The sequence below is a fragment of the Mya arenaria genome, chromosome 6 (genome assembly GCF_026914265.1).
Source record: "Mya arenaria isolate MELC-2E11 chromosome 6, ASM2691426v1".
In the NCBI taxonomy this organism is placed as follows: Eukaryota; Metazoa; Mollusca; class Bivalvia; order Myida; family Myidae; genus Mya; species Mya arenaria.
Window position 1 is genome coordinate 80,050,483 of NC_069127.1, and position 72,089 is coordinate 80,122,571.

At 36.8% G+C, this 72,089-nt stretch overlaps 1 protein-coding gene across 1 annotated transcript; it reads right to left on the reverse strand.

Moving 5' to 3' along the window:
• Window positions 1-1,246: 1,246 nt before the first annotated feature.
• Window positions 1,247-60,355, reverse strand: LOC128238758 (protein kinase C-binding protein NELL2-like). Its single transcript, XM_052954997.1, has 13 exons — window positions 60,028-60,355; window positions 59,125-59,329; window positions 24,220-24,342; window positions 21,987-22,137; window positions 21,403-21,676; window positions 16,965-17,046; window positions 13,065-13,147; window positions 11,242-11,370; window positions 7,867-7,966; window positions 4,651-4,730; window positions 4,099-4,210; window positions 3,214-3,333; window positions 1,247-3,028 (listed from the first exon to the last, which is right to left on the reverse strand). Exons 2-13 carry the CDS (start codon window positions 59,192-59,194, stop codon window positions 2,781-2,783), a joined length of 1,572 nt encoding a protein of 523 aa, XP_052810957.1. The 5' UTR covers window positions 59,195-59,329; window positions 60,028-60,355; the 3' UTR covers window positions 1,247-2,780.
• Window positions 60,356-72,089: the final 11,734 nt, after the last annotated feature.

Consider the following 72,089-nt stretch of genomic DNA (forward strand, 5'->3'; position numbering starts at 1 on the left):
CAACAAATGTTTGGGCTATATCGAGGTTGTCGCTAGGTCTTCTTTTCCGCAGAAAACAAAATTTCGGTGAAGAAGCGAAAAGCGCTTGAAACTTGGATATCGAATTACAATACATTGTTTCTCGTCTTCTGAGACGGATTCGTTATCCTTGTTTCGTTTTGGTATGTGTGTAATGTGTTTCCATTTTACATGAAACAACTGTTTTGTCTGAATATCTTGACCTAACATGCATAGAACTAATATTGTCCCGCCTACTTATTGCCAAGTTTAAAGCTCAAGGATTCCAGTGGCACTAGACTCTTATAACTGAAGGACAACTGTTCGATGATTTGAACTTTTCATTTAGTATACTAAAACTTTCCTGTGTAAATATTTCTAATCATGTCTACAATCTTTTCGTTTAAAACCATTTTATTGAACTGGCATTTGCATTAACATCTGCAGAATCAGATAAAGATATTTATGCAAATTTGCATTAAGATATCAAATTCCTTTGCTGTGGACTGGTGATCTTAGCTTATAAACGATCGCATAAAGAGCAAGAAAAAGCGAAATTTAAACATTATACATAAAGGGTTTGAATCATTCAAAGTCAACACGGCATTAGCTGTATTATTTATAGTTTGAACGCGATGCCTGGTTACAAGACATTCGCTTTTCCTTAGAAATAGTCAGCTTGCTAATCGAGATACTAGAAGTTGGATGTGGCGGACTGTATAATGTCATCTACAGGTAAGCTCCAAACGTTTGTGTTAGTCCAGCTCCTGCATTGTGACACTTCCGTAAAACAGATATATTGAATACTCGTGTTCATTGTGGACATACCACGTGGTTTGTGACGTCACATCAGGTTATTGCAAGAAGTAAAATACTTTTCGCTTCAATCATACAGCGAGTTTCCTTTCCGAAGCGCAATAAACCAAATATGACGTCACAAACCACGTGGTATGGCCAAACAGTGTGTTAGGCCCAACGAATGGAAAATCCTGCTTTTACTGACATGTTTATAAATCGCCGTCTTGTATTTAACACATGTTGATACCTTGTTATGGTACAACAAACTGTAAAATGCTTAATACGGACTCACAAAACAGGAATTAATTAGATAATGAATACCATAAGATGAGATTTATAAGTTTTAAATTCCCGCCATAAGGAAATTAAATTCAAAATAGAGTTTTAACTGTGTAATAACAGTATCATACCACCGAACAACAAAGTCACAAATGTGTAAATGATTTTATTATTTCAAATATTTACAAAATAATACCCGAGGTAGTAGCGAGGTTGGGTCTCAAGTCAACCCACCGAATCTCTAATTAAATAAGGCGATGAACAGATTTCAAGATTGCCACTACAGATGCATGTCTCGTGTGAGCACGTACAGTTTTCTAAGGGAATTGTAACCTTGTAATATATTTAAAAAAATCCATTTTGCAATTTTGTACTATTGTATAACATTATTTGCTACATTTCGATCAGAATTTTATCTTCATTGGCTTCTTAAACATAAAATGTTGTTTATTTTTCAATGTTTAACATATCATTTGCAGGCGGAACCAACGTCATTATGACTTTTCCTCTTATTTGAATAATGTGATTACGTTGTTGATTGTATAGTCTGCCCCTTAATGAAAACCACCCTGGACAAAATTGGGTACATATTTCACACGTCAACGCAGAGAGTGTATCAGAGACAGCGTACGAATGGTGTGCACGTTTCATGCTTAAACAACATAATATATATTGTAATAGCAACAACAACAAACGAACAGCGTGTCGTATGTGTACCGTATATATGAATATTTTAAACACGCATGTGTATGATAAACTGTATTAAGATGACAATACATATTAAAAGTTGTATGAGCTAGAGAGTATATATACAAAAGTGAAACCCAAACCATAATGTTCGATTAAAAGTTTCTTATCTTTTTATATAAGCAAGACATACCCTCCTAAATGACGTTTACACATATATGTATAAATGGTGTAATTATAAGCAATACTTATTAAACAAAGAAACGAGTGTAATAATTTACCTGACAGGAAAATCAACATACGAAATTATATACTACATTACAGACAATGGAACTTATACAAGTAATAGAATAGTAAGCAGTATAGTAAGTCAAGACTTTTATAAATGATGAATTCAGCTAGTAAAAATGTTTCTTATGTGTGGCAATGAAAGTATTTAATTTAAACAAAAAATCATAATGAACGACTTATGAGTGATTGTTTACATGTTTTAAACGCTCGATCACTTTATTTAATACATACTTACAACAACTTGTGCTTGCACATATAATTATGGAACAATTTCATTTTTTATACATAAAAGATACATTGGCAATTGTCAAATTTAAGTCAATATGCTTGTGATGTATATCAGATTGAAAAATACTTATATAAAAAAAATCTTCATTAAAATATTAACAAACAATCTTAGTGTTGCCTCTGTCTTATCAAATATAAACTACTTTTATACGATTGATCGAAACTATTAGATATTATAATTATTCTATATCTTTCAGTTTACATTATGAACTGTTCATATTTTGATAAATCTATAAAATAAATTTATTTTTAACGATTTCATAATAACCAAAACATAACATTTAAACGCGTGCATCACAACACAAGGCGACGGAATTGTTTAGAACAATAATCACATTGACAATGAATGTCAACAATATATACACAACTATTACATCCAATTTAATAATTAGTATCTATTTTGTGCACTAACTAAAGTCGACGATTACAAATGGTGGTGATCATCTCATCCTTAGTTGAATGTTTTTACACAGCCACAAAGTAATCACAGAAACAAACCACGTGACTACCCACGTGATCGGGAACAGCGCCATCTGGCCATTCAGAGTGCTCGCACACGATTGGTTCTCGTGGTGGCTATGTTCAGTCATGCATTTACACTTGTAAGATCCTATTGTGTTCTCACATTTTTGATCAGTATGACAATAATGTCCATTCCTTCCTCCAGTTTCCAAACACTCGTTTATATCTGAAAACAAACGAACAAAAATTATAGACAGAGATCCATTTTTAAACAACAGTAACTAATCTATTGTCATTATTCTTAATAAATGTTTTGGAAATGAAACAGAGGCAAACGACATTCCGACGTTCCAAACGATCTGAGTACTAACGGGTTGAACATAATTTAGGCATTTTTCACAATTTTGGTACCTTCGCAGTAACTTCCGTTTCCCTGGAAACCACGGCGACATTGGCACGTGAATCTTGTAGAAAGATTTATACAGGTTGCATTTGAATGGCAGTTGTGTCCCCTTGAACAGAAATCAGTTCCTGAAAAAAGCAATTCTGTAAGTTATACAAAGAATCTATTTCAGAAACGTTCCAATGAAGACATCTTACTAACCTTTTTAGACAACACGACCATTAGTTGTAAAAGTATGTTATTTTAAAAATAGGCCAATAAATACTGTAGTTGCGACCAAAGGTGAAATAATATAATCTTTGTTGTTTTAATCGAATGTCGTGCCAATGAACAAAAAACAGAACCGTTAAATCAAAATGAAATATATATTATACCTCACATAAATGTGTCCCTTCTTAGTATATATATACTCGATCGGTCCGTATATCACTGTTTATGAAAATCCAGTTTAATGACGTCAGCGGTCCATATATGTTTTTGGCCGGTCCGGACCTCGCCAAAAATGTAATATGGACCGCTGACGTCATACAATTGGTAAGTGCGCTTTGCTATTTTAATAACGGCGAAAAATTGTCGCGAGTGAACATTATTAGCTTTGTTCAATAAAACACATTTAAATAGCTTTAAAAATATTGAATTGTAATGAAAAGTGTTCGGTATAATAAAAGAAATATACCACTTCGGGTCATATGGCATTATAAGGACCGGTCAGTCAGCCCCCGAAGGTGAATGAACCTCGGCTAACGCCTCGGTCCATATACGCCTTCGGTGGCGTTAGCCGAGGTCCATTCACCTTCGGGGGCTGACTGACCGGTCCTTATAATGTCATATGACCCTCAGTGGTGTGTTATATTTCTTAAATGTCGACTACCATAATAGAAGGACATCTTTACCTCTGCAAATTGGACAGCACTGACCCTGCACATGTAAAAGGTCTTCGACGGGGCAATCGAGTCGTGGGCATGACGTCATCGGGTCTTGTCGGTCACACTGCATAACACCATCCTGAAGGCGAGAAGAAACACAATAGATGTTACAATTTATGCAGAATTATATATCGTTAACATCTCATTTGTGCGTGTATATATGTGATGAGGACCATGTGAAAGATAGTTCCTTCGACAAAAGGTAAACGCTGGTCAGTTGTATTAAATTTTGGTATTTGTAGAGATACATACAGGTAGACAGGCAGCCAGACAGGCAGACAGAGAGACGGACGGACGGATGGAAGGACGAACGGACGGACGGACGGACAGACAGACAGACAGACAGACAGACGGATGGATATTTTGAATGATTCCTAAGACCGGGCTAGTGAGATGACATGGTTGCCCTTAACAATTATTGTCAATCATCATCAGCTGTATGTATTTATTTGCTCTGTAAGAATCAACATACATTTATAGCCATGTACCACACATACATGTGGTAAAATGAACACTTACGTCGCAAACACATATATGGCAGGATTTGGGGCTCATGGTCGTCCCGTGTTCATAGAACACTCCTTGGTAACGGCACTTTCCTGGAAATAGAAAAAAGAGATATTGATCTTTATCATTTGATTGATCTTAAAATTAAACTTTTTTTCAACTGGCCGATACACTTTCTGTAAAACCAATATATGTGTTGCCATATTCGCTTAGTTTTTTTTCCTAATGCAATATCAAAGCAACGCTTCTAATCTTTTTAATTACTCTTAGTTAGGGCAAAACTTCACAGTGACAATTCTACATATAGAACGTTCTGTTAATTACTCTCAATCAGGACAATCGGTGGCAATTCTAAAAATAAAACATTCTGTTAAAAAATCGAATAAGGGCAAAACGTGACAGTGACAATTCTATATATAGATTATATCTTCCATGGCCGAGAGTGTAAGATTATAGGTATCTTCCATGGCCGAGAGTGTAAGATTATAAGTATCTTCCTTGGCCGAGAGTGTAAGATTATAAGTATCTTCCATGGCCGAGAGTGTAAGATAAAAGTATCTTCCATGGCCGAGAGTGTAAGATAGGTTCATCCCGACCCGAGCGTAGGGTTGTCCGCAAAACACCCTGCGCGAGGGTCGGGATGAACCTATCTTACAAGAGTGCCTATGGTAGATGCTTTTCCTCCCACCTCAGTTAAACAAAATTAAGTAAAAATGTACTTTTTGCTGGAACTCTTTTGTGCTTAGTTAAAATAATTGCGTATGGATATGCGATAGCACGTGGTTGTCCTGGATATGCGCGCAATGCTCCAGTTAATGTTGATATTCAAATCGGTCTTTTTAAATAGTTCTAAGGAGAATGAAGCATTATTTCTTGAATGGTGCTTGAAAAATGTTTTATGGTGACATTTGAAGCGAGAAATAGTTAATTAGCGTTCTAAATATTACCATAAGACAAGATTTCTTTGATGCTTCTGACGACAGTCTTCAACAAGGGAGGTAATTACAATGTGGTGACCATTAAAAAAGAGTTCGATACGGGCATTTTATCTTCGCCCGTGGGCAAGATAAGAATATCTAGCATGGTTAAATTATTGGATCTACTTATCTGAGGTGGGAGAAAGAACATTCTATTATTTAATCTCAATTAGGGGTAAACGTCACAGTGACAACTCCTAAAATAGAACATTATGTTAATTCCTTCTAATCATGGTAAAACAGAATGCAATGCAATTAAGATGTTTTCTACCGTCACAGTGAAAATTCTAAAAATAGAACATTATGTTAATTCCTACTAATCATGGTAAAACAGAATGCAGCACAATTAACAAATTAAGTAATTAAGTGTTTTTTTACTAACTTCACTTTAAACTTAAAATATCAAAATACAAATGAAATATAATAACACATTTACGGACTTAATCAAATATGATAACACTACTGCTTCCACATGTGAATATAAAATCCTGTAATCTTCGATTTACTCCTTCTGGTGTAATGTCAATAATGATGTGCAGAAAATATGTCTTTCTGCCAGAGCATATTAGTTCGTATGTAGTGGCTTATAAGTCAACAATTGTATAATATTCAAAAACAAGAGATGATTCTTTATTTCCATTGACAAACTGTCTGATATTTACCAGCAGAAAATCTCAATTGTGTTTTTCTTCTGAGTCATAACCAGTGATTCATCTGTCATGTTTTATTGTTTTGCTGTAGATATGAACGAGAAATATAGATTGATGAATAAATGTTATGACTTCGAGACAAAATTGAATTGGACAAAACATTTCTCCTGCAAAACATCCACATATAGATATATTGTCGATGAGTCATTATTTGTAAGTTCCCTTTTTGTGAAGGAGAATTAAAACTCGGACTGAAGATTGCGTTAGGGCATATGGAATGAGTCTTGATATGATAATGTTCTTTTAGCACGTCCATGCGTTCTTTTTAACATTAACTGTATGTGAAAAAAACGTGTTTGTAACACACACGAATGCATTTGAACACAGCCATATTATTCATATTTATGCAGAAATAGCAAACGCGTACAATTCGAAACATGATAACACCCTTATTACATCTTAGGCCATGCCAAATTAAGTTTTTTGTTTATCATCACCTGGCTAGTAGGTTTAAAGCTACACTTTCACTGATTTAACGGTTTGACAACTTTTTTATTTGTTGGCTACTTGGAACGAGCCAATTTTTGCGAAAAATCCATGGAAATCAGTAATATAAGAATGCTGACAAAAAATTAGATTGCAGATTTGTATATTTAAGTAAAAAAAATTGATGTTTTATACATTTTTTTTTCAAACCGTTAGTTACGGTTAAGCCATAAAACATTAATTTTCGAATGGAATACTACGATCTGATTTTTGTCAGCAATCTTATATCATTGGTTTGAAGATATTTACGCAAAAAAATATTTTGTTTCCAAGACACAAAATAAAAAAGTTGTCAAAATGGTATATCTGTGAGGGTGCAGCTTTAAGGCTGCCCAAACCAAAAATAAAATAATTAAGCAATGGATCTGCTTATATAAACAATATAATCAACAAAAACGTTAGGAAATAATTTGATTACCATAAAAACAGCATGCGCCAGAATTGTAAAAACCTGCAAGTCAATAATTTTATTTTGATGTTTTAAATTGACGGCGCCAATTGTACATCTTAAAATAAGTTCGGAGTATGTGTTTTATATCAACTATCGTACACGCTAACATGTTGGTAACATTGGTTGACGTGTGTAATTTCTAAAAAAGCTTTATATACTATTACAAAAGTCAGTTAAAACGCATAATAATGTAATTATGAAAGTGTTTATTGATTGTGTGTGTGTGTATTTTGTATTTGTGTAATGAGACGATGAGCTGTTTATTCTAAAGTCAAATTTAAACTTCATGTTCTGTTCTTCCTTTATTGTGTTATTGTATTTGCTTGACGTTTGTTTGTTTTTTTCTGCCTGGTTGGGAGGTTTTAAAACTGGAACATGGCATTAAACATACAAGCAATTTGGCATTCCCTAAGTAACAAAGATGAAAGTTCTTGGAAGAAAAACAATGCAGCTTTATAAAAGACGACTACATATTTAAATATAGAATAAGCAAGAAGTTTGACGTTTAACAAGACATTCAAAAAAGTGTACAATGTTTTGAAGGACGCGGATAGTTTTGATGACTTTATATAAGAACGAACAAAACACATATCGTCGGACGTACGTTTCATTGGACATGAGGGACAGCAATCGCCATCATTTATCACTGGGTTCGCACATTCTGGCACTGGGCACGGCTGAGATCGACACTCCAGGGTGCTCCCCTGTAAAATAAAACAACAATAATATATTTAAGAAGAGAAATTCTTTGGGAGTACTGACTACATCCAAAGTATTAAAAACAACAGTCTTGGGTCGAGAGTGTTCAATGACGGTCATAGTCAAAACCACACAGCTGTTACTTCCCATTGCCATACAGTAATCACTGCCACCACGCATGTCACGTGATGATGAACAAACTCTATACAGCGGTTACTTCCCTTTGCTGGACAGTAATCACTGCCACCGATGACGATCAAAATCACGTGACGTCATTCAAAAACTATTTGTTTCTTTCATGTGAAACTATAAAACAAATGTTCGAAAACAACGTTAATTTTATGATCTTTTAATACAAGAGTGCATTAAGACGTAAACAAAATAGTTTTATTAAAGGAACTAATATAGCTGAAATCCAGCTATTTTTGTATATGGTGGCAGACGACTTTTTCTCCCACCTCAGATAAGTACATTGTAGATCCAATAATTCAACCATGCTATAAATTCTTATCTTGCCCACGGGCGAAGATTAAATGCCCGTATGGAACTCCTTTTTAATGGTCGCCACATTGTAATTACCCCGTTATAGTTGAAGACTTTCGTCTGTAGCATTGCCTTGTGACAATATTTAGAACGCTAATTAATTATTTCTCGCTTCAAATGTTACCATAAAACAGTTTTCACGCACCTTTCAAGAAATCATGCTTCACTTTCCTTAGAACTATTTAAAGACCGATTTGACTATTAACATAATCTTAATCACTGCGCGCGTATCCATGACAACCACAAATTATAACATATCCATACGCAATTATTTTCACTGAGCACAAAAGAGTTCCAGCAAAAAAATACATTTTTACTTAATTTTAAACTGAGGTGGGAGAAAAAGCATCTATCATAGCCGCTCGTGTAAGATAGGTTCATCCCAACCCTAGCGCAAGGTGTTTTGCGGAAACTCGGTAAACTTCGTTTCCGCAAAACACCCTACGCTCGCGTCGGAATGAACCTATCTTACACTCTCGGCCATGGAAGATACTTATAATCTGCTGGTCAAGGGAGGTCACTGCGTAATAAGAGTTTGCTAAACACTGGTAAAGGCCATCAAGACGTATTCAATGATTCGAAAGAACACGAAGGTACAAAACTACACTGGGTAAAAGCTTATGAGAAATTGAATCCATATCTTAAATATGCATTGTTGCGGTATTGTGAATATTAAGTGTCCAGCATCAGAGATAAGGATAGCTTTACAGCAAAGGTATTATGGTACATTTAACGGTACATTTGGACATTCTTATGATCATTTTTGCTATCATAAACATTTTAAATTAATATAAAAATCCGTTTGTTTAACTTTTAAGTGAAAGATGAAATATGCTCTTACAAGATAATATTCCCATCTGAAAAACGAAACGACGCTTTCATTTATTTTAATATTTCATAGAAACAAACGGGTATCGATGGCAGCTTTTTTACCTCCGTCAGCACATTTAGAACATTTACAATACATAACGCAACCACCGACCCCCCAAGTGCTTCTCTTGGTTAGTTTGCTGCACACAACAGTTCATGTTTGGTCTGCTAGAATGATTAGCGAGCTCTTTTCCAAAAATACCCCACCCCGCCACTCACAGTTTACATTAGTTTTCTTTGAACTTGGCCCAGACTACACTTGATTGTGCCACTATTAGTCTAAGAAATGAGATAACAGCCAGAAAAAAGACAATTGTTACTACCATTTCTAGAACCCATACATTCTGCGTTTTTCCTAGAATATTTTAAAATGAGATAAATAAAATATATCAAATTGAAGTACCTTTTCGTATAATCACTTGAAAACTATTGTATTAGGATATGAAGAAAAGTTATATTCTGTAAAATGTATGAATTGTGAAGTTTATTCAGCATTCACTGTATTTTGGCTTGATGTAATTAATTTATATATATATTTGTGCATAGATAGTTTTCTACCTAAATGTAGCTCGCTCAAATACCACTGAAACACTAAAGACAGGAAATATCAAATATTATTCATAATGTAAAAGGGTAGTAAATGTGTTATGGTTGTTTCAAATCCCTTTTTTATTGCGGAAACATCAATATCTAATAATGTGAAATCTTGCAGGAAATCTTAATAATGCCGATAACCATGTTTTAAGCAATTGCGTACAATTCATTGCTTTTTAATTATTACTTTCATACAATATTTCACTTGAATAACTCTTCTTCAGATTATTGAGAAATGATGTTGATTTTCAACATAGTTCATTAGATAATGCACTTTTAAAGAGAGTAAAACATACAGTCGAATTCCTCGTTGGCTCAAACTAGATGTAAAGGATCAAATCTTTATACTGAAGGTAGACAATCCCGCTTGGCTCGAGTTTTCTGAGGCTCGAGGGTTTTTTCCGGTCCCTGGGAGTTCGAGCCAACAAGGTTCGACGGTATATCATTTTGAATCGCGCTATGCTGTTATGAGATAAAATATATCAAGATGATCCGAATAGTTGGACAATCTGGCAATACAAGGTTGTGTTCCCCAGTTTTCCAAGAAAATATTAGTCATGATATGACGTTTTTAACAGTTTGTATAGTACAAGGATGGTTGTTTACTCTTATAATAAAAAAGGTTAAATGAACAGCTGGCTAACATGGTGCGTTTTGTCGAAGAATTATGTATACGGTTATTCGTTTTAAAAGTGAACGCGTCATGCATGCCTGGTATCAGTAATGCATGCCTGGTATCAGTAATGCATGCCTGGTATCAGTAATGCATGCCTGGTATCAGTAATGCATGCCTGGTATCAGTAATGCATGCCTGGTATCAGTAATGCATGCCTGGTATCAGTAATGCATGCCTGGTATCAGTAATGCATGCCTGGTATCACGAGTGGCAAAAAAGTAGTTGGCTACTTTAGAATTAAATGCATGTTTAGAAGAAACAAAAAAATAGAATAAGAGCATACTTTCTAAGCCAAAAAGTATCTATTTAAAGCATACAACTTAAATCAAAACAAGTATGCACGCCGAATGGGTTTTACCCGAAGGCGAGGGTAAAAATTAGCGTAGAACTTTGGGTAAATATGTTGCAAAAGAAATGCAAGAAACTGGTCATGTTGATAAAAATGATTCGCTTTTGCAATGCTACATGTCTGGTATCAACACATTTGTAACATTTTAACTGCCTTCGTGTAAGACCTATTTGTCCACATACTGTTCATATTTAAAGGTTTAGTTTTATATATAAAACAGACACTTGTTTGCTATTGCATTCACTTACATTGCAGGCACATATCCTACACTGGTCCATTTGGAAGAGGGTGTGGGGAACGAGCTGCTTTAGCTGCTCACAGGACTTGAGACACTCGCACCGCTCTAGCCCAGCGTCCTCCTCTGCTTGCTGCACGGACTGTAAAGGTGGTAATCGTGACATTAAACACATCTAGGGTAGGGTAGCGCTCAAACGCGCAATCTGTTGCAAATAATACACTGATGTTTCAAAGATGAGTAGTAAAGCTGTGCAAATAAATCATCATGGATGTCTCACTATTTTCTTCTTACCAAAATGTCTAGCAATAAACATGACAACCAATACAAAGTCAAATGACAACCAATACAATGTCAAATGACAACCAATACAATGTCAAATGACAACCAATACATGTCAAATGACAACCAATACAATGTCAAATGACAACCAATACAATGTCAAATGACAACCAATACAAAGTCAAATGACAACCAATACAATGTCAAATGACAACCAATACAATGTCAAATGACAACCAATACAATGTCAAATGACAATCAATACAATGTCAAATGACAACCAATACAAAGTCAAATGACAACCAATACAATGTCAAATGACAACCAATACAATGTCAAATGACAACCAATACAATGTCAAATGACAATCAATACAATGTCAAATGACAACCAATACAAAGTCATGACAACCAATACAAAGTCAAATGACAACCAATACAATGTCAAATGACAACCAATACAATGTCATTTGACAACCAATACAATGTCAAATGACAACCAATACAATGTCATGACAACCAAAACAGTCAAATGACAACCAATACAATGTCAAATGACAACCAATACAATGTCAAATGACAACCAATACAATGTCATGACAACCAAAACAGTCAAATGACAACCAATGCAATGTCAAATGACAACCAATACAATGTCAAATGACAACCAATACAATGTCATGACAACCAAAACAGTCAAATGACAACCAATACAATGTCATGACAACCAAAACAGTCAAATGACAACCAATACAATGTCATGACAACCAAAACAGTCAAATGACAACCAATACAATGTCATGACAACCAAAACAGTCAAATGACAACCAATGCAATGTCAAATGACAACCAATACAATGTCAAATGACAACCAATACAATGTCATGACAACCAAAATAGTCAAATGACAACCAATACAATGTCATGACAACCAAAACAGTCAAATGCAACCAATACAATGTCATTTGACAACCAAAACAGTCAAATGACAACCAACACAATATCAAATGACATTAAGCCCAAATTACATAAATACCTTAATACAGTTAGTTAGTTACAATAAATTATATTATATATAATAATGCAAATGTACTCTGACTATATGTTAACAATCTGTGGCCTTTACAGAGTGGATGATTGGAACTAGATTGTTTACAGAGTTCAAATTTTAGTATATTCAAAGGTTGAAAAAGACATTGACATTCTTTATAATACCTTCGTATCGTGAAAACAATTGAATTTGATACAAGGTATAAATTTCAATGCTAGATAGAGGTGAATGTGCAATGTTTTATAGGCAACTTTACTACTTTGACCATTCCTAGTCCAAGTACATTTGCTGTACACTGCCTTATAATTCTATAAAAAGTAATAAAAAGTCTATTAAAAACAGATCGTGACTAATCTGCAAAACAAACTACATAAAAAGCTAGCGAAGAAAAAACAACTGATTTATAAAAATGTGCACCTGTTGACTTGTCCCTCTCATAAAACAATTCGTGTGAGATACGATAATTTGCCTTGTGGTTTTTTGTTTAAAATAACGATTACTTACGGTTATGTTGTATTTCTGGAATCTGTTATACAAGAGGTTCATTTTGTTCTGGAAAGATTGGAATTCTGCACACATTGGGCATTCTGAAACAAACAAACTTGTTAGATCAGTTACATTAGGTAAAGTTACACTCTAATTCAACATCAATACATATAAATGTATAACAAACCTAAATTTCGAGTGATAAACCTTTAATTACTTACTAAATAATGCATTTATGGAAAATATCAATTTCTGATAACAAGATTGTAACCGTGTATTTCACTGCTGAAAATGCAAAAATATTAAATGAATGGTGAATGCTATAAGATTTACTGTGGTCTACAATAGTCTCATAAGGTAGAAAAATCGTGTTTTATGCACATTTTTTTCAAATTAAAGTCGGTATTCTATTGTTTTCGACATGTATTCATCCTTTTTGGAATATTAAAAAAAAATAATTGTGGTAAATCTGATTTGGTGGTAAGAGTGCATCTTTGAATTTAGCTCAACTGTTAATATTCTAAGAGGATATAGGAGTAACTATCGATCGATACATTTCTTCTGTAGAATCTATTATCAGTATTTGTTTACAGCGGCCAAGACATTGTACCGCTGGCGGGATGCAAACATCCTTGTTTATGCAGTTGAGGATTATTTGTTTTAGCAATTTACAAAACCTACAATACAAGAGGGCCAAAACGACCCTATATCGCTCACACGATTCAAATGACTCGTCAACTATATAGTGGCTGTGTGTTGGTAAACGACCACTACCTGGTATCCAGGGTCTTGGCCTAAAAATACTTCTGGTTCGGGTTACCCGCCCTTATCTACGAAATAGGCGCCGACCCTATTGTATTTAAAGTCCGTTGGTTAAAACAGTAAACAGAAAATATGTGTGTTAAAACTTGTAGTTTGTAAATCTTTATACTGATGAATACTGACAATCTGATTACTTTAATGCCATAAGCCAATGATGATAATAACGTTCTTACATCGAGCCCCTCAAGAAAAGCTGACCACCCTACCTACCTGGTTTTTGACAAAATGCAACCTTAACCACACATTTTTTAAACCCTATGCATTCATACAAGAATGCTTCTGACCTTCAGCAAAGGCTTATCAGCTAGTAAATCACAGACTTCTGTTAGTCTTCCATTAATGTTACCCTTAGCTAAGAGCCTAGCCATCATTTTTTTGATCACTGATCATATCTGGAGTTTTGAAGGGTCAAGTTAATTTCTGTAAATGCAGTTTTTTCCAAAATACACAGTCACTGTTTTCTCTCTACATAAAACATTTTTTATTTTACAATTTAACCGGACACCCAGTCGTAAAGTTGTTCAGAACTTTTGATTAAATATTACTTCTGAGAATTTGCTTAACTCTTTATAACTCATTTATTTTTTTATTATATATTGCAAAGAATGTATGCAATATGCAATAACAAAACCGTGTTTCCATAGGAAACGGAAACCCCCATATGCCGCATTTGCATGAAACCAAGGGCCATTATTTTGTCCATTCTCCTTAAATGTGTATTATAAGTATGAGATCCATGACGTTATAACATCAAGTAACTTCCTGAAAAGATCTCATGGGTGTAGGACTATACATTTTTAATAATGGCGATACAAGTTCAGCAAGTTCAAAAACGCCATTTCTGCTTATTCAATGGCGATAACTCTGGATATACTTTGTGCAGCGGCAAACAAAACCGCAGGTGTACAACTTCATCAACTGAACAATATTCTTCCATGTTTCATAACTATAGGTGAAATAAATTTGCAGTTTTTATCGACAAAGGTTCAAAAACACAAATTGCTTATTCATGGGACATAACTCTAGTTTTACTGAGTGCAGCGGGAAACAAAACCACAGTTGCACATCCAAACATCCCTACGTGAAACCCTACGTGAACAACTTCATCACTCCATTAACTTTCCCGTTAGGTTTCATGACTCTAGGTTATAGAGTTTTGGAGCTGTGTGCGACATAAATCCAGAAATGCCAATTGTTGCTAATTCAAGGGCCATAACTTTGGATATACGATAAAAGCGGCAAACAAAATCGCAGATGCACAACTTCATCATCCCATTAACATTCTCCTAAGAATTCATAATTCTATGAAATGTAGTTTTGCAGTTATGAGCGACTCATTTACAGAATTGCTAATTCTTGCTAATCAAAGGGCAATAGCTATAGTTTGACTAAGTGCAGCGGGAAACGAAACCCCAGGTGCAAAACTTTATCACCCCATAAACATGCCCTGTAGGGAATGTCTCTAGCTAATATAGTTTTGGAGTTTTCAGCGACACAGGTTCGCATATTGATTACAGACGGATACAAGGATTCACGGACGGATTTCACGGACGGAATCAAGGACTATCGCACGGACTCACTGACTCACGCACGGACGGCCAAGAGGAAATCTATTGGCACCGACCCCCCCCCCCCCCCCACCCCTGTATTTTATGGGGGCACAAAATGAATTATTGAAACATTTATGTTTTGGTCCTATATACCTGGCTCAAATTTCTCGAAACTTCTTTAATACCTTATATAAGAATTAAGCTAAGCTCACTTTTTTGGTTTTTCAATAATTTGCGTAATATTTACTTCTTTCAACGTTTTTAGACTGTATATAGGAATTATATTAATGATAATCACAATTAAAAAAAAATCATGTATACAAATTCAATTCAAGAATGTGTGTGGGATATATGAAATAAGCTACTCAAGCCTGTTAAGCTTAAGAATTTTCGAGAAATTGGGGCCAGCTTTAGCACTTTGGAAGGCTCTTAAATAGAAACAGAATACGAGTTCAGGGTGGTGCATATTCATATAACAGAACAGATACATTTATCTTCGAATTTAAAATGATAACCGGAGTAAAATCAACAGGTAGTTGAAAATCATTTAAACATTCAGCTATGAACGTAGTTGTTCCGGAATATTGCCATTCGGTAATAAAGATAGCAATCCGAAGTGCTTTTTTCGTCAGTTTATTTTATTCTAGTATGTACAAACACCATGCATTGGATCGCTAGCTAACTCTACACAATTCCTAGTCTTTTTCCCATAAAAAAGATCTAATGTGCAATAAATATGACTTATTTCTGTAGTTTATTGTCGGTAAATGAATGCGGTAGGGCTGCACACTTATTGTTCACAGAACTATCGAGACATTAATATCTGTACTTGAACATGTCTGTACCATCGTCTAACCACATAGGTGTTCAAACTTCAAGAACATTGTAAGAGGCACGTACAACATTTTTCAAAAATGATTCGGCGCTCTTGCCAGGTTATGGAACACTTGAGATATTGGTTTAATAAAAACAAATCTGTGTATGTGAAGTAATGAGGAACATATACTAGTTATCTACTATCTAATTTAGATCAAGCTCGATACTGTTTGAATTATTACATCGGTCAAGGTATACACTATACAACTGATCAGTGTTGTCCAATATTTGAGGGAATTTAATCTGCCAGCTTTCACAATTGAGAAAATCACTGCATGACTTCTTGTCCTCACTGATACGAATATATATTAACAATGTTTCAATAGTTACAAATAGGGCATGGACAAGTGGACAGTCCGGCTCCGGGTACCCGCTCCTCAATTTTCCGTGCGAGCCCGAATACCACTGTAGACTCTTACATAAACACTAAAACAAAAATTGTAAGCCTTATCCTGTTAGAAGAAACTTAAGATGTATCGAGAAATAAGGGACCAGGCTAATGACGAGATAATGTCAATTTCGCTTTATATATACATGTTAGTAAGAATGTATATGTAAAGATAAATTAAACCAATTAAATTGTGTTCAGATATATTTGAGTATAAATAGGATTGTCCTGTAATCATTCAGATGTTTAGAGAATAATTTCACCATGCGGTACAGAACTGACCTATGGTTTCCTGTTGAGGTGGACATGGATCCTGCTGGAGACCGTCTTTGTAGGCCACCAGGCGTAACTCCTGCAGCGCCACCTACAGGGAAGAAAAACGTAAATTAACATTTTTACTTTAAAAAAAAGTTTACCTGAATGTGGGTTTAATAAATCTCCTAAAATGGATTTTGATGCCACCAGGTGTGACTCCTGTAGCACCAAATAAAGGCAAACAAAAATTTCTAGTTTTTAAAATTCTTCGAAACATCGGTTTCCTCGAGGTTTCAGCTCGGACCACGGCGTCCTCGAGGGATCGCAGTTTTACTGTACTCATTTCCAACATGAACTTAAATATCTGCAAATGTTCACCGAAATAGAACATAGAATTAACTAAAGATGTAAGCGATTCACATAAGAGTTATTTAAAGTTTAATTTGACATAAAGATAATAAAGTATGATGGCATGTAACCGGAAGTCTGATGGTATGTAACACGAAGTCTGATGGTATGTAACCGGAATTCTGATGGTATGTAACCGGGAACACTTGGTACGGATGAGCTAAACACGTAATATCAAGTGGATTATTTTAAGACTTAAAACAGCCAAGTACGATTAATTTATTTAAATAATTGAGGCTTCCGCTCTTATCGAAATTCCAACAAAATAGTTTGGTTTCTATTTATTGAAAATGACGTAATCTTTGCTCTACGAAAAGCATATGTAATAATATATAAACAAAAACTCTGTAAATCGATGAAGATCAAGACGATTATGTTGAAATTAACCAGGTAATCGCCGGAAGTAAATAGTTAAAGGTAAATCGAAGAATTGGCAATGTCTACGAATGTTTTAGCACATTTTCATGATCTGGGGCAAATTTCTGCTTCACGAGTGTGTTTTCTGTCTCTCTGTTTGCAGAAAGTGAACAGAATAGCGAACAATGCCTATTTCCATTTTAATGTTTATAAGCACGATTTTAAGTTATATTAAATGACCTGAAGTAAAAAAAATATGATTAAGATTGAGCTGAGTGAGCGTTGCGAACGAGCCCTTTTTAATCATAAAGATATTACTTCAGGTCATCTTACTGGTTTAGAATACGGTCTCATTGGTTGACACGTTACTAACGCAAAATCTGGCGCAAGGATTGTGTATCGGATGAAATCTGGCGCAAGGATTGTGTATCGGATGAAATCTGGCGCAAGGATTGTGTATCGGATGAAATCTGGCGCAAGGATTGTGTATCGGATGAAATCTGGCGCAAGGATTGTGTATCGGAAGAGTTGTAGAAGCGGTGGACCTTAAAACACCCGCGAAAGTTGAAATGTTTAATGATTAAGTCCAGCACTTAATAATTGCATACCTGCAGTTTCATTAGCTGAAAATGTAGGTTTTATTCTTAATATAATTGAAACCCTTAGTTTCAGGAGACACTCTTTGACTGGGTTTATATATAGAGAGCTGCAATTCACATTCCTTCAAACACAGGCAATTGATGTGGGAAGTACTCTGGGTCATGAAAACAAATTTACTATACATATCGGACATGTTTGACATAAATCTGTTATCAATAAACATTTTTCAAAGTGAAGCATTCTTACTTTACAGTCGGATGTTTCTGAGTGACTCCACTTGTTGTCACTACCATAGGGCACTTGAAGCCAATTAAAACATTCGAGATAATTAACTTACATGAAAACTCCATTTACCTTTTGACTGGGTTTGTAATCGAAAGCGTAAATTAGCTTGAAATATCTCGAAACGTTAAAAGAACAGTTCAAATATCAATCAAAGGGTGAAGGGATGACTTGTTCAAGAGGTTGAAGGTTTGTACTTATTAAAATGAAACGAGCAAACCTTTTAAAAAGAAGCAGAAAATAGTGAATCTAATACAATATTAGAAATGTCTGTCAAACAGTATGCTCCCTGAACGCCGCTTTGTCAGGAGCATGTGGTATGTTTCAAGAAACGACCTACTTCAAACATCGTCGAAATCAATGCATTACCAAGTTTGATGTAAAAGGGATCACAACAACCACCCCTTACATACTGACCTCAAAATAAATAGGTTTTATAAACTAGTTTTGATCAATAGTCCTACTAAGTCTGAGGACCAAGTGTCTTGGATATATTATGGGAAACCCGTTGTTGTCCAAACCATTCAAGGCCGCTATTGTTGATAAAATGATAGAATAGGGGTCATCTACTATCTCGAGTTATTGTATGAACTGCTTTCAAAAAATAAAACAAACACTGTGACCTTGAGCGTTAACCTGCAGACCCCCAAAAAAACAATAGGCGTCATGTGCTGGCAAGGGCGAACAACGTTTATCTTTAACTTTTAACCAACTAGTTCAGGGAATGTAAGCGAGCCTTTGGCTAACATATTTCCAGGGCGAGTTTGATAAAATTGTGTATTATATGATGACTTGTGTCATATTCTTTAAATCACATACAAATTACAACGAAAACACTATACTTTTGACGAAATCTGCTTTCTTTTAAATTTGTTATAAGTTCATGACGTAATTTTCTGTTTAAAATGAAATACCGAACGTCTTAAAAATGTTTTTCACGAAATCGGGACAAAACATCACATTTTCTCTTAAGATTTAGAAAAAAAATGAACTACTGTATTCAAACAAATCTTTAAAAAATAATGAAAATAAACGTATGACGGAATATTGACAGTCAATTTATTTTTGCCATTTACTTTGTTAAAAAGTACGCGGAGTGATACTTTTTCTGACCAACGGAAATAAAGCAATGTTATATACACATGCGTAATACAGAAAAAAACACGTGATGACTGTATTTAACCGGGAACAAAAAAGAAAGATTTATTTATTTAAACATGTCTCGATATTACTCAACTTTTCAACCCAAGCGTTCTAACCCCCGTTAGGTACAATGCTCATAAACTATAGGTACTACAGCATCTGCAAAATGAGTTCTCATCCGCCGTTTATTCCACTCGGAAAGCAGTCAAAATGATTAATGGAAGCAGACATCATTGTTATATATACAATAATCATTTCAACAGATGTTGGGTACCTTTAGAAATATTTGTGTGCGAGCTATTATTAACAATACGTGTCAATTATTAACTGTACTTATTTTGTCATTTATTTTCGCGTGGTTGGTGAACATGAAATAGCATAACATTCATGGAGAGATCAGACAATTGTTGCTTTCTAGGAAATATGAATTAGTACACGTATTAAATCAATGTAAAACATAATAACTGTATGAAATAACCTCGAAAGTATTGCAGTTTAGACTCTTTCTTTTGCAAGAAGCAGTAGACTATATATGTCATTTATTATTACTCAGTTTTATCATTTTTCCGAACCCTACCTTTCGAAAAATATGGGTAAGTCCGTCGGTAGGTCTTTCGGTCGGATGATATGTCGGTCGGTTGTTATGTCTGTCCGTCGGATGGTCTGTCAGTCGGTTGGATGGCCTGTCGGTCGGATGGTCTGTACGTCGGTAGGTTTGTCGGTCGGTAGGTCCCTCGGTCGGTAGGTCTGTCGGTCGGTAGGTCCCTCGGTCGGTAGGTCTGTACGTCGGTAGGTTTGTCGGTCGGTAGGTCCCTCGGTCGCTAGGTCTGTCGGTCGGATGGTCTGTCGGTCGGTGGGTCCCTCGGTCGGTAGGTCTGTAGGTTTGTCGGTCGGTATGTCTGTCGGTCGGTAGACCATATCGTGTTCGCACAATAGCAGTTTGAACAGAAAAAAATCAAATTTTCCTTTCGCCAGTAGATAAGCCTACTGTTTTGAAGGTCAGTATGTCTAACGCCAAGGTAACGGACAAGGGTTTTATGCAAAATGCGTCCGTATCATATTTCGAACCGGTTTGGTGCATGACCATGAAGCTTCAGTGGAAGATGACCGCTTTTGCTTTGGGGGTCATTGTGTCACGAACAACAGTCTTATAAAACTTAAAAACTGTCTTTGAACAAACAAACAACATGATACCTCACTGGTAAATTGCCATTGAACACCATATATTTTATTTTGGAGGGCCTTTGGGCAAAAGACAAGATCAAAGTTATTGCTTTAGAAAAAAATGTCCGACAGATTGACGTCTGATCATGAATTTGTAGTGTTAGGATGCCCTCGACCAGTAAATGACCGCTATTGTTCACAGAGGTCAAGGTCACAAGCATGGATTTGCGCATATGTACGGTTTGACCTACAGGTATGAAAATCGCCTGATGACATATCCTAGAAGTCCCAGATGAAAGTCATCAAGGTTAAATGTGTATATTTAACCTCTGTATCAAAAACATTATGTCAACAGCAGGTGTGGGATTTTTTTTTGTTGCGCTCAGACCATTTTTAAATAAATTGACAAAACACCACAAGCACATGGAATTGGAAGAGGTTTCCAAGGTTTTTAAACAATAAGGAATACATTTTTGAACGCAACAGTTTAATAAATGGTATTTGTACTTACCCTAAAATGGGAACCATGCGAACCGCGACCTCCTATGTGCATTTGTATAGAATTCCCTGCCAAAGATTGTATATCTAGAGACGATAGCACTCGTTCATACACATTTGTACAGTTCACTCTTAAAGTCAAGCTTGCACCTTTGAAAGTTAATGCTATCTCGTGCCAATGGCCGTCTGCAAGTCTGTATGGGAATGTTGCCGAATGGATTTGTTGGTCATGCGAATAATACAATATCAGCTCGTCACGGCCACCACTTATTTGTAAGTCCAGATATCTGAAAACGAAAGTTAACATTTTCATTAGTTGTATTTTGTATCTATAAAGTTTAGGTAACTTTTTCACCAATCATTTGGAAATGTTCAGTTTCAAAGTGTCTTTGGATTGTTGCAGTATATTTAACAAACTATGTTAAATATGGTAATTTGTATCACTTTCTAATGCGCTTTTGTTCAATATGACATGTTTGAATTTATATTGTTATTCATACTCGCATGAAAAAAATGTAATTAGTTCTTAGATATTAACAAATCATTAAATAAAAAGTGACACTGGCAAAGCATTTTAAACCGAAAACATTCACCAACCTATGAACTCCGGCCGTGAAGGAAAATATGCTCCCGGAATCACCGGCTTCCTGTCTGATGGTCGCCAGGAATGTGACGTCATCGTTGTTATGCAGCAACATCAAGGCGTCACGTACAGCGTTCTCTGGGAGAACGAGACCTCGAGATGAATCTGGAAAACGAAGGTGAATTATTTTTAAACTTAGTGAAGAATGTTTTAGACATAATGAGGAGAATTTTGAGAAAAAGAGTTTCATGTTCTGAATTGTATGAACATGTTGTATTCGAAGCAGAAGATATGCCTTTAATAGGTGTACCAATAATATATATTGTATGGCTGAAGTCGCGTGTTTATAGTGTGTTTACCACATTCGACTGTTACTGCATTTCAATTTGCTTTAAGCGTAAATATAAATGATTAAGTTTGTGTTTCACATACTGCAGGACCAAAGTTGTGGTGCTATTTCGTTTAAACCTATCAATTTTGGCTGAACTGTGCATAACCTATGTATGTAAGCTTTATATACCCAATAGGAGTTTCCTGTCTTATTTTGAATAGTAAAAGTGAAAAAAATACATGGGTTGTTTCATAATGAGTGGACCTTTAATCGTAAACCTTGTACGATGTGTAAGCTAGGACATTTGAGAAGAAGTTAATCAAAATTCACCTTTTCCTTAAAAAAATACAGATTTTGATTTGAAAAAAAAACTTGCAGAGACAAATCCCTTATTAAAAATTCCTTTAAGTTTCATTGTAAAATTCTGATTAATACTGTAACAGATGAAATTCAGAGAAACCTTGATTCTGTAGAATGTGAAACATACAAATATTGTGATTTTTTCAACCAAATATTGCAAAAATATACTAGGCAGTGCAACGCAATTTCATCTTATTCAAACAATTAAACACAAAAACACACAATAAAATGACCATGAATATCTTTATTGTGAAGATCAATACAGCTGGCAGATAGTTAGTTGTACATTATGTTCTCAGTGGGATCGTGCTGTAGTCCATGTGTACAAGAACACCGCTGAGCCTACAGACTTTATCAGTGGCCTGTATCTTTTCATTTTCAAGACGACGGCGGTAACTTATTGGCCAGAACTCAGCTCTTCAGCCGGTTTATCGGCAGATCAAATATACGTATTTATGTTTTCAAACAAATTATTTGCCATAAAATTTCTAGTAATATGGACCACCATTTAGTTATATCAAGTGTTATTCACAGACGGGTTCTGTTTAGTTTCAGGAGCATTTTTGGATGATATGATGTCTGCGAGAGCTCTTTGATTTTTACATGAATGAGATAGCGCTCACGAAAAAGACAGGTCTATACTACGGTAACAGATCTCTAGAAATGAAGCTGAAGATATGATCGGGCTTTTATTTCCTGGTAGCTGTTCAGGCAAAATGCACACACCCAAAGGATAGTCAACACGTACGACCTCTGCCCCACCTTTCGTCCACTCTTAAAATCCCCTGGCCCTATGCTATTGAACAATCTTACTAGTATTTCTCAGCCTGGACTCAAACTCAGGAAACCATACATCTTTAAATGAAAATAAATCCATCATTTTTACATCATTTGCGTATGTAAATGATAGTAAAAATAGTGAATGGAAATGTTTGTGGTAAATGGGACAAAAAATATAAATGAAAATTGACACTTGAGACTTGACTCGGTCTTGAGACTGTTCGTAAAGAAGTAAACACCTGAACATGAAGCAGACATCCGGATCAAGGTTCAATCATATATAGGAAATATAGACCTTTGATGGACACACTGAACTTGGACACACTGAACTAGGTGTAGCCTCTTGATGGACACACTGAACTAGGTGTAGCCTCTTGATGGACACACTGAACTAGGTGTAGCCTCTTGATGGACACACTGAACTAGGTGTAGCCTCTTGATGGACACAATGAACTAGGTGTAGCCTCTTGATGGACACACTGAACAAGGTGTAGCCTCTTGATGGTCACACTGAACTAGGTGTAGCCTCTTGATGGACACACTGAACTAGGTGTAGCCTCTTGATGGACACACTGAACTAGGTGTAGCCTCTTGATGGACACACTGAACTAGGTGTAGCCTCTTGATGGACACACTGAACTAGGTGTAGCCTCTTGATGAACTTATTTTTGACTGCAAACTTAGGAAATCTATGCATGAATCAAATTCCAACTCTTTCTCATCAGACCTTTGAGAAAATGTATAACCCCTTATTAGGTATAAAAACAAGAACTCACCCTGAATGTAGATAGCAGGTAGTGGTGGTTCAGGACCAATTATGTACGTGATATTTGTATTTGATCTGTTCAGATACTGGAGGAAATCAATCGTCGTTGTTCTTGCACTGCCAAGACTTAACCCTGAAAAAGAGAAGTGAACAATTATATATTAGTACACGTACTTAAGGATATATATATAAGTACACGTAGTCAGGGATGCTACGTAACCAAGGCATAGGTAGCACTATCAGTCCGGGACGTTACTGTACCATGGCATATGAAGCAGTATCGGTCCGGGACGTTACTGTACCATGGCATATGAAGCAGTATCGGTCAGGAACGTTACTGTACCATGGCATAGGTAGCAGTATCGGTCCGGGACGTCACTGGACCATGGCATATGAAGCAGTATCGATCCGGGACGTCACTGTACCATGGCATATGAAGCAGTATCGGCCCGGGACGTTACTGTACCATGGCATAGGTAGCAGTATCGGTCCGGGACGTAACTGTACCATGGCATATGAAGCAGTATCGGTCCGGGACGTTACTGTGCCATGGCATATGAAGCAGTATCGGTCCGGGACGTGACTGTGCCAAGGCATATGAAGCAGTATCGGTCAGGGACGTTACTGCACCATGGCATATGAAGCAGTATCGGTCAGGGACGTTACTGTACCATGGCATATGAAGCAGTATCGGTCCGGGTCGTTACTGTACCATGGCATATTAAGCAGTGTCGGTCCGGGACGTTACTGTACCATGGCATATTAAGCAGTGTCGGTCAGGGACGTTACTGTACCATGGCATATGAAGCAGTATCGGTCAGGGACGTTAATGTACCATGGCATATGAAGCAGTATCGGTCAGGGATGCTACATTACCATGGCATAGGTAGCAGTTTCGATTGTGCAAAATATATTTCATATTAGTATATACATGTACATAATAAGAAGGTAAACAGAACCGTTTGCATCGCTTGCACAATAAACCTGAACATTTGGAGTAACACAAACAAAAATTCAGTGCAGGTTTGTGGTCATTATTCTTTTGGGAAAGGTATGAAAACAGTTTTGGATACCTTCATCCAAGGCGATAAGCCCAATATTTAACAACGAAATTTTTTTCTATTTATGTTGTTGGTGTATGTTGACCTTGATCCGTTGTATCTTCAAACAGAATCATGGCTAAATTTAAGGAAGCTGGGCTTGCCTTGTAATTTCTAGTTTCGGCAACATCTTCTCAGAATGCTTGTATTGTGATGCGTGAAAACAGGCGAACTCCCCAAGACGCATGGTTTTGGTAAGTGAACACTATTTAAGAATTCATACTATTGTTTTAATTGGGTTTTTTATTATATTTGCAGTCTCTAGACATTATTTTGTTCGTAATTTGTCAGTTTAAATAAACACTTATTCAAAATCAATACAAACACATGTATAACAAATATCAATTTTGACTGATAAACCTTCAACTAATTACTAAATAATGCATTTATGGAAAATATTAATTACTGGTTATAAGATTGTAACCGTATATTTAATAGCAGAAACGCAAAAATATTAAATGATTGGTGAATGCTAAAATATTTACTGTGATCTACTATATTCTCATAAGGTAAAAATACCGTGTTTTATGCTTATTTCGTTTCCATTAACCTCTGTATCCTGTATAAGAATCATTGTTTTCGACATTTATTCATCCTTTTTGGAATATTAAAACTGTTCAAACTGTGAGTAACTTTGCATGGTCATTTACAGTATGTTTGCTTAGTCCTCCAAATAAAACATTACCACACGTCAAGAAAGCAGTCAAATCAAGACCACAAACGGGAATAAATATAGGCGTAGCTGCCTATACGCGATTACGCGGCTGAATCCATAATATTCTGAGAAATAAATCAAGCAAAGTTGCAGTATGCGTAATTGACTATATGCTCCTATAACTGTCTATTTTCTAGATAAAGCACCTCAGAACGACCACAAGGCACCAGATTGCACCATGGTTTTTAAAATTGTCCGAGGGGGCATACACACTGAACCCCCCCCCGCCCCAGCAAATAATGAATACACATGAGTAGAGTGCTAGCTACGCCCCTGACTAGGAACTCGATAACCTAACCTACGTCAAGAAAACAGTCAAAACAATCGAGAATAAACACACAAAAAACACACAAATGTGATAACTATTTAACAGTACAACCTTGTTGTTTTCTTCCTTGTGCTTTGCGACCGCCGTTATGTTTTTAAGAGAACAAATCGAGGCCTGGTACTTAATCATTGCAACTCCAACCACGAAGAACGCTTCTTAAATCTGGTAAAGCAATATCGTTTCTCATTTGATGTGTAGTTGTGCCCGAGCTGTCTAGATAACCATCTCAGAGACAGCATCAGTTTGGGCTAGGTGTTCTCTTCACAAAGAATTATTTTTATATATGTGTTTATTTTCAGACAATAAAACAATTTTCAGTTATAAAGGTCATTTGTATGGATATGTTATGATAACAGATTAAATACCGACCGCGTTAGCTTTACCCCACCCCAAGACATTTGGGCAGAGTAAATTCAAATCCGTAGGTATTTGCGTTTATATGCTCACACAGCCCCTGTGGGGAATTTGGCGTTGAGGGTTAATCTCGTCATATAGACGCGGCGTATGTCTTGAACAAACAAAGATGTGTTTAAAACGCTGAAATCCCCTGTGTTGACTTCTATCAATGAACAGGTTTAACAAAACCGAAACTACAGTGTCCATACTTTGGATAATCCTCGGCACCCTGGGCTAATCAGCTGTAAAAATCTCGTACTCATGAATACTTAATAAGGTAAAATCCAGCCGCTTAATTGGTCACATGAGACACACCTCATGCAGTGTGGAAATGGCCGAAAAGTTACAGCTGTAATCTCGGTTCGAAATAACCCAATGAGATCACGGCTTACAAATCGTTTTAGGCAGGACATTATTAAATATGCCGGCGGCTCTTCACATACGAGAGTCTTGCCTTTTTGTTATCGGCTATTCCATTGGTCGGAAAATGCTTATGAATATTCAAGATTTGCGAAGTTTCCCTAGCCAATTTGCCCAGGGTATCAAATAGGTTATGATACGCTGGGGTGCCGAGGATGACTTTGGATGTAATTCGTACCTAGAAGGGTGGCTCCTTTCCAGAATGTTGTAACACTCGTTCGCCATATCATAATAATGAAGCAACAACTTATATTCCTTCATCAACTAGGCACCGGGCATAGCAGTTTACTTGATTAAAATGTGACAACAGCAATGTGCAATTAAAACGGTGAAATATCAAATACTCTAATACCAGGTGTTACGAAATTTCTTCTGTGTGATGGGCCGTTCCAAAAATTTAAGTCATTTTTAGTCGCAAATTGAAATTATGTTAGTGTCATAAGTGCATTATTTTGCTACATTTTTGTGTGAATTGAAGTCTACCCTGAATTGAACATAAACACAAAGTTGGGGAAATGTATGGTCATTTGTGAGGTTTATACAGATTAAGGATAATTAAAGTTACGAATAAAATCCTTCATTGAAGCGGCACTCTACTAGATCCTTCGGAATCCTTAAATGCAGAAAGAACTTGAATTGAGCGACAGAAATCTTAACGACCAAAAACTCTCTTCAGCGGTATTTTGTTTTATCAAGAATCACGAATTCATATGTGCAATACCCCTGAAAGTCTTGAACACGGGAAGCATCAATGTGGGCCACGTTTGGGTAGACCTTTTACTGTATTGCCACATAGGAAACTCCAATGTGGGCCTCGTTCGGGTTGACCTTTTACTGTATTGCCACATAGGAGACTCCAATGTTGGCCACGTTCGGGTTGACCTTTTACTGTATTGCATCATAGGAGACTCCGATGTGGGCCTCGTTCGGGTTGACCTTTTACTGTATTGCCACATAGGAAACGCCAATGTGGGCCTCGTTCGGGTTGACCTTTTACTGTATTGCCACATAGGAAACTCCAATGTGGGCCTCGTTCGGGTTGACCTTTTACTGTATTGCCACATAGGAAACGCCAATGTGGGCCTCGTTCGGGTTGACCTTTTACTGTATTGCCACATAGGAAACTCCAATGTGGGCCTCGTTCGGGTTGACCTTTTACTGTATTACCACATAGGAAACGCCAACGTGGGCCTCGTTCGGGTTGACCTTTTACTGTATTGCCACATAGGAGACTCCGATGTGGGCCTCGTTCGGGTTGACCTTTTACTGTATTGCCACATAGGAGACTCCAATGTTGGCCACGTTCGGGTTGACCTTTTACTGTATTGCATCATAGGAGACTCCGATGTGGGCCTCGTTCGGGTTGACCTTTTACTGTATTGCATCATAGGAGACTCCGATGTGGGCCTCGTTCGGGTTGACCTTTTACTGTATTGCATCATAGGAGACTCCGATGTGGGCCTCGTTCGGGTTGACCTTTTACTGTATTGCCACATAGGAGACTCCGATGTGGGCCTCGTTCGGGTTGACCTTTTACTGTATTGCCACATAGGAAACTCCAATGTGGGCCTCGTTCGGGTTGACCTTTTACTGTATTGCATCATAGGAAACTCCGATGTGGTCGACGTTTGGGTTGACCTTTTACTGTATTGCATCATAGGAGACTCCGATGTGGTCGAGGTTTGGGTTGACCTTTTACTGTATTGCCAATTAGTGAGCTGGAACACGCGTATGTATAATTACATACCACTAAAATTGCATACTTCTCTTTACTTAAGGAATCCTTTGTTTGCGGAAAAACTAAACCCCAGTAAACTATTTTTAGAAGGCAACTACAGCGGGTAAATGGTATTATAACATGATGGCCAATCTTTAATGATATTAATGAATGCAGAAACATAATAATTCTTGATAAAAAACCAAATGGAGGTATTCTCACTGAGCGCATGGCACAAGGTGTCGGAATGCGATAAGAGCCAAGCAGGAGCAGACATCATAAACAACGACCTAGTTACTGTTCGTCTGTCGTGCTTCCTTTGTATTTCCTCCCACACAGCTTAACACCAGATTGCCATTTTTATTGCCATTTTAGATCTAAGTAATTATGCCAAATAATTATTTGAGCTTTTTGGATCCCAGTAATAATTATATGTTTTTTTATGGGTCCGGGTACAATGATTTTGATTCTTTATGATTATCTGCTGTAGTATTTTTTTAATGTGTAGAATAAATATTTAATCTTAATTCCCAACAGCCTAATATTTACTATGTAGTTGTTTCGTTTCACAGGATTAAATTATTAGGCTGACTTTCAATGAAAAGAGAACATTCAAGTAGTCCATTATTTGTTTTTCTTTCAGTGTGTGTTTTGTTTAAATAAGGAGAAATTAGGCGATGATAATTAAATAATCTGTAGACAGCAAAAAAACTGATTAAAATAATTTATAACTACAGGGCTTCTTGTAGGCCCTATATATTTTTACTGGTAGAAAAGATAGCAGTCTAATATGCTGTCCACGCCAACTGATACAAATGGCCGCAGTGTTCCGGCTTGACCGGTATTCTGCTTCCAATGATTCTGATGTAAATATTTTCAACCAATCAACATTCAGTAAAGTTGACAATAATATTAACTGAATAAAATATTCTTTTTCCAACCGAATGTGCAAACTTTTTACTAACATTCCTGATTCATATGTACCCTGACAACCATTCTATAGTAGTAGTATACTAATAATATTGACAGTCAATATATTGACGGACTCTTCATATGTGTTTGGCCTATATTTTCAGCCAATCAGGGGCGCTAGATTTTAACATGTTTAGTCTGTTATTCGAAAGGAATCGTTGCTTATTGTTGAAGACGTCCCTGCACAATTAAGTAAATTGCTATAACTACGCATGCGCATATAGTTATTTTCAACGTCATGTGTTTATAATATTTGTCCTTGAACAAGCCAATTTATTCGAAAATCCATGGAAACAAGTGTAAAGACTGCTGACAAAAATTCAGAACGCAGATATTCAAGTTCAAAAATTGATGTTTTATACATTTTCCTTAAACCGTTAGTAACGGTTTAAGACATAAAACATGAATTTTCGAACAGTAATATGACAATCCGCGATCTGACCTTTTTTCAGCAGTCATATATCACTAATTTGCAGATATTTACACAAAAATTGGCTCATGCCAAGACAAAAATTAAAAAAGTTGTCAAAACGGTGAATCTGTTTGAGTGCAGCTTTAATATACTTTCGTTATAACTTTTATTACAATCGTTATTAAATAAATAAGTTTAAAGTTAAAAAAATGAATGAATATTTGAGCAGTCTTTTATTCATAAAATAGTTTAGAACCTGTGTTCATGTCGTACTAACAGACACATTTACCGACATGAGCGGTGCCAGATTATTCCTTCATTTAGAACTCATACAATTTGGCATCAGAATCTACCGACAGGTAGGTAACAAGATAACCCCGGACTAACATCTTTAATTAAATTGTGTATACTGAAATGTTATATCACTGTTAATCAATTTTACTACTAAGACGAACTCACCCTTTATAGTACGTAATGGGAAGCAATTTCAACTGGGGGTCTTCAAACTTAGACAGACACATTAAATTAACTGGAATATTGCCCATACATTATTATTCAGTACATAAAGAGAATCAGATTAATACGTAAGAATCTAAGGGCCTTTGATAGAGCCATGTTTTTGTTAATCGTAGTAAGAAACATGAGCAATAGATGGGCATTTAATAGGATTGGGTTAATATGTTTGGCAGCGAAACGTGTGTTGAGATGCAATATGCCATTCATAATTATAAAATCATTAGCTGAAAATCGAAATATTTTTTAAAAAGGCGAAGCTGCCAGAAGGTTTTTTGCCTTTCGTTTAAATGTGTTCTCCAAGTAGGGTTAGAGTTTATTAAGTAATTTCCACGTGAATATTAGAGTGACACTTCAAAATCAATACATACACATGTATAATAAACATACATTTTTTACTCATACATCTTTAACTACTTACTAAAAAATGCCTATATGGAAAATTTTAATAACTGATAACAAGATTGTAACCGTGTATTTAATAGCAGAAAGTACAAAAACATTAAATGATTGGTGAATGTTAAAACATTTACTGTGGTCTACCATAGCCTCATAAGGTAGAAATACCGTGTTTTATGCTCATTTCTTTCAAATTAAACTCGGTATCCTCCATAAGAACCATCGTCTTCGACATTTGTTCATCCTTTTTGGTATATTAAACAATGGTATTAAATGTGTTAAATCTTATTTGGGAGTAATAGTGCACCTTTTAATCACGGTAACTGCAATTACAATTTACATTATTCCTCCGGCAGATACTGATGACTGTACAAGACGCTTTCAACAGTCTGCAACATGAGAAACAACTACAGTATCTCTCGTGGAAAGGTTTCTCACCACTGGAGTGACCACATGTCCGCTAACTGTGTAAATGTTTTGACAGAAGCCCGCAGATTAAAGCCCAGTTATGAGGAACACCTGTAGAAATTAGCTTATACCGGCCGTTTTACTAAGAGGGTGTCATATAACAATAAACAGACGGATCTTTCTTCCCAGGAAATGATTCTCTCTTCCTTTATTCCTAATGAAAATAAACTCAAAAAGTAAGAATAACAAAATAAATCATGGTCACAAATGGTCTAGAAAATGAAAACAATAATAATAATAATAAAAATAATAATAATAATAATAATAATAATAATAATAATAATTATTATTATTATTATTATTATTATTATTATTATTATTATTATTATTATTATTATTTTATAATACACTGCTACTGCTGCTGCTGCTGCTGCTGCTGCTGCTGCTGCTGCTGATGATGATGATGATGATGATGATGGACACTACGATGACGGCGATGATGATGCTTCAAATGCTGCTGATGATGATGGTGGTCTGATGATGATGATGATGATGATGATGATAATGATGATGATGATGATGATGATGATGATGATGATGATGATGATGATGATGATGGTGATGGTGGTGGTGGTGGTGGTGAAAATGATAACGATGAAGCTAACTTGAACAAGCCAATGTTTTTTTTCCGAGTTCTGCTCGTTGTTGATAGTTTCTTCACCTCACATAAATTGTATTCTTAAATATTCAGAAGGTGCAAATGTCACTGAACCAACGGCGAAAGGATACCTTGTAGGTACAGTTATTGTTATATTAGAACATAATCACCCGATGATGGCCGCTGATTAGACAATTAAAATCAATTAGAACAGGTTATCACCCACAACCGATGCCACTATCACAGCATGAACAAGATCTATCAAAGCTGATCGAATCTGAGAGATCTATCTGAAAGTGGATAGGGCTTATGATACAAAGTCATGAATGAAACTTTCATTACAAGCCCTTACTGTTGGGCTAAATATTGATGTAAGACGTATGAAAATATAGATCAGTCTCCCCGGGGTTCTGTGTAAAGCGCGGCGCAACAATGAACCTTATATTTAATTTCTTTTCCGCTGACTCATCACAAAAATCCTAAATGAACCTACCATATGTCTCAAGCTTCTATACCTGCAGGCTCCGACTGGGGAATTTATGAATGAACGAATGCAGCGGAAACCCTCCGCCACTCAGGAATTCCTTAGGCAATTAAATTTATCCAGCGAACAAGTAGTTCTGTGATTTCATATACAGAGCATCAACTTTTATTTGCTTTCCTTTTATACCGTATCAAAAGTTCCTATACTTTGTGTTAGGTATGCCTGTAATAATCTCCTGATAAGCCAAGCCTACCAGTATTTTAGGAACGCTACCTGTAGATTTTCGGAAAGTGTCTTCAGTGCACTTAAGTGGTTCAAGAGTATTTCACTCAAAAATTGAAGAAATGTATTAAAAAAAAACATAAAATATTTAATAAAGTGTGTCCTATTTACCTGGCTAGCATTTGCCGTGGAACTAATTATCCGACTCATTTCACTTTTTTCATTTAAATAGGTTATTAGTACGTTCTTTTCTTTCAGGCCAAGCATAATTTTAAAATTGATTGTTTGTTGTTTCCTCACTCTTACTATTCTACCATCACACCGGTGTATTTTGATTGTCAAATTGAACTTGCTCAAGCACAAGCCCTAAATCGAACAAGGCAGTACACTGAACTGAACAAAATTGCACAAGAAAACAAGTTGATATCACCAAACTCAAACATGAACTGGAAAACATTCCAGTTGCTACCACCAAACTCAAACCTGAACTGGAAAACATTCCAGTTGTTATCACCAAACCCAAACCTGAACAGGAAAACATTCCAGTTGCTACCACCAAACTCGAACCTGAACTGGAAAACATTCCTGTTGTTATCACCAAACTCGAACCTGAACAGGAAAACATTCCAGTTGCTATCCCCAAACTCAAACATGAACAGGAAAACATTCCAGTTGCTATCACCAAACTCAAACATGAACTGGAAAACATTCCAGCTGCTATCACCAAACTCAAACATGAACAGGAAAACATTCCAGCTGCTACCACCAAACTCAAACATGAACAGGAAAACATTCCAGTTGCTATCACCAAACTCAAACATGAACAGGAAAACATTCCAGCTGCTATCACCAAACTCAAACATGAACAGGAAAACATTCCAGTTGCTATCACCAAACTCAAACATGAACTGGAAAACATTCCAGCTGCTATCACCAAACTCAAACATGAACAGGAAAACATTCCAGTTGCTATCACCAAACTCAAACATGAACAGGAAAACATTCCAGTTGCTACCACCAAACTCAAACCTGAACTGGAAAACATTCCTGTTACTATCACCAAACTCAAACATGAACAGGAAAACATTCCAGCTGCTATCACCAAACTCAAACATGAACAGGAAAACATTCCAGTTACTATCACCAAACTCAAACATGAACAGGAAAACATTCCAGCTGCTATCACCAAACTCAAACATGAACAGGAAAACATTCCAGCTGCTATCACCAAACTCAAACATGAACAGGAAAACATTCCAGCTGCTATCACCAAACTCAAACATGAACAGGAAAACATTCCAGCTGCTATCACCAAACTCAAACCTGAACTGGAAAACATTCCTGTTACTATCACCAAACTCAAACATGAACAGGAAAACATTCCAGCTGCTATCACCAAACTCAAACCTGAACTGGAAAACATTCCAGCTGCTATCCCCAAACTCAAACCTGAACTGGAAAACATTCCAGCTGTTATCACCAAACTCAAACCTGAACTGGAAAACATTCCAGCTGCTATCACCAAACTCAAACATGAACAGGAAAACATTCCAGTTGCTATCACCAAACTCAAACATGAACTGGATAACATTCCAGTTGCTATCACCAAACTCAAACATGAACTGGAAAACATTCCAGTTGCTATCACCAAACTCAAACATGAACTTGAAAACATTCCAGTTGCTATCACCAAACTCAAACATGAACTGGAAAACATTCCAGTTGCTATCACCAAACTCAAACATGAACTGGGAAACATTCATTTTGTTACCACCAGACTCATACATTGTTTTATTGAAGAAAGATATTTTCAAAATCAATAGTGAGCAAGTTTATAATTGGGCTTACTTCGGAATATGATACTTGAACCGGCCTATTCTAGTGCGAGGAATTTGGGCTTGTTGCTGTTCTATGTTGACTGTCATGCCTTTAAAGTACATCTTTTTCAAAGAATATGCCGCAAGGCTTCTTATATTAACAACGACTCGTAAACATTAATAGTATAACTAAATTGATGTGCTGTCTTTGTATAACGTTATGTCAGTTTGTGTGTGTCTCGTTCAGTGGTTGTTATGACTTAAACCCTTTGCTTTTTAACTGGGAATATTGTAAATATATATTTTTATATATATTTACATTATTCCCTCTGGACGTGTTCTATTGTATAATAATAATATTGTGGTATTGAAATAACGCTTTCTAAGCACAGTTGTTCATCAAACTTTACAAAACAAAAGGAAGAGAAAAAACTCGTTTCGTGAGGCAAGACATTCTCTGTCTGGAGGCAGCCATCCAAATCGATGAATGGTTTTTCCAGACATTCAGCCTTGGCATAGCCATCTGTAATCGTACGTACCTATTGTTGTAGACATCCCGCCCAGTGGTTCAATGTAATCATTGGCAAGCGCAACATATACATTGACAATCGGCCCTGTGTTGTGTTCAAAGGGTTATTAGAATACAACCTAAATGTTCAGCCAATGAAATTGGATTAAATCATTAAGAGTTTCACCTTTACGCGGGTGTTTAAAGGTCTGCCCACTGCCACTCATCCGATACACACTCCGTGCGTCAGGTCATCAGTTTTGCATTGACAATGTATCAGCCAATAAAGGATGTATTCTAAGTCATTTTGATGACCTGAAGTAATTTCTTAATTATTAAGAAGGGCTCGTTCGCTACGCTTACTCAACCCATTCTTATTCCTTAAGAATTTACTTCATGTCATCTAGATAATACTTCTTACAACGCATGTTCATTATAACTACATGAATATTATAGTACTTCTTTAAGAAAATTCTTTCTGAAATTGTTGCAAGCAGTATAGGTTTTTTTATCAGAGAAAGAGAGATGTTGCAACCTTTAATTTAGACACGTTGCTAAAAATAGAGAAATTTACAATGGTGGCGATAAGATAAAAGAAATAGTTTCCGACTGCAGTTTCCTTTGATAGTAGTTCTACAATTCATTGTAAGTCAAGTCAGTTAAGTTAAAAATACTAATATGTCATAATCAATGTTTTAATAAGTAGTATTCACTGCACAATTAATAGTACATTTCATTTCAATGAGGACTACACTCGCATTATTCAAATGATTACAATGCATATGATAATGTCGAGAAGAAAATCACGATTATTCATGCAAATACATAAATGAAAATGATTCTCTGAAAAAGAAAGTAGTCCCTTACTGGGATATCTGATAACATATCGGATAAGAGATGTACAGAATTAATAAATTTAGCAACACTGATAAAGTCAGAATAAATGTTTAAATGAATGATTGGGTCACTGTTAAGGCGGACCAATTCTGGGAAAATATTCCCGTGGATGAAAATATAGATTAACGATGTATGTTCTTCAATTCTGTATTTCAATTCTGTAATCGAACATTAAAAACAAGAGTGCTTGGTCCGTGTACACTAATGTCTTGAGTCTGATTTTGTGATTCAAAACTCAAAATTGCATGTCTTCAATTTATTGTACAGTTCCTATTGGAAAGCAACAATGGTTAAACTGGCCATACATGTTGCAAGTACCATGTTTAACAATCATGTACATATTTTCTGTCAAAACTAACTATATCGAAAATAATTCATAACACTTAATATTAACTTTATCTGAGCCTGAGTCTGAAAGTCAGACTCATGTCGTTTATGATTACGGACCCAGAACATATGCATCAGACAATTGCAAAGAAATATATAAATAAATTGTTCAATTATAAACAATTCTATTTCCAAATAATATTCTGCTAGAACATATCTTTGAACGTTGTCTTCAAACAAGGCCGCTGACTTGTTTCAATTATATAAATGCTAAATCTTACAAACAAATACGAGTGGAAACATTTGTCTTGTAGCAGATGTAAGGTAGAGGCGGTAGATTTAACCTGTGAAAATATGTCAGATTTTCCGAATTTAAATACTTATCCTGAAAAGTTTGAAACTTCCAACATCTGTTTCTTAAATTTCATGCAGCAAGCAATGCATTACTCAAAGTCTAAACAATGCAAGACGATCATAGCCCACCATCAATAAATTAGCATTCATGAGTGGAGATTGTAGAATGCGTGCATAGTGTGTATACCTCTGCCAATTCTGCTCTCGAAACGTTTAGAAGACCTGTTATTGATTTGCTGTCTGAAAACCTTCATATCAACATTTTTAAATCTCGGTAAATGGAATCATTGCGGGAACTGTGAGGATATGAACATATTCTATGCAACATTTATAACGAGGTTTTCTGACTCATCTTGTAATCATGTTAAAAACCATTGAAAAAAATAACAGTTGAACTAGGGTAAGACTTGTGAAGCGTATTGCATCTAGATGAAGGCAGGTGTCCTGACAGGCGGTTTCGAGGGTTACATTGAGATCCAGTGTTTAGATTACACAATGTCTGGATGGCGGCCTGATTGTTTGTTCACTACGGGATCTACCAACAGGTTGTTACAGTCGTTTATAGGTCCTCGGTGTAACGGATAGGGGCGTACAAGCTGTGCCTTTAAATCAAAACCCTACATTGAGCCATAGGACAGACCACACTTCCTTGTTAAACTGTTATACATCATTTCCGAGCATGCTATAAGCATAATAAAATAATAATGTAAACAATTGCGGCTCATTGGATGTGCTTGGGTCATAAGATATAAGTATTTAAAATTTTATGTGCAATTTACGAGAACAAAATGAGAACAAAACGAGACAAAAACTATACATAAGTTTTGTAACGTAGTACTTTTACAAGCAGGTGTCTGTACAGACACTTATGTCAAGAAGTTTTTCATAACAGTACAAACTTCTCTAAATCTAGACTAGTGTGCAATAAAACTGCACCACGTATCTTAAAGATTTTCAAACTGTTGTGTCTATCATTGTTTCATGATTTGCAGGTTCCTATCGCCCACGCGGCCACTTAAACATACGAAACACATATCCCTATCGTGATCACGCATTTAAGATATGCCCATATCATACAGTGTAAAGAAGTACAGTCAAACCTGGTTGAACGGTCACCTGCTTGAAAGGGTCACCTGCCTTATCGGGCCACTCCGAACCCCCCCCCCCCCCGTACGTTTTTACTAGATAAAGTTAGTGTCTTGCTATAGGAAGCTCCAGCGTTATGCATGGTGTTACATCAAATTAAGTTAACAAAAAATGCTAAATGTAGCTATTGTTGTTGTGTTCAATTGATCAAGTTTTGACTACTCATGGACGATAACTGTGGAATAAGTAAGTCGATACGTCTGTTTACCAGAAGGAAATGAGATAGCCATTACCATTGGAATCTGGCCAAATAAAAGCTGCTCTCTCACAGATTTAATGTTTTGACAACTTTTTTGTCTAAGAACGAGTGAATTTATGCAAAGAATGCATGGAAACCAGTCATATAAGACCGCTGACAAAAAATCAGATCGCAGATTTTCATATTAACGTTTAAAAACTGATGTTTTATGCATTTATCTTAAACCGTTAGCAACGCTTTTAAAACATTAATTTTCGAACGGAAATATGAAAAATCTGCGATGTTGTCCTATGTCAGTAGTCTTATATCACTGGTTTGCAGATATTTACGCAAAATTTGGCTCATTCAAAGACAAAAGTTAAAAAGTGTCAAAACAGCAAATCTGTGAGAGTGCTGCTTTTTTAAGGTCCATAACTTCATATTGAATAGTTGACCCAGGCTGTGGGTCGAGATAGTACGCACTTGAACATTATAACTCAATATAGTAAGGATTGCTTAACAAAGGTGGATCAAGTTTGACAGCGCTCTAGGCAAGTTTGGGTGCTTTTTTTAAATCAAGGGCAATAACTCCAGAAGCATAAAAAATTAAAGAGCGGACATGAAAGTATTACAATGCGGACGATGACAAATGCAGGCAAAAGATCCTTTTTGTGTGCAATGCAACGCAGGCGACATATTTACTTTAGAAACTAAACCAATAAATTCATAGATTTTTCCATGACTTCAGGTCGGAATCTGGATAATGACTTGTAGTGTAACGCAACAAGAAAAATGAAAGGTCAACACAAACGTACAAGCAGATGAACAGGTCATACCTCTGGTAAAGAATGATAAGATAAATTCGTTTCAAGAAGATCAGAAGGTGGTTTTCACCGTTGAGACGAGAAAAATGTAAATAAAAGAGCCCAGACAAGGAACATATTATTGAGACATATTATTGGAACAACGCAATCTGGTAGACTGTAGCATCTCTCGGGTGGGATAATATCTAAACGACAGACGAGATTGTAAAGGCATTCCGGGCGACTGGTAAGCCCTGCCGTCAGGTCGCTCAGAGGATATTGGAAGTGTCGTCCCGTCTGCGTAGCGGCGATATCAAAGGCTCGGAACATACCTCACCTTGCTACAGGTGTGGTGCAGGTGCATGATCTCGTCAACCACCTCCACTGTTCCCCACAGCCTTATCGTTTTTGGCCATCTACTCATATATTAGTGAAACAATCGTACACTATCTCATGTAATTGGTGTGTTGATGTGGGTCTCCTGGATAAAGTAACTGTCATACACATTTCCTCATCAGTGTCTTTGTATTCAACTGTTTCATCAATGCTGCATAAATTACGAATACAGAAATATTTCTGTCCTATATTTATAGCGTCTTGGGAATGCTTTCGCAACACGTGTTCATTCATATATTACCCATACTGTGGCAGCAGTAACAATGCAAACAATGCTTATTGCTACAGTAAAAAACAAGCATTTGAGGACAGTAAACCACTCTGTGGTAGATTCAAATTGAGTGCATCAAAGTTAATACGAAGCATTTTGAATATAAAGCGTCCAAGAAATCTGTATAGTGAATCTAATTCAATAATTCAATTCGATCAAGACCACTTCACGATAAAAAGACACAGCGCAAAAACAGCGAGACAGGATTCTCTAGCAGGTAACATTGAGATAGCACGACTGTTAAGATAGTATTCACTAAAACTACCCTAACGACAAGTCAGGGAAACCTAATCAACCCTATATATACACTGGAATCTACCCTATATATACAGGAACCAACCCTAAATATACTGGCATCTACCCTGAATATATTGCCCGTATTTACTGAAACCTACCATATATATTCTGGAACCTACCCTATATATACTGGCCTATATAATTATACTGAATCCTACCCTATATATACTGGCCTATATAATTATACTAATTCCTACCCTATATATACTGGCCTATATAATTATACTGAATCCTACACTATATATATTGGCCTATATAATTATACTAAATCCTACCCTATATATACTGGCCTATATAATTATACTAAATCCTACCCTATATATACTGGCCTATATAATTATACTAAATCCTACCCTATATATACTGGCCTATATAATTATACTGAATCCTACCCTATATATACTGGAACCTACCCTATATTCACTGGAACCTACCCTATATATACTGGCCTATATAATTATACTAAATCCTACCCTATATATACTGGCCTATATAATTATACTGAATCCTACCCTATATATACTGGAACCTACCCTATATACACTGGAACCTACCCTATATATACTGGCCTATATAATTATACTGAATCCTACCCTATATATACTGGCCTATATAATTATACTGAAGCCAACCCTATATATACTGGAACCTACCCTATATATACTGGCCTAAATAATTATACTAAATCCTACCCTATATATACTAGCCTATATAATTATACTAAAACCTACCCTATATATACTGGCCTATATAATTATACTGAATCCTACCCTATATATACTGGCCTATATAATTATACTAAATCCTACCCTATATATACTGGCCTATATAATTATACTAAATCCTACCCTATATATACTGGCCTATATAATTATACTGAATCCTACCCTATATATACTGGAACCTACCCTTTATTCACTGGAACCTACCCTATATATACTGGAACCTACCCTATATATACTGGAACCTACCCTTTATATACTGGAACCTACCCTTTATTCACTGGAACCTACCCTATATATACTGGAACCTACCCTATATATACTGGAACCTACCCTATATTCACTGGAATCTACCCTATATATACTGGAACCTAACGTACACATACTGAAATATACCCTTAAAAACTGGAACCTACCCTATATATACTGGAATCTACCCTTTATATACTGGAACCTAACCTATATATACTGGAACCTAACCTATATATATACTGGAACCTAACCTTTATATACTGGAACCTAACCTATATATACTGGAACCTAACCTATATATACTGGAACCTACCCTTTATATACTGGAACCTAACCTATATATACTGGAATCTACCCTTTATATATACACTGGAATCTACCCCATATATACACTGGAATCTACCCTATATATACACTGGAATCTACCCTATATATATACACTGGAATCTACCCTATATATATACACTGGAATCTACCCTATATATACTGGAATCTACCCTATATATATACACTGGAATCTACCCTATATATACACTGGAATCTACCCTATATATATACACTGGAATCTACCCTATACATATACACTGGAATCTACCCTATATATATACACTGGAATCTACCCTATATATACACTGGAATCTACCCTATATATACACTGGAATCTACCCTATATATATACACTGGAATCTACCCTATATATATACACTGGAATCTACCCTATATATACTGGAATCTACCCTATATATATACACTGGAATCTACCCTATATATACACTGGAATCTACCCTATATATATACACTGGAATCTACCCTATATATATACACTGGAATCTACCCTATATATACTGGAATCTACCCTATATATATACACTGGAATCTACCCTATATATATACTGGAATCTACCCTATATATACTGGAACCTACCCTATATATATACACTGGAATCTACCCTATATATATACACTGGAATCTACCCTATATATACTGGAATCTACCCTATATATATACACTGGAATCTACCCTATATATATACTGGAATCTACCCTATATATACTGGAACCTACCCTATATATACTGGAACCTACCCTATATTCACTGGAATCTACCCTATATATACTGGAACCTAACGTACACATACTGAAATATACCCTTAAAAACTGGAACCTACCCTATATATACTGGAATCTACCCTATATATACTGGAACCTAACCTATATATACTGGAACCTAACCTATATATATACTGGAACCTAACCTTTATATACTGGAACCTAACCTATATATACTGGAACCTACCCTTTATATACTGGAACCTACCCTTTATATACTGGAACCTAACCTATATATACTGGAATCTACCCTTTATATATACACTGGAATCTACCCCATATATACACTGGAATCTACCCTATATATACACTGGAATCTACCCTATATATATACACTGGAATCTACCCTATATATATACACTGGAATCTACCCTATATATACTGGAATCTACCCTATATATATACACTGGAATCTACCCTATATATACACTGGAATCTACCCTATATATATACACTGGAATCTACCCTATACATATACACTGGAATCTACCCTATATATATACACTGGAATCTACCCTATATATACACTGGAATCTACCCTATATATACACTGGAATCTACCCTATATATATACACTGGAATCTACCCTATATATATACACTGGAATCTACCCTATATATACTGGAATCTACCCTATATATATACACTGGAATCTACCCTATATATACACTGGAATCTACCCTATATATATACACTGGAATCTACCCTATATATATACACTGGAATCTACCCTATATATACTGGAATCTACCCTATATATATACACTGGAATCTACCCTATATATATACTGGAATCTACCCTATATATACACTGGAATCTACCCTATATATACACTGGAATCTACCCTATATATACTGGAATCTACCCTATATATATATACACTGGAATCTACCCTATATATACACTGGAATCTACCCTATATATACACTGGAATCTACCCTATATATACTGGAACCTAACTTATATATACTGGAATCTACCCTATATATACTGGAACCTTACTTATATATACAGGAATCTACCCTTTATAAACTGGAACCTAACCTATATATACTGGAACCTACACTTTATATACTGGAACCTGATTTACTTATACTGAAAATTTACCTACAGATACTTGAAACTAACCTATATATACTGGAAACATATCTACTTATATTGGAAACTAACATATATATATATATAATTGAAACTTAAATACAGACACTGGAAAATAGCCTATATATACTTGAAATTTACCTATATATACTGGAAACTTACCTACAGATACTGCAAACTTAGCAACATATACTGAAAAATAACCTATATATACTGGAAACATATCTGCATTTACCTATCAACATATACTAGCCTTGCCTTTACAAACTGGAACTGGCACCTTGGACATAATGCAGTTGAATTAAGACTATGATTTGAAGAAACATAAAATATTCCTACTTGGATGTATCTGTGCGAGTATAGTCGTCAGTATATGTTAAAGTCCCAGAGCCACTTTTAAACAATTAGAGAGAAAAAATTAAAATTAACGTGGGTATATAACTATGATAGAGTCTCATATTGGTAAAATCCCATATATTTTTTTCTCGTACTATAATGTACATTTACATGGAAAGTCATAATGTTAAAGTGCCTTGTTACCCGGAAACTGCAGCTGGTGTAAGCAGATAGGAGGTCGGTTTATCAGAGGCATGTGTGAATATCAAATATAAGGACAATGATTTGTTAAGTCAACATGTGGTATGCTGCGAGTAAGTATTGTAAATGAAACACTGACATGTGTGTGTATGTAAGCTAATTCATACTCGCACTCGGGCCTTGCCCATTGGGCGAGTACTCCGATAAGATTGTGATTTTGTTTTTGGAGCATAGTGTACAGACAGAATGTAACCCTGGTTCTTTTACGTGTACCAGTGAATAGGACTGTCACATGAGACCCCATATGACGTCCCTCCTGAAAGACGATTAGTATTTAAGTGGTGCGGCGGGGAATCGAACCTGCGACCCTTGGGTTGACAGTCAAGTGTGTTACCGCTAGACCACGGATCCGCCACGTACTCTGACACAGATACTATAGCTGCTTATGTAATCTCAGGGATCAAGGTATAAGTTGTCTAGTATTTCACAAATGAGAGTTTCGCTATTTATGATAATGTTCGTAAATTCAGACGGCAATTGTCGTTACCTTTAAGGCTTATATTAAATTACATTGACATTTCAATGGGCAATGTTGTACAAATATAATGCTCAACAATTCTTTGTATTTCATCATAAATATATAAATACAGAATAACACCAGCATCTGATAAAGAACACGAACTCCATGGAATTCCAGGATCATTTGTTTTATTGGATGTCATCCAACGTCTACAGATTGCAAGATTGGAAGCTGTATCAGTCTGCTGTTACGGTTTACTTAACATTATACGAGATTTAACTCAACCTTGTTCAACACTTTTGATTTCAAGGATAACTTTTGACAGTAAATATCATCAAGTTCCAAATGCTATTTTCCTCGCTTTCTCCAAGCATTTTTTGAAACAAGGCATTTATTTAAAAGACAGAACGAGTGTTCTTTGAAGTTGTTTTTGTGCGTTAACGTATAAAGATCTAGAGATTAAATAAACCTAATATTTAATAATATTAAAGAGAATACGTAATCTTTGAATTAAAGGTGTTAAGCTAAACCAGGATATGAATGCATAACAAGAGAAATGTGTTTACGGTTTTCCGACATATCCTAGTTTTCAAACCTGTTTTTTGTTGCCATCCGATACTTTCTTTTCTTTCGGATTACATCAGAACAGAACAGAACAGAAATTTATAGAACTGAACAAAAACAGAACAGAATAGAAAAGCACATTGTATCTATTTAACCTGAACATATAAAGCTATCGTTATACACACAAAACACATACCAATGGTTCATGATCTTTTCGGTTGTTTCTTTATTCGGAAAAGATGGCTAGATGTGGTGTTTTAATACTTAAACAGCACTCTGATCAACGTTTATACAGACAAAACGGCGCTGTTTTGAAGTGTGTCAAAGATAATCAGTCAAAACTTTATCGAAGAAAACATTAATAAAAGAACATTATATGTATGGCAATGAAATAGGAAACACACATATTTATTTTCGCTGTAATGTTGTTAAAGGGACTATACACCAGATTGGCACCAAAAAAAGTTTTTTTTCTGTAACGAATCTCAGGACAATTATTTAATAAAATGTTTTACTTTTTGATATCATACTTGTAAAAAAAAAATGTAAAATATAATTGTGACGGAGACCGGGTTCGAACCAGTGTCACCAAAATTTCACTCCAGTGTTGCATCCACGGTGCTACGAAGGCATACCCTAAACGGCAGGAATATTTAAGCTATACACCTAATTTGGTAATATCACGTGATAACATCGACAAGCCAATTACGCATTAGGAATGAATTCTACTAGGTAGACATACCTAGTAATCTTTTTAATGGAAAAAATACGAAATAAATGCGAAAAATAAATTAATTGTAAACTATGTGGTACTACAGTTAGTTAGTTTCAATGCATTGTTAACATCGATACCAAGTTTATGTCAGTTTTCGACAATTTTCTTTTTTGCCGCTATTTCATCATACGGAGTGCAGCCCCTTTAATGATTGAAGTGAAATGCAATGATAAAGATAAGACTTTGTTTTACTGTCTTACAATATCTCAATCTCACATCATCATCAGTTTTATGTTGATCTTGATTTGGAGCTATATTCGGTAAGGAAGTCATCGTAGTCACGTATAAACTCGCGGTCTCACGGAAGTGTACATCATTTCGATTCACAATAACGTTTCGTTGCATAAATACCTTGGTTGAATAGTTGACCAACAGAGAGAATGCTTGCCAAAATTTGTATAGAAAGTTTACATTATTTCAAAACAATGATGATAAGCACTAATTACCGAGTTCTCTCTATTATGTAGACGGTACCACTCTTTATCAACCCAAATATCTACAAAGCAAAGTAAAGCAACCGGAAATAAGGACCGCAAGATTCTAACATCCACTTAGTATGAACTGTTTTATTTAGCCAAGGCATACATGTATCTACATTCAAAGTATAATATGCACACAGCAATCTCAGCTCGACTGAGAATTTTCGTAGAAAGCAAATTGGTGCAGCCTAGGAAAGGCTGAAACACTCCATTTTCAGGAATCACCAAGTTATATCCAATGATCAAGAATGACCAAAATATGAATCACTACACAGTGGACGAGGTACTGGGCGACAGTTTACGGCTGACATACATCAACTCAAGTTATTTGAAAAGTTTCAAAGCCTTAGCATTATTTCAAAAGAACGATTAATCCCATTAACATTCCCCTGTCAGAAACATGTGCTTCTGTCCATGCTAACATGCACGCGGATTAGCGAGATTAGCATACGAGTTAAGTTAATACAGAGGCAAGGTGCTCGCAGGCTGTTGTAATGACGGATACCTGTCGCCCCAATTACCGCGGCTGATGAAGACCTTGAGGTGTGACAGGTAATTAGAGTATAAGAGCTGTTCATAATTCGCGTTGAAAATGAAATGTCTAGACTAATTCAAGCCGCTTTAGATGAAACCAACAGGTACACCTATCAAGGAAGGGGGTCTCGTGTTAATAATGGAGACAGAACATACTTCATTAACACCTTTTGCATAAAAATGGCGCAATTCGAGCATCATTTGTCCTTCTTTCTCTTTTTACAGAAAAAAATAATCGTTTCTCATTTGTATTAAGAGAAATTTAAAGCGAGGATATTCCATTGAACAATTTACTCTATTTCATTCAATGTCGTACTCTGTTCCATTGAACGATTTACTCTTTTTCATTCAATGTCGTACTCTGTTCCATTGAACGATTTACTCTATTTCATTCAATGTCGTACTCTGTTCGATTGAATGATTTACTCTATTTCATTCAATGTCGTACTCCGTTCCATTGAACGATTTACTCTATTTCATTCAATGTCGTACTCTGTTCCATTGAACGATTTACTCTTTTTATTCAATGTTGTACTCTGTTCCATTGACTAATTTACTGTTTTCCATTCAATTATTAACTCTATTCCATTCAATGATTTACTCTATTCCATTCAATGATTTACTCTATTCCATTCAATGTCGTACTCTGTTCCATTGAACGATTTACTCTTTTTTATTCAATGTCGTACTCTGTTCCATTGACTAATTCAATGTATTCCATTCAATTATTAACTCTATTCCATTCAATGATTTACTCTATTCCATTCAATGATTTACTCTATTCCATTCAATGATTTACTCTATTCAATTCAATGATTGACTCTATTCCATTCAATGATTTACTCTCTTCCATTCAATGATTTACTATTACTCTATTCCATTGAATGATTTTCTCTATTCTATTGAATGGTGTACTATATTCCATTGAATGATTTTCTTTATTCCATTGAATGGTGTACTATATTCCATTGAATGATTTTCTCTATTCCATTGAATGGTGTACTATTTTCCATTCAATTTTTGACTCTATTCTATTGAATGGTGTACTATTTTCCGTTCAATGATTGACTCTATTCTATTGAATGGTGTACTATATTCCATTCAATGATTGACTCTATTCTATTGAATGGTGTACTATATTCCGTTCAATGATTGACTCTATTCTATTGAATGGTGTACTATATTCCGTTCAATGATTGACTCTATTCTATTGAATGGTGTACTATATTCCGTTCAATGATTGACTCTATTCTATTGAATGGTGTACTATATTCCGTTCAATGATTGACTCTATTCTATTGAATGGTGTACTATATTCCATTCAATGATTGACTCTATTCTATTGAATGGTGTACTATATTCCATTCAATTTTGTCATGAGGGCGATGAGTTAAATAAGAATGCAAGGCCGAGGAGCTTGGTTTTATTGTGGGAGTTTCAGATCACGACCAGGTAGATAAAAACTCCAATCTCTTTGTTTCCTACTGGATATAAATAAAGTAACATTTAATGAAAATACCTCTCCTCCTGAATTTCAGCAATTAGAATGCGGAAGTGGTTAGGAAACGCCTTCAGACAAATATTTAATGACATAGGGCTACATGTTTTATGAAGAAACTTGGTAGGATGCAGACAGACAATTAAAAACCCATAACAGTGGGCCTATCAGTACCGGTAGAACATCGTAGTTACAAGTTTAACTTCTGTTCTAAACCGCTTAAAAAGAAATTAAATAAATGAAACTTTCGAAAACTTGTTATGCCCTTTAAAGTGTATTTATCTCTGGTGTGAAGTAGAGCTGAACAAAATAAGATCAACTGGTTAAAATTTCAAGTACATGTTAATACAGACGCAAAAATGATGAAAATACAGGAGTACAATTCTTGAAGCTAACATTATAACTTTGCACCTCAAACGATTATGTATTATGTAAAATTATTATACTATATATGTGTACCCTTTCAAATTGTAACACCTCAGAAGTAAGCGAAGTGCGATCCCCACCCGTGTTTGAGATGAAAAAAAGTAAAAATTATGAAAAAGAGTTAAATCACATAAGCCATTAAAGAGTATAAACTTAAGCAAACAATGTTTTGCCACCTACACACTTTTTTGGCAAGATACAGATTACCGGAAACCTACCAGGCCACAGGAATTTCATATGGCCCATTCTGTGATTCACGCCGAGAGAGCAAAATCTAAAAATAATGTGATTATAGTAGAAATGACTGATCAAAGAACGTGTAAATAATGCTTACGTTAATGGGATATTGTGTAAATTTTAGCTGCTTCTCGGCATCCGTGCTAGGTAATCCACTTCAAGACGTACTTGGAGGATTTTCAACTGCTGAGCAAGCTATCACAGAAAGCGGCACCCGCGTATGGGTACCTTTCTGAAATGCTTGTTTTATAAGTGGTTACGGTATTCTACTAGATATAATATCGCTTATTTTAAACGTGGCGATGGAAAAGATTTTGTTAGCATTTTAAACACTTGATCATGTGATTTTTTCTATAAGAATCATGATTAAACAATAGACACAGTTCATGAACGAGTGGAAAGTTCACTGGCCAACAAAAAAAACATTCGGAACTCCTCGGCCATTGTTATCGAAAACAACCTCGGATGTATTTTAACGGTTTACATACTGAATAATTGATATGATTAGTCCGCTGCAATTAGATCGCGTACTTATTAAATTTTGCTGTTAAAGTTAATGGCTAAGATCTTGGTTATCTTAATTATGTTTGCAATGATACACTTCACTGGCAATCAAATTAAACTTAGATCGACAAATATAAGCTAAACTAATACATTTAATTTATGATATTATTCAAAGTGTTACGAACTACTTCTACCGATGTTCCGGCATACATCCGAGGTTGTTTTCGATAAAAATGGCCGAGGAATTCCAAATGCAAAAAAAGGGCATCCGGGCACTTGGCATTTAGTTATAACGTACCATAATTATACACATACATCCCAATTGTCCTCGGCAAGCAGACGTAGCTTTACGTCAAAAGGCCAACACACTCCTACGCACAGGGTACAGAAGGTAGAAAATTCAGCACTCTATAATCTTATCAAATAATGCTCACCATGAGCCAATTTCTGACCACTGTGCGCAAGAGTGAACAAGTAACTAGAACCTAACCGAAAACCGGAGGAGTTCAATGCCTACTAATACAATTAGAAACAATAGAAAGTGATTCTTACAAGTGTGGGTGGGTGTAGACAAACCACTCTGTGGCTCTTTTGCAACGATAAAGCACTAATTAACAGCTGCATATTCTTTGATTTGCACACTTAATCAGCTTGTCTGGAGCAGTTTTATCATTTACCTGTTTACTAATTGAAACTGTACGCTGGAATGTCTTGTTGTCTAAATTTATCATTTTTGTCTGCTATAAATACAACAGTATCAATTATAAAAAAATCGGATGTTTTTGGCGAATATTGTATTTCTACAGACGTAATTATAATCATGACATTACGGTAAAAAAATACAGATTCACAGACCTCTGGACAGTTGCTGTTCAAAAAGGACCAATCATGATCATCATTCTAGAAGATCCTGTAACCGGAAACATTTTATCAAATGACGTCACAATAACGCGGTAAATGCTCAACCTCTTGCAATCACTTTTAAACGTTAAAATGAAACACTAATGGCAACAATACAATAATCATATCATAAATTAACACTTTCGTAAATGTTTATTTATTTTACGTGACCTTCTGACACAATTCAAACAATAAAAAGGTCAACAATTATCATGAATAGTGTTATGCGATGATTCGCGATCCGTTCTTATCCGAAGATGTTGCGTTCATGTATAACTCATATTCATATTACATTAAGAAATGTTCTTTCTAAAAGCCACGGCTTACATTTTTGTGTGATGCTCTTACATTTGCAAATGCCAGGAAGAAACTTCTAATTGATTTTACACTTTAATCAGCAGATATATGTCGAGAGGAGGAACCTATTCACCTTTGACAACACGATACCTGTTGAAGCTTCTGTGATTTATGCAAAAGCCTTTTATTTAACATGATGCGATTAAGGCTTAATATTGCCATAACTTTTCATCATAAAACAAACATATCATCGCCCGCTAATCTAATGCAGATATATCTTTCATTAGGGATTAATGAAGTTTTTATGGCCTGACCGATACGAGACCCTTCTTCTAAGGTTTCCTGGTGTTATAGTGCGTTTTCATTGATGCCACTTTTATCCAACCACCAGAAAAGGCCGAACGTTAATTTGAACAACTATTGCACATTGTTTCTTTTTAATTGGTACTGTTTATTTTTAGTCTTCTAAACAAAAATAAATGCTAACTTCCTTAGAGTCGATCGTGGAATGACTCTTTACTAGCCATTGCGCATGCGCGTACTTTCAATAACCCACTTTATTAGTGACTTAATGGAAATTTGGCGGTTGTTCTTGTCAGAGACATGAGCGTCAGCACTAAGCACTGATAAATAAATGTGCAAAATGAGAACTTTTCGCCAAGGCTAGAAGAAACAACTGAATATTGATTGCATAACTATATTGTCTGCCACATTCGAACCCGATTACCTACATTCATAACCTGTGTTATCAGCAAATAAATTAGAAATATAAGACCACCGTAAATGAAGAAGAATTTCGAAAATGAATTTCAGTAAAGCAAGTCGATTAATAAATTAGAAGTATCATTAAAACTAATTAGCTGTTGTACAAACTTGGTGATATTGATCCCCAATATTCATGTTACAAAGAGTACAATTACATCGCCTTGTTTATTGAGTGCAACCGCAATTACGTCAAACATGCAAGAGGGAAAAGACTATAAAAGTGTATAACGGTGCAGATCACTGAAGGATGCAGACAACAGTCGAATATAAATTATTTATAGAACGCATTTACGGTTTCGAATGAAATTCACGGCGGTTTTAAAGATCGAACAGATTAAACAAATCTGGAATGTCATGATGTAAACTAGATAATCACCACAGAGAAAAGTAACATACACAGATAGACGAAGAAAATGAAGGCGTCGGAAACAGTACACTAGAGTAGTTAGTACCAATCACGTGATTCGGTATAAATAGGACAAATGTATCACGCTGTCATTTTAAGAAGATGAAATTGCGATAAATATTATCTTTTTGAACTGGGAAAATATGCTGCTGCAAGGAAATAGATATGTCTTGTTTGCAGATCGAAACCACTTTAATGACGATTTTAGTTTGATGACTTTCGAATGCCAGACTTAAAGGTCAAATTTTGAAAGCTCTGCAAAATGTTCTCGGAAATTTGCGATTTTGCCAAACACTTGATATTCTTCTGGTTTTTAGGGAACAACGCGGTTCAAGTGTTGAAGTCGGGTATTTTTTATATTTTATAATACTTTCAAAACTATGAAAACTCTCTAATATATCATACCGGAATTAATATAAAACCAAGTATTACATCTTAATTGCGAAATTAATTCTGCGTAATCACCCAAGCAATCAGATTCTAAATGCTCCCAAAGTTTAACAGATTAGTTGTCAATCATAATTGATAGTATTTTGCTAATGAAATGAAAATAAGATAGAAGCGTTAATACAATGTATTGCCTGTACATGTATTGGTATGATTCATTTTTCAAACACTGGCATAATTGCCGTCTGTTGGACCGATAATTTTGTTTTCCTAACTGTGCGCCGAGGCTCCCCATAAATCAACTCCTGTAATCAAAACACATCCACTCGTAATTTGAGAATAATGCCGTGAATTAAGTGCGTCTTTAGACTGGATAAAGCTTTAATTTTGGACTGAGCATACCAGTATTTGTATAATTGAGTTTGCTTAATTTGATATTGTCTGCATATGCCCTCCAGATCCGAACTGTAAAACGTTATATCGATCAGATGATCGTGATGAATAGCATTCGGATAGTTTCGGGTTTCTGGTATAAAGTCATATACCAACATGGTTGGCTCGGAATAATTGTAGACTTTACGTGTCAGTGAATTGTCATAACTAGCCATTTCCTACTGGAGGACGGCCAACTTAATGAATACGTTCCTGAAATGCCTCGCTGTGATGACAAAGTAACAAAATTACGAATTTCTAGGAATCACTAGCGGCGTAAAAACAGTGAAGAGATGAGAGGGGGGGGGGGGGCAAATTCTAAGAAGGCATGTTGCCTGTTTTTCGCGGTATCACGGTACATTAAATTGAACAATGTGCACTTGCTCCCGGTCTGAGGTTCCGGCTAATTACAGCACGCGAGCCTGGCGCGAGCCGATCCCATAGTGAGCCACGTGCATGCTCGAAGCTCGAGCGCTGTGACGTCGTGGGCACTGGCTTTCATGTATGGGGGTCATGTCAGGTCAGTGTAACAAACGCGCCCATACTTGTGACCCCTAGTGAACCGTTACTGTTGGGCTTATTCTTTGAACTTTTCACCGTATGGTAAATTCAACAGGCATAATACAATGTTTAAAGCTGCATTCTCACAGATACACCGTACAGATACAACTTTTTTTTCTTGGTATGAGCAAATGTTTGCGTAAAAATCTGCAAACCAATGAAATAATACTGCTGACAAAACATCAGACCGCAGAATTTCATATTTCCGTGCGAAAATTAATGTTTTGTGGCTAAAAGCGCTACTAACGGTTTCAGAAAAACGCATAAATCATCATATTTTGAACTTAAATATGAAAATCTGCGGTCTGATTTTTGTCAGCAGTCTTATATAACTGGTTTCCATGGAATTTCACATACACTGGCTCGTTCCAAGACAAAAAATTAAAAAGTTGTCAAAAGGTTCAATCTGTGAGAGTGCAGCTTTAAAACTAATTTGCATCAACACATCAACTTTTACTACACTTTTTGGATCATTCTGAAAATTGGTGATATTATTAAATATGTTTCAAACTTGAAACTAAACAAGTATAATAAGTGTGGGTGTTGGTGGTGGTAGTGGTTGTGGTAGTGGTAGTGGCTGTATCAATAGTAGTTTTTTTACCTCCGTATTCAATAAAATAGCAATCGAAAAAAGTTCAAGATAATAATAAAAATAAATTGAGCAATAAAGTAATGTAATTTCGCTTCAAAAACTAACAACTATACAATTGATAATATATTTCCTTGCCCTTATCGTACTCAGTAAACTTGAAGCACAGCTTGTAGTAAAAAAGGGAACATGTTGAATATGTCCTACTTATGCGTGGAATTCCTGTACAGTTTCATCATGTTTATTTCCAACATTACTTTCTAGTGATAACATCCTAACCACTTAATCATACCCATCTGTTCAAATACGATAGTAGTATTTAAAGAGGTATTTGCGAACCCCACAAAGTTAATAAAATGGTTCACCGGACACAAATCATAACAGCAATCAATATATTTAAACACTACACTAATTATATTGGAAGTTTTAATTATGACTTGAGATTATAGTTTGTATACTGGACAAGGGCCACATTCAATAAGCAACTTTAATTGAACTTAAGTTTAAGATTACATTAAGTGTTTTTGATGGGCCTGTATATTTAGCTGTCCAATAGTCTGATTGGAATCACTGGCGCATAACTTCGTTTTTAAGTTAAATTTAAGCTGCTTATTGAAAACGCCCAGCCTCTGTTTAAATCTACCGATTCACCTGATTTAAATCAATAACGGCTGTCTGCTGATTTGCGAAAATTAATGTACATGTACAAATAGGTGAAAGATATCGCCACCCCATTGGACAAAAATAAAACATTTTGAACATTTAAAGTATGGAATATGTTTTGTTTTACATATGGTCAGTGAGAAGATTGGGCAGACCCCAATATCACAAAATTACTTAAGTCAAATCTCAATCTCAGTTTTTCACATAGCATCAAAAGTTGTTAAAATATGAATATGTTTTTACACCTTTTAAAAGCGCATTCTAGCATGGAATATTATCTTGATTAACGCCTATGGTTAAGATCCTTAGGGGAAAATATTTTACAGCAAATAATGTATTTGAGTGTAATTCATTGTTTTTTTAACAATTACTTAAGTATATTTTTGCTATATATTTGTTTTCTCTGAAGTATGGAAAAAGGTTTTATCACATTCTATATGAGAAAATACGTTTACAAAAAAAACATGTAATATTTTGAATCATTCTTTGCTTTTATATGGTAAATTGAGTTGTGATTGAGATTGAGATTTGACTTAAGTATTTCTGTGGTATTGGGTCCTGGTGTGTATGGCTTTGTCTGGTTTAGTGTATAGCTAACAGATAACAACCGTGCACATTGCATTAAGTAAATTGCAAACTATCCAGACATCATTTAAATGGTGCATGGTTACGAGTAGACAGTGAAATATATCAAATATACTGAACCAATTATGTTCCCAGAACCTTCATACTACTAAACCATTTACCACAATAATTCACCATGACCGACCGAAGGATGAGAGAAACAGATGTCCAGTTAACATCATTAATCCGGACAAGCAATTTCAATCACGATTTTAATCACTGCCCCCATCAATGGTCGAAAGTATTTAGGAAAGATATTTACTGCCATCATGCCTGAGACTCGGGGGTAATAATGTATGAGTTATGGTGATTACTAGAAATATCACTCTAAACTTGTCTGCTCTATGTCTGGGTCAAGTCACATTATACCAGACATTATGACAGGGATGCCTCCATTAATTTAACAAAGCCTGCTTAGTGTGTTTATGGGATAACGTAAGCTTAACTCTTTAACACAAGTGCTGTCCTCCGATATCCAGTACTGTTGTTATTCGTTTTGCAAAAAGTGTCTCATTCCTTCAATGTTCTACTTGTGTGTGGTGACTGGTTACCTTTCAATGTTCTACTTGTGTGTGGTGACTGGTTACCTTTCAATGTTCAACTTGTGTGTGGTGACTGGTTACCCTTTAATGTTCAACTTGTGTGTGGTGACTGGTTACCCTTTAATGTTATACTTGTGTGTGGTGTCTGGTTACCCTTCAATGTTCTACTTGTGTGTGGTGACTGGTTATCCTTCAATGTTCAACTTGTGTGTGGTGACTGGTTACCCTTCAATGTTCTACTTGTGTGTGGTGTCTGGTTACCCTTTAATGTTCTACTTGTGTGTGGTGACTGGTTACCCTTCAATGTTCTACTTGTGTGTGGTGACAGGTTACCCTTTAATGTTATACTTGTGTGTGGTGACTGGTTACCATTCAATGTTCAACTTGTGTGTGGTGACTGGTTACCCTTTAATGTTATACTTGTGTGTGGTGACTGGTTATCCTTCAATGTTCAACTTGTGTGTGGTGACAGGTTACCCTTTAATGTTCTACTTGTGTGTGGTGACAGGTTATCCTTTAATGTTATACTTGTGTGTGGTGACTGGTTATCCTTCAATGTTCAACTTGTGTGTGGTGACAGGTTACCCTTTAATGTTCAACTTGTGTGTGGTGACAGGTTACCCTTCAATGTTCTACTTGTGTGTGGTGACAGGTTACCCTTTAATGTTATACTTGTGTGTGGTGACTGGTTATCCTTCAATGTTCAACTTGTGTGTGGTGACAGGTTACCCTTTAATGTTCTACTTGTGTGTGGTGACTGGTTATCCTTTAATGTTCTACTTGTGTGTGGTGACTGGTTACCTTTCAATGTTCTACTTGTGTGTGGTGACTGGTTACCCTTTAATGTTATACTTGTGTGTGGTGACTGGTTATCATTCAATGTTCAACTTGTGTGTGGTGACTGGTTACCCTTTAATGTTATACTTGTGTGTGGTGACTGGTTACCTTTCAATGTTCTACTTGTGTGTGGTGACTGGTTACCCTTTAATGTTATACTTGTGTGTGGTGACTGGTTACCATTCAATGTTCAACTTGTGTGTGGTGACAGGTTACCCTTTAATGTTATACTTGTGTGTGGTGACTGGTTATCCTTCAATGTTCTACTTGTGTGTGGTGACTGGTTACCTTTCAATGTTCTACTTGTGTGTGGTGACTGGTTACCTTTCAATGTTCAACTTGTGTGTGGTGACTGGTTACCCTTCAATGTTATACTTGTGTGTGGTGACTGGTTACCCTTTAATGTTATACTTGTGTGTGGTGACTGGTTACCCTTCAATGTTCAACTTGTGTGTGGTGACTGGTTACCCTTCAATGTTCAACTTGTGTGTGGTGACTGGTTATCCTTTAATGTTATACTTGTGTGTGGTGACTGGTTACCTTTCAATGTTCTACTTGTGTGTGGTGACTGGTTATCCTTCAATGTTCAACTTGTGTGTGGTGACTGGTTACCCTTCAATATTCTACTTGTGTATGGTGACTGGTTACCCTTTAATGCTATACTTGTGTGTGGTGACTGGTTACCCTTTAATGTTCAACTTGTGTGTGGTGTCTGGTTACCCTTCAATGTTCAACTTGTGTGTCGTGTCTGGTTACCCTTCAATGCTCTACTTGTTTGTGGTGTCTGGTTACCCTTCAATGTTCAACTAGTGTGTGGTGTCTGGTTACCCTTCAATGTTCAACTTGTGTGTCGTGTCTGGTTACCCTTCGATGCTCTACTTGTGTGTCGTGTCTGGTTACCCTCCAATGTTCAACTTGTGTGTGGTGTCTGGTTACCCTTCAATGTTCTACTTGGGTGTGGTGACTGGTTACCCTTCAATGTTCAACTTGTGTCTTCAATGTTCTACTTGGGTGTGGTGACTGGTTACCCTTCAATGTTCTACTTGTGTCTTCAATGTTTTACTTGGGTGTGGTGTCTGGTTACCCTTCAATGTTCTACTTGTGTCTTCAATGTTCTACTTGGGTGTGGTGACTGGTTACCCTTCAATGTTCAACTTGTGTCTTCAATGTTCTACTTGGGTGTGGTGTCTGGTTACCCTTCAATGTTCTACTTGTGTGTCGTGTCTGGTTACCCTTCGATGCTCTACTTGTGTGTCGTGTCTGGTTACCCTCCAATGTTCAACTTGTGTGTGGTGTCTGGTTACCCTTCAATGTTCTACTTGTGTGTGGTGTCTGGTTACCCTTCAATGTTCAACTTGTGTCTTCAATGTTCTACTTGTGTGTGGTGTCTGGTTACCCTTCAATGTTCAACTTGTGTGTGGTGTCTGGTTACCCTTTAATGTTCAACTTGTGTGTGGTGTCTGGTTACCCTTCAATGTTCAACTTGTGTGTGGTGTCTGGTTACCCTTCAATGTTCAACTTGTGTGTGGTGTCTGGTTACCCTTCAATGTTCAACTTGTGTGTGGTGTCTGGTTACCCTTTAATGTTCAACTTGTGTGTTGTGTCTGGTTACCCTTTAATGTTCAACTTGTGTGTGGTGTCTGGTTACCCTTCAATGTTCAACTTGTGTGTCGTGTCTGGTTACCCTTCAATGTTCAACTTGTGTGTCGTGTCTGGTTACCCTTCAATGTTCAACTTGTGTGTGGTGTCTGGTTACCCTTCAATGTTCAACTTGTGTGTCGTGTCTGGTTACCCTTTAATGTTCAACTTGTGTGTCGTGGCTTTTTGCCCCTGGAAGTTGTACTTGTATGACGTGTGATCACTGTGTTCCAAACTAGATTACAGTAGTGAGTTTTCACTTATGACCAATCACCTTACAGTTCATATTTTATAATACAGCGGTTCTAATGCTCACAGCGATGTTTGACGTCCATACTTATTTTTTTTCGGGGGATTTCTTAATCAATGTCCGCAATATCTTGTGTCAATAATGGCACGGACAACACCACGAGGAAATGGACTAGTAATGAAATAGGACCGCCTCGGGTCATTGATGGCTGTGACATAAATCAGAAAGAACTTGATGAAAACATAATACGAGATCCAAACTAATGTCTGAATTACCATCGTATGTGTGGAACGCACTACAGTTAGTCGAAGGTGATATGCCGAACGCAATACAAATACGTCCAACGCAATACAATAGGGTAGAATTAGGTAAAGAATTTTCTCGAAAGCAGACATTGACATGTTATTGGCCTTATGTTTGAGACAAACTATGTTGGAAGAATACTTTAAACCAGATGTTACAATTGCAAACGTAGAACGCATGTATCCTCCAGTGACACAGAAACAATGCGAGTGATATCCAGTTTCGTAATAATTATAACACTATTTTATATGGTTTCATGGTATTGTTTCGTGAACAGTTCATGATTGCAAGTGAACAATGACGTTGTAGTGATGACGACGACGACGACGACGACGACGACGACGACGATGATGATGATGATGAAATCATAAATCGACTCGATTGTGAGTTATTGCAAACAATACAATAAAATCTAATGATCATAATAATAATAAAGGGGATTATAATCACGGTGTAGAATAAACTAAAAATAAAGATATAATGATTTAATGATGTTTAAGAAGACGACATTGAGGCAAGTATAAGGATGATATATCATATTATTATAGAGGGGGTACAGATTTGAAAAGGATTATAGCGTCAAAGACGTGTTATTTTGGGGCGAGAGTTGTAGTAGCACGAACTATAGGTGCCCGCCATTTCCCTAAGTTCGCCCAATAGGCCACTCGTTTAGAATACCACAATCAAGCTACAATAAAAACGTAAAACATGAATGTAAGTACTCACCGGAAACTATAGTACCCAGCAGTAAGGCCAGACTAGACACGACGATACATAGACGAATCCTAAAGCCCATGCCTGTCCTGTGTCGATGTGACCAGTAGATCCTTTTATAATATACATACTGTCATATCCAAACTTGTTCCAATTTTTCGTAAATCCCTAAAGATTTAAGCACAGTTCCGACTTGTTCTGGTGCCACGGTAGTTTCCTGTAAATGTGATCAATAAAATTTAAAAGAAAATCGATAACAAACCGTTTTCGAATGTATACAACTTTTGCTATCAAATTAAATTATCTTTAATTGAACACCTGTATATTTAAGAAGAAATCTATCGACCACCTACATCAATGTTACCTGTTGTTTTGCCATTCTGAAAACACATTTTCATAAGCCACATAGGCATTGTGAAACCCTTTACAGCTTACTCATTACCATTATTTTAGAGCTGACGAAACCTTTAACAATCCCGAACCACCTTTGCTTAGAATGATGTTTGCTTTCTCATTCTATGGTCGGGCATATATAAATATATATTTAACCATATAACCGATGTTAAATTAACCCCAAGTAAAGCGCTTTTGAAGTTGAATATGTTTATTAAATTCTGCTGTCACAATAAGTTATACTTGTCTGAATAAGGAGTGCGTGGTACGGAATTAATATTTAGTTTAGGAATTCTCAAATTAGTCACATTAAGGGTACTTAGCGTTGACATATCTATAAACAAACATTTGTTATCAACATTTTTGGATTGACCATCAGTATTTTATCTCATAACTAGCTAATATTTGACTGACAATATCCTACCCTCTGATAGAACGTCGCGTTGCTCTGTTGAAAAAAAAATGTCCCGCTTACATAAGAGGAAACCACCTTGCGCAATGCAGAATTCCGCGCTTACTCACCGTTTCAGACGAGTTTTGGCTGATTGTCTTCTTTCAAGATATTCTGCTGTAATTCCTGTCTGTTTTAAAATCACATTTATACACAAAATCCATTCTCTTGAATTTAATTTTCACAAACATTCCCAATATTGAGGTTCAAGACAAGTATCAACATTAATTTAAACTAATTATCACTGCCTAATTATTTTCACCATTTTTAATATCATATGATCCACTTTGAGGACGTTTAACACAACTGTATCCTCATGACAGACCCTGAACGTCTCTGACAATTCTATAACGGAAGCACGCGCCGCGTCGATACCCCCACACGACTTCCACGAGCGGGGCTAAGTATCGTCTGCAACAATTTGCAGGCGAGAAATTCTGTTCTTTTTGTATAGACAGTCAGAAATTCCATGAACGCTCCGACTTGGAAGAGGCTCATAGCAGACAGTATTTTTATAATATTCAGAGAGTGCAATACACCGCACCGACCTGCAACAATGGGTGTACAGAAACGCGTCCCGTGAATACTTCGAAGCAAGCAACATACGCGTTTTTTCATTCACATATTATTGAAGATACAAATAATTTTGTTGTATGTAATCAACGATGTAACTTTAAACCATCCCCAACTATAAGTGTACGAGTACAATGAACCACTTGCCACAGTTATGTACGAGTGCAAGGAACCACTTGCCACAGTTATGTACGAGTACAAGGAACCACTGGCCACAGTTATGTACTGGTACAATGAACCACTTGCCACAGTACTGTACTGGTACAATGAACCACATGCCACAGTAATGTACTGGTACATAGAACCACATTGCACAGTAATGTACTGGTACAATGAACCACATGCCACAGGAATGTACTGGAACATAAAACCACCTGCCGCAGTAATGTACTGCTACAATGAACCACTTGCCACAGGAATGTTCGGGTACAATGAACCACCTGTCACAGTAATGGACTGGTACAATGAACCACCTGCCACAGGAATGTACTGGTACATAGAACTACATGCCACAGTAATGTACTGGTAATGTACTGGTACAATGAACCACCTGCCGCAGTAATGTACTGGTACAATGAACCACCTGCCACAGTAATGTACTAGTACAATGAACCACTTGCAACAGCAATGTACTGGTGCAATGAACTACCTGCCGCAGTAAAGTACTGGTACAATGAACCTCCTGCCACAGTAATGTACTGATACAATGAACCACCTGCCACAGTAATGTACTGCTACAATGAACCACCTGCCACAGGAATGTACTGCTACAATGAACCACTTGCCACAGTAATGTACTGGTACAATGAACCACCTGCTACAGTAATGTACTGGTACAATGAACCACCTGCCACAGTAATGTACTGGTACAATGAACCACCTGCCGCAGTAATGTACTGGTACAAAGTGATGTACTGGTACAATGAACTACCTGCCACAGTAATGTACTGGTACAATGAACCACCTGCCGCAGAAAAAAACTGGTACAAAGTAATGAACTGGTACAATGAGCCACCTGCCACAGCAATGTACTGGTAAAATGAACCACCTGCCACAGATGTACTGGTACAATGAACCACTTGCCACAGTAATGTACTGGTACAACGAACCACTTGCCACAGTAATATACTGGTACAATGAACCACTTGCCACAGTAATGTACTGGTACAATGAACAACTTGTCACAGTAATGAACTGGTACAAAGAAATGTACTGGTACAAAGAACCACCTGCCACAGTAATGAACTGGAAGTAAGTAATGTACTGGTACAAAGAACCACTTGCCGCAGTAATGAACTGGTACAAAGTAATGTACTGGTACAATGAACCACCTGCCACAGTAATGTACTGGTACAATGAACCACCTGCCGCAGTAATGAACTGGTACAAAGTAATGTGCCACAGTAATGTACTGGTACAATGAACCACCTGCCGCAGAAAAGAACTGGTACAAAGTAATGAACTGGTACAATGAGCCACCTGCCACAGCAATGTACTGGTAAAATGAACCACCTGCCACAGTAATGTACTGGTACAATGAACCACCTGCCGCAGAAATGAACTGGTACAAAGTAATGAACTGGTACAATGAGCCACCTGCCACAGCAATGTACTGGTAAAATGAACCACCTGCCACAGATGTACTGGTACAATGAACCACTTGTCACAGTAATTTACTGGTACAATGAACCTCTTGCCACATTAATGTACTGGTACAACGAACCCCTTGCCACAGTAATGTACTGGTACAATGAACCACTTGCCACAGTAATGTACTGGTACAATGAATCACTTGTCACAGTAATGAACTGGTACAAAAAATGTACTGGTACAAAGAACCACCTGCCACAGTAATGAACTGGTACAAAGTAATGTACTGGTACAAAGAACCACCTGCCACAGTAATGAACTGGTACAAAGTAATGTACTGGTACAATGAACCACCTGTCACAGTAATGTACTGGTACAATGAACCACCTGCCGCAGAAATGAACTGGTACAAAGTAATGAACTGGTACAATGAGCCACCTGCCACATCAATGTACTGGTAAAATGAACCACTTGCCACAGATGTATTGGTACAATGAACCACTTGTCACAGTAATTTACTGGTACAATGGACCACTTGCCACAGTAATGTACTGGTACAACGAACCCCTTGCCACAGTAATGTACTGGTACAATGAACCACTTGCCACAGTAATGTACTGGTACAATGAACCACTTGTCACAGTAATGAACTGGTACAAAAAATGTACTGGTCAAAAGAACCACCTGCCACAGTAATGAACTGGTACAAAGTAATGTACTGGTACAAAGAACCACCTGCCACAGTAATGTACTGGTACAAAGTAATGTACTGGTACAATGAACCACCTGCCACAGTAATGTACTGGTACAATGAACCACTTGTCACAGTAATGAACTGGTACAAAGTAATGTATTGATACAATGAACCATCTGCCATAGTAATGAACTGGTACAAAGAAATGTACTGGTAAAAAAGAACCACCTACCACAATAATGAACTGGTACAAAGTAATGTACTGGTACAAAGACCCACCTGCCACAGTAATGAACTGGTACAAAGTAATGTACTGGTACAATGGACCACCTGCCACAGTAATGTACTGGTACAATGAACCACCTGCCACAGTAACCTGCCACAGTAATGAACTGGTACAAAGAAATGTACTGGTACAAAGAACCACCTGCCACAGTAATGAACTGGTACAAAGTAATGTACTGGTACAAAGAACCACCTGCCACAGTAATGAACTGGTACAAAGTAATGTACTGGTACAATGAACCATCTGCCACAGTAATGTACTGGTACAATGAACCACTTGTCACAGTAATGAACTGGTACAAAGTAATGTACTGATACAATGAACCATCTGCCATAGTAATGAACTGGTACAAAGAAATGTACTGGTACAAAGAACCACCTACCACAATAATGAACTGGTACAAAGTAATGTACTGGTACAAAGACCCACCTGCCACAGTAATGAACTGGTACAAAGTAATGTACTGGTACAATGGACCACCTGCCACAGTAATGTACTGAAACAATGAACCACCTGCCACAGTAATGTACTGATACAATGAACCACCTGCCACAGTAACCTGCCACAGTAATGAACTGGTACAAAGAAATGTACTGGTACAAAGAGCCACCTGCCACAGTAATGAACTGGTACAAAGTAATGTACTGGTACAAAGAACCACCTGCCACAGTAATGAACTGGTACAAAGTAATGTACTGGTACAATGAACCATCTGCCACAGTAATGTACTGGTACAATGAACCACTTGTCACAGTAATGAACTGGTACAAAGTAATGTACTGATACAATGAACCATCTGCCATAGTAATGAACTGGTACAAAGAAATGTACTGGTACAAAGAACCACCTACCACAATAATGAACTGGTACAAAGTAATGTACTGGTACAAAGAACCACCTGCCACAGAAATGAACTGGTACAAAGTAATGTACTGGTACAATGGACCACCTGCCACATTAATGTACTGGTACAATGAACCACCTGTCACAGTAATGTACTGATACAATGAACCACCTGCCACAGTAATGTTCTGATACAATGAACCACCTGCCATAGTAATGTACTGATACAATGAACCACCTGCCACAGTAATGTACTGAAACAATGAACCACCTGCCATAGTAATGTACTGATACAATGAACCATCTGCCACAGTAATGAACTGGTACAAAGTAATGCACTGATACAATGAACCACCTGCCACAGTTATGTACTGATACAATGATCCACCTGCCACAGTAATGTACTAATACAATGAACCACCTGCCACAGTAATGTACTGGTACAATGAACCACCTGCCACAGTAATGTACTGGTACAATGAACCACCTGCCACAGTAATGTACTGGTACAATGAACCACCTGCCACAGTAATGTACTGGTACAAAGTAATGTACTGGTACAAAGTAATGTACTGGTACAATGAACCACCTGCCACAGTAATGTACTGGTACAATGAACCACCTGCCACAGTAATGTACTGGTACCAAGTAATGTACTGGTACAAAGTAATGTACTGGTACAATGAACCACCTGCCACTGTAATGTACTGGTACAATAAACCACCTGCCACAGTAATGTACTGGTACAATAAACCTCTCTCCACAAACCTGTGTTGCCTGTGACTCCCGATATTATCGCTATTATACGGACTTAATATATAGATTAAACAGTCAACTATAGATGGAAACTATAAGCGCGATACAAATCACATCAATAAAACGTATTTTATTTCTTTTGAAAAACACATAAGTAAATATGTAACAGTTCAAAACCGGGTCTGACACTAACTCCCTACAAATCAGGACATGTACGTGAATTCTGCTCAACCAGGCAGGCCGTTCTGGCGATATAAAGGTAGTTTGTAGACTCACAGGAGACTTACCTATTAATATTTAAATTCTCTTGAATATTGTAAATATGTTCTGTTACATTCGAATATTAACTAAGCACTTTACAGTAAAGGCAGTTGTGCACTACGAAATCCAATTCCTCGCATAAAAAAATATTATTTCTTGAGATATCATGATCTTTTGTTGAATCTTATAACGGAGTGAATTATATATTGATTTCAAAGTTTGTATTCTCGGAGATGATATTAAAACCAGCAGAGCCACTCCAGACAGACACTCTTGATTTTAGACCATCTTAACAGATAGCAACAATAAATTTTGTCAGGGAAAATCAGATACTTGAATGAGTTTCCGATTTTTTGTTCAATGTATTATGTAAGAGCGCAGACGCGCAGTACGTTTAAGCTGAGCAGACGAGCGGGACATTAAAGCTGAGATCATCGAACGGAATATTTTTCTCCCCAGTGCTGTGTCTGTGAGTAAGGTAAGGTAGAAGGTAACCTGGTGCCGTATTCATGGAGTATCGTAGTGAACATGTTCAATCTGTAGTAAAATATTTGTATTGTTGTGTAGGTATATTATAAAGAAAACGAAAACTGTTTTAACAGACGTATGACAATAAGCAAGAAAGAGGTCCTATTTGTAAATGCATTTAATAAATCTTGATGAATAATAGTGGGTATTCAGTGGGGTTCCAGGCTTTGACGTTAAAGGGGGCGTAACTGAGAGGGGGAGCAACCTTTTGACAAGCGCCTCTCCCTCAGAACCGAAAGTATGTTGCATAAACTGCCACGGTGTGCATGGTGATTTGGAGTTAATACCTTAAGAAAAAAATAACAATTTGTTGACGGAAGTGGTGCATTATAAGCGTATTTTGTTACTTTCCCTAACCCTTATTGATATAAAAAGTAAACTTGGACGATTCTAGAGGGGGCGCGCGCACATAATTTCAACACATAAATGTTTTCACCCCTAAACTCCCAACGAAACGCCATGTGCAGTATTTTTAGATTTATTGTAGGTGACAATATGTTTGACCGAAAGGATGTGCGTTCTGGAGAACATTTGTTGAGACTATAATGATCGATAGCCAGTTTGCTTAAAGCTTACAGCTAAATCCTCTAATAAATATCAGCCTTTATAAATGTTATTATAGAATTGATATTTAAGAAACTAATATACATATAGATAAGGTCTGAACCTACCACAGATTGCAACAGAATATCTGACACTTGTTTATTACTCATAAAAGTGTCATCTATAACCAAAAAGGTCCTAACGAATTCGAGTGGTGGAGAGTATTTAATAAAACTGATTCTTAACCCTTCTTTGATATCACTTTTTGCTACGTTATAATGGAATATTTAGCGACTTTCTTACAATATATTTATAGCTAAACACATATTTGGGAGATGGTTTTATTAGTTAGATGACCATTGCCTTCAGATAAGGCCTATAAACACCTCCATAGTGCATGCACTGATGTTCAACACAAATAATAATGCAAAACGACTAGAAATCGTTTATTTCTAAAACAAAATTGTATAGAAACATCACTATTATTAAACTTTATAATAAGGCAACATAAATTGTTAAGTTGTCAGACATTGTCTGGTTGCTCTGAAGTCAATGTTTTCATGATCAAATTCAACGTTATCACATTCAGCCTCTTGAAATGAATTAGCACACCCTGATCCTTTGCAGTGATACATACAACCGAACACTCAAAGTTATGCTACTTGCATGTGCACCTCAGGCTGCTGCAATCTGTCTTGCAGCAGCATCTGATGACCTGCAGGAATTCCAGTGGAGCTGGTGGTAAGTCAGTTTGGACAGGGAAAAGTGTCCCATCATTCTCTCTATATCCCCAGTCAGTGTCCCATCACTCTCTCTATATCCCTAGTCAGTGTCCCATCATTCTCTCTATATCCCCAGTCAGTGTCCCATCATTCTCTCTATATCCCCAGTCAGTGTCCCATCATTCTCTCTATATCCCCAGTCTTTTGGCAGAAGATCATCAACGGTTCCCTTCCACTGTTGCACCTGGTAGTACACACGGAGAATTTTGCTGCTGTCAAGGTAGGTGGTAGGCTCTGTGGCTGTACATGAGAAGTGTTATAGCCACCTCCTCAAACAAACAAAAAAACGATTTTACCGTAGTAAGTTGAGTCCCTAGGCTTCCCATTGTACAAACGCACCAAAGCATTTTCTTCTGATGCCACAACATCTGCTGTGAATGCTGACGGTGTACCAAAACTGTGGCATGATAAAGGAAATCATAACTTGTTATGGATTTCTTGAGGGCGGCTCTTTACAAATGCTACACAGGCGATGTGTCGTGTCACACCCAAGGATCGCATGCATGAAGAGGATGTGAGTGCACACTCTGGAACCCAGCTGCTGCTTGAGAACTTAGCTGTCCGAACACGTGGATTCTTCGTGCTCATCTTTGGCTCAGGTTGGAAGAAGAGGTCATGTGATTCGATGTTGGTATGGTGGATGAGAAGTATCATCATTATAGAAGCAGATCTGTATCCTCACCAATGAGCACGGTTTGTTGTGGTCGCAGACTCCACTGCTTAATGCTATATGTATATATATATCAGCATCACCTTGGGCATAAAACGTCCGACAGGTTTTCTTCTCCAGGTGGCCACGGATCATGTTGATGAACTGTTGCTTGTTTGTTTAATTTCCGAGGAACTCATCTTTCTTCATTGTAAAGGCATATCCTCATTAAAAGTCATGGTTGATCCAGTTCTTCCACCGGCTCGTCTCTGGTTTGTCATGTCCTTCGTGGCTTCATAACCATCAAACACATCAATTGCCTCTCCACACTTACTTTTGACGTACTCAGTATACAACCTGCATATGTAATTGTATGTGGGTCCACGTGTCCATAGGTTGCGCTGAACAAGTGCTCCACCATCTAGCACATCCTGAACTTGGCCTGTGATCTCTGGAAGGTCAGGTGTAAGAAGGGCCCATATGGCATCTGCTAACACTGCTTTCTGTGGTTTTCAAAACATCAGTGATGTGTCAAAAAGTGCTGGCGGGTGAGTACACAGCTCATACTTGAACACTGATGCAGCAACTGTGAGTCGCTGGAAAAGAAGTCGAACATCCACCTCTACTGCTTCGCCACCAATCTTCACTGAGTACTATATGCCCAATACGACTGCCTTATCCTTCTTCTTGAATGTGTACTCAGCGGAGCGGTGTCTATGCACCCTGGTCAAGACGTTGTTCCCGATGGTCTTCGCTTTGTCAACTTTCACAGTTATGTGTGCATGAACCCCAGTCTAGACACAACTTCGCTTGGATCTGGGTAGAAGGGGTTTCTTTCAAGAATATGGTTCAGAACTATGTTTGTGTCCTTCATGTCACGTGTTTGTCTTGTATCTGCCATGTCCTTGTTCTGCCCACCAGTGTTGTAGTTGACTATTGTTAGCTCTTGCATGGTATCGTTGACTTCAGCACAAGTTGGAATAGCGAGGGGTCCTGTTACACGCTGCTCCTCTGTCATCCCTCGCCCTCTCGTGAGGCCATCAATGGTCTTTATACTCCTCATTAGCACCTGTTCGATGATAGGATATACTGAGAGGCCAGCCCATAGGCTATCACGTCTTCTGACTACATGGTTTCCCCCTTCAAATTTCTGGTAGACACCTGAAGTTTGCACATTTGCTCACATTGATCCGAGTAGATCTCGAATAAAACACAATGATTATTCATACAGTAACTGGTTTGTATCAGTTAACAAAATTGTCATTGGACCGTACAGCTATCAGTTGTATAATTATTAAAATACAAATGAACCAACAATTTATTTAAATGTTACAACAAATGAGGCAATTATTAGAAAAATATGATTATCCGAATATACGGAGAATAGAAATTAAATGTGCTGTAAAGACTGATCTATCTTTTCAAACATAATGCAATGACAAGAAGCTAGAACATATCGTAACAGCAGTTTAAAGTTATGGACTTACATTGCTGCTTATTAAAAGTGCTATGAAAATCTTGTTTCTCGTGCTAATACTTTTTTATGAATCAGATAAGTGTTAAAGAAGGAGCTGACCGGAAAAATGAAACCGGGACATGCACTGTACTGCATCCAAACTCATGGCTCATTTTAATCAAAGTTTCTGGTTGATTGTGGATAGTACTGAACCATTAATGTGGGCATCAGCCAAGCAGATATGCAAAAATCACTTTTTTTCAACATGGGTGGCAACGGAAAAAAATGCCATCACCGATTTCCGTTCTTTTGAATACTTCCCACGACTTGGATTCCTTAATTTAGGACTTTTGATATGTTTTGCAGGACATATTTATGAAAATAAACCAGTTAAAAGAAATTCTGTTGCAATTTGCAATAGCATATAATGCTTGCACTACATCGTCAGGTAAATGGTCAGCACTTTAGCACAACCGAAAATGACGTTTTTGGTTAGTAGATCGCAACGCAAGGAAGGAAACCAAACGACCAAGTCCGGAAAGAATGTATTATTAGTTTCACTGTTAGTAGCTTGGGGGGGGGGGGGGGGGGGTATGTGATATACACCTATTAACAGTGAAACGAATATATCTCACCGAGTACTTTTCATAATAAGATTATATTAAGATATAATGTATTTGTTATGAAAATATTCAGTGACGCTTAAATATTGTCTCAAAATTTTAAGAAATACAAAAAGTTTATGTAATCAAGTTTATTTAGAACAAATACAATAACAATGTAAATATAGTAATAAAATTGTTTAACAGCTTATATATTTTCTCAGTAAGGTTACATTAAATTATATCTGTACAAGAAAGATGTATCACATTTAATAAATGTAATAATAAGAAAAACAACAACAGTTTATCAATTAACTGTTTTAACACTTAATTTTTAACAATTTCTTGAAGGTAGCTCCTCAGCACATTTGCAGATTTCTTGTTGCATCGAAGCGCCTCTTCTGAATTTAGTTTTACTTGTTGTGCTTGTAAACCGTTTTTTAGTCGCCATTTTGTAACCAATGACTCATGTAAACAGTCGGTTTACACACAACAGATTGCTTGAATAAAATGAATATTCAATAACTTGCATGAGTTAGCTCCCCTACAGTGAAAAGATAAGCCGAGAGAGAAGTTAAAAAAAATCCGGCCGCCATTTTGTTACGTCTACTGCGGAGTATGAAAGTTACAGAGGTGGTATGATACATACTGGAAATTACGGGGGGGGGGGGGGGGGGGGGGGGAGTATGGATTATACACGTCGTGAACGTAACCGCTCTAGGCCAATCGGATAGCGTCATTCATGTAGGAGGTGAGATATATACTATTTTTAGCGTTGTACTCGCTGTGTTTGCCCTTGAAAGAGGACCTGTCTTACTTTTATCTAGAAAATCGTTCGCTGTGAAATGAAATCGTTTTTATTATAAACGATCAATCGTTTCCGATAGTCCTTTTTTGTATGACTAATTTTACAATGACCAATGGGATTTCTAATTTAAGTTTTTAATGACCTAATGAAAGTCTTATTTTTATTTTGATCATTTCTGTGATATAAACAGGAACTCAGGGTGACTTTAAACGGTCTAGCGGGCGAAACATTCCTAAAATTTTGTATAAATACGGCCATGGTCTAGATCTAGTGGTTGTTATGGGGATGGATGCAGGTAGCGGCTTATCACCGCAAATGGTTCTGGGCTCAAAAACGGATTGGTTTCTAGGCGCAGTTATGGATTGGGTTCTAGGCTCAATAAAGGATAGGGTTCTATGCCCAATAATGGATGGACGTTCTGGGCTCGATAATGGATGGGGTTCTTGGCTAGATAATGGATGGGGTTTAAGGCTCAATAAAGGATTGGGTTCTAGGATCGATAATGGATGGGGTTCTAGGCTCAATAATGGATGGGGTTCTAGGCTCAATAATGGATGGGGTTCTAGGCTCAATAATGGATGGGGTTCTAGGATCGATAATGGATGGGGTTCTAGGCTCAATAATGGATGGGGTTCTAGGCTCAATAAAGGATTGGGTTCTAGGATCGATAATGGATGGGGTTCTAGGCTCAATAAAGGATTGGGTTCTAGGATCGATAATGGATGGGGTTCTAGGCTCAATAAAGGATTGGGTTCTAGGATAGATAATGGATGGGGTTCTAGGATCAATAAAGGATTGGGTTCTAGGATAGATAATGGATGGGGTTCTAGGCTCAATAAAGGATTGGGTTCTAGGATCGATAATGGATGGGGTTCTAGGATCAATAAAGGATTGGGTTCTAGGATAGATAATGGATGGGGTTCTAGGCTCAATAAAGGATTAGGTTCTAGGATCGATAATGGATGGGGTTCTAGGCTCAATAATGGATGGGGTTCTAGGCTCAATAATGGATGGGGTTCTAGGCTCAATAATGGATGGGGTTCTAGGCTCAATAATGGATGGGGTTCTAAGCTCAATAATGGATGGGATCTTGGCTCGATAATCGATGGGGTTCTATGCTCAATAATGGATGGGGTTGTTGGCTCAATTTTAGATGGGGTTCTAGGCTCAATAATGGATGGGGATCTTGGCTCAATAATGGATGGGGTTCTATGCTCAATGATGGATGGGGTTCTTGGCTCAATAATGGATTGGGTTCTATGCTCAATAATGGATGGGGTTTTAGGCTCAATAATGGATGGGGTTCTTGGCTCGATAATGGATGGGGTTCTTGACTCGATAAAGGATGGGGTTCTAGGCTCAATTATGGATGGGGTTCTAGGCTCAATAATGGATGGGATCAAGGCTCGATAATGGATGGGGTTCTTGGCTCGATAATGGATGGGGTTCTTGGCTCGATAATGGATGGGGTTCTAGGTTTGATAATGGATAGACGATCTTAGCTCGATAATAGATGGCGTTCTAGGCTCAATTATGGATGGGATGTAGGCTCAATAATGGATGGCGTTCTAGGCTCGATAATGAATTGGGTTCTAGGCTCGATAATGGATTGGGTTCTAGGCTCAATAATATATGGGGTTCTAGGCTCATTAATGGATGGGGTTCTAGGCTCAATAATGGATGGGGTTCTACGCTTAATAATAGATGGGGTTTTGGGCTCAATAATAGATGGGGTTCTAGGCTCGATAATGGATGGGGTTCT

Bases quoted from the DNA above. Each gene is read 5' to 3' on its own strand.
- LOC128238758 (XM_052954997.1), bottom strand. From the start codon at position 59,194: ATGGGCTTTAGGATTCGTCTATGTATCGTCGTGTCTAGTCTGGCCTTA. The intron at 24,343-59,124 runs GTGAGTACTTAC...TCTCTTTTTCAG, and splicing joins GCTGGGTACTATAGTTTCCG to GGTTAAGTCTTGGCAGTGCA. The intron at 11,371-13,064 runs GTAAGTAATCGT...CCACCTTTACAG, and splicing joins TCCAGAAATACAACATAACC to TCCGTGCAGCAAGCAGAGGA.